A 72,089-nucleotide genomic window follows, 5' to 3' on the forward strand; every position below is an offset into this window, starting at 1 on the left:
TAGCGAAATTCCCTACACTTATATTTGGGAATGTCGGAACCCTCGGCTTCTCAACATTATCCTTGCTGTGTATATATTTCTGATAATTTTTCAATAACGTTTTTTGCCTTGACAACATGCTTTAAAACTTACCTTTTTTTGTGTAGTTGATATTCACGAATTCGAGCTCATACCAAAGGTCATACACGCCCGAGTTAGTACGAATATGTCCAGATGGTTTAGTAAATATTTAGTACGATTGCTTTCTGATGGAATTTTTTATGATATTTTCCGTAAAATTACGATTTGGTCTTTTCAGGTTTTAAGTCGTATTACCACCCTCATATGCTCTCATTTTATTGACTTTAAAAAGGTGCAAATTATCCATGGCACCCTTCGTATAACCTGCAGTTCCCAAAAAAGATTTCACCTTTATGACCATGTGTTTTATTTCTAATACAATAAGTTTGTAAATATCAGTTGTTCCGAAATAATCGTTGGAATTACATTGTCGCTTTAAAACACACTCGAAGTTGCCATTTTCATTTAACGAGCATTAAACACTACCAGTAGAACTGCCAAACCTTGGCTTTTGGAAGGGCTTCATGCGGCTAACTGACAAACTAAATTAATTGAAACGTTGCAAATTTTTTCCTCAATATTTTTAGGTTTCTGGGCTCACGAAGTCGGTCGCATGGTAAACGTATAGCTTCCCTTGGTTCCTGCCCATCATCAATCAATTGAAGATGAATTTCAATTGCGAAGCTCAGTGTTCTTATAATTTCTGATAAAAAGTATATTTTTTGGCTATTCCCATATAGACCTTTAATTGCACAATATCTTACATATATTTGAGAACTTGGTTTTTTATTTGGCTTGGTTTGCCCTTTATGTACAGTCGCTTGATATCAGCTGGAAGTGTTTGGGGTCATGTTGGGTTCTAGATGTTAGGACTGTAGAGAACTGTGAACCATTATGGTTTACCTTTATTATTAAATTTAACCCCTATTTCAGCTTAGTTTTACTCAATTTGCAAAAAACGTTTGTTTCTAAAAATCCAAGCTTGGCCAGTATCCTATAATACCCTATATTTTCATTTCTTAGATATATCAGAAGAAGTTTCCCCAAACCAAAAAAAATAGATTCCTGTTAAAACAAAGAAGAAAAAACTAACAATAAAGAAACGGCTACGTCATGTGAGAAAAAGGAAACTTCACTTAACAAGGAAGGACAAATTTCATAAATAATGAAGAAAAAATTCTTCTTTTGAGATGAATGAAAGTTAAAGCAAGAAAGAAGTGAATTTGAGTGGTAAGAAATGTTCTGCAATAGAAATTAGTACACACTTCACATGAATAATACAAACTCCTTTATAGGTCAATCCGAATCTGAAGATCCGGTGTGCACAAAAATATAATCATCCATCAAGAATTATGGGTGCCCTTCCTGTGAAATTCAACAATTCTTATTCTATTGTTTTTGATGAAACTAAAGATAATATTTTGCCTCAAGAGTGAACATAAAATGTAATCATCTATCAAGACCTATGGAGCTCTTACTGTGAAAGGCAACAATTATGTTGTTAGTATACGATGAGGCTCTTAGTTTGACCCGGATTGTAGTAGTAGTAATAGTAGTAGTAGTAGTGGCCGGGGTTGTCGCTTTCCTTATCGTCAGATTTTAGCTTAAAAGTAACTCTATAGTACCTAAACCCACCAATAGGCATAACTGAGGTCGGTTAGAGATTTTATATTAATGAAAATCTTTTCAGGTCGCAGCCGGGAATCGAACCCGACCGGCTCACTCAGTAGTAAGACATTCCACCAGTGAGCCATAGAGACTTGGTAGAAAATCTGAGTTTTTTTATGGTTTAGTTTTAACTCCAAAGTGTCGGGGGTGAGGTGGGGTGGGGTACCTCTTAATCTGTGGGGTTTTTATATTTATTTTTATATTTATTTTCTTTTTATTTATGTGCTAATGAAATAGATAACGATTTTCCCCGTTTCATACCGCGCTTCTCATGTTTTTCGCTCTCGTTCGGTAGCTATCACCATTTATGTTATGTTTGACTGGAACGTTTTGGCGGTTAATTCAAATAAGGGTTTAGATAGAGCTAACATAGTGTTAAATGAGCGTTATGCGTTTGATCATTTTAGCATTGCTAAAGGTAATTCGAGGGGATAATCACTATAACTAAACTTTCTCTTGAAACGTTTCTGGGCATAAGTCCTTGTTAGAAATTTATAAGATGCGATAAGTGTGCATCGGCATAAGTCTATGTTGTAAACTCATCGAGGGGATTATCACTAAAAACTATCTGTTCTTCGATTCGCCGGAATATTAGAATTACAGCATAAGTAAATTTATACGGTTATAATTTTATCACTGTTTAAAGTACGGCATCTAGGGGCTATTAACTCTGATTTTATGCACGGTAAATCATTTAAGCATTGTAAAAGATAGCGCTATTCACTCATTAGGGTAAGTTATAGGGGGGTTTTCCACTCATTAGGGTTAGGTATAGAGGGGCTATTCACTCGTACGATGTGGCTACTATTTCGAGCCCTTGGGCTGTCTTGTTTTTTAAACAAAAGCTAATAATTCTGCAATAAAGTTAATATTTTGTTAAACTTTCGCGCTCTAATACTTAGTTAAAATTTTGCACTGTAATAAATAAATAAATTACATTTCTTAACTGTTATAAAAAATAAAAGTAAATTTCAATTCGACTCTCAATGGGCATTTAAAAACCTGCATACATTTAAATTGAAATTCCAAATTATAATTAAATAATTATTGTTTGACACGATGGTATTAAGGTAATCAATCCTTGAGTACGTTAATTTCGTTTGGTTCATACGTTCCGTATTCCTGTTATCATTGAGCTGTTGATCTCACTTTCCAATTATCGTAAATTTTTTCATTTCATTTTGTAATTATCGTTGAGCAATTCAAATGGAGCCTTAATTTTTAATATTAACTTTAATTAAACCATGAGTATGTTGATTGCGTTTGTTGTTTATGATATCTCCTGAATTAAGTTACATTTAAACACCTGACTAACTCAGCTAGGGTAAGCTTAGCTAACACGATCAGCCGTTTAGCCTTAAACCATGAGTCTCTCCGCAATTAAGTTACATTTCATTTTGTTCACACATGTAATTTTTTTCATTGAGTTGTTAAATAGGGAGCAAGGAGACGGTTTCAATCTAGTTGTGTTTTTCAAATCGTTCCTATTTTTAACTGTTATTAGCAGGTGAATATAGCAAGAGCGAAAAAGAGAATACTGAAATGATAATTTAGTTCTGCAAAAATCTACGCTGACTCGATGGGTATGATGATTGCGTTTGTTTTTATTGGTAGGACTGTTCAGGAGCCGAGCTGAGCGAGCTTTTTAAAAGCTCGGCTCGGCTCGGGTTGAAAAAACGGCGACTTGACTCGACTCTATTATTAGCAAAGGTTTTCAGCTGTAAATAGCATTATTTTACACTGGGTTCTTCTCTCTTATCCAAAGTTTTGTGCAAATGCACTGATGTATAGTTTCGGTACACAAAGACTGCCGGCGTGGTAAAACAAGTCAGGCCCAGAAGAAAACTGGAACCCCAGTGCCCGTGCGTGCAATAAAGAGAATGACTTGTAATAAACAGTGAAACAGTGTCACCAATTCGAGCGTTAAATTGCAAACTACGTGTACCTTCCACCATTCTAAAACACCACCTTTTAATGTTGAAAGCTCATCAGCTTTTATCAGCTTTGCAAGTCTTGGAAATAAATCGGATGAATTTGTGTTTCTTTCTTCACCTTCAAAGGTCCCAGCATCCCGTAAGGTCCCAGCAAGAGGTATCTTACGATGGTTGAATATTCCAATATATCACTTGTCCACATGACCAAAACCTGCCTTGAATGGAACCCCCCGAAAAAATAATATTCATATTATATTTTTAACGACTTAACAATGCTTCGTAATAGAACCGCGCTGATTTCACCCTTGAATAGTCTTTGCTTTACTGCGTAAGGCTGTTAAATTGTGTTAAGTACAAATAAATAGAACAGAAGTTATTGCACCTTTAGTAAAAGGGTCCAGAATTGAAAGAAAATGTTTTAGAAATAGTAGGTTTTTGAAAAATTGGCATTATTCAAAAAGTTCTCAAAATTTTAAGCTAAAAACTTGGAAACCTAAGTTTCTTAATGGTATCTAATGGTGTACAAAATTTGAAAAAAATATATTGATCCATGGTAACATCACTGGTCGAAATCGCATGGAATTCCCCGTTACTATTCCAAATTCATTTTAATTTCAATATCATACTTTCATTTCAATAAGTACATAAAAGGCGCCACTCGACGCCAAGATCCGTTGACGAGCAGAGCGCCACTCGACGCCAAGATCCGTTGAGGAGCAGAGCGCCACTCGACGCCAAGATCCGTTGACGAGCAGAGTGCCACTCGACGCCAAGATCCGTTGACGAGCAGAGCGCCACTCGACGCCAAGATCCGTTGACGAGCAGAGCGCCACTCGACGCCAAGATCCGTTGACGAGCAGAGCGCCACTCGACGCCAAGATCCGTTGACGAGCAGAGCGCCACTCGACGCCAAGATCCGTTGACGAGCAGAGCGCCACTCGACGCCAAGATCCGTTGAGGAGCAGAGCGCCACTCGACGCCAAGATCCGTTGAGGAGCAGAGCGCCACTCGACGACAAGATCCGTTGAGGAGCAGAGCGCCACTCGACGCCAAGATCCGTTGAGGAGCAGAGCGTCACTCGACGCCAAGATCCGTTGACGAGCAGAGCGCCACTCGACGCCAAGATCCGTTGACGAGCAGAGCGCCACTCGACAGTAGTAAGTTACCACACTTTTAGGCATGCAAATTAGCCAACAATGATCCAAATTTGCATAATTCAGAAATCCCACTTTTAACTATGCAAAATTTGTCAGAAATTATCAAAATTTGCATAATTCAGAAATCCATACCTTAAACCATGCAAAGGAACCGTATCACACCTGTCAATCAAAATAGTTAATAAAAGCAATTAGTACATTGATGAATAAGTCATTAGCAATAAATAACTTGACAAGTAAACATGGCAATGTTAGCACCCGCTTACGATTCCTTTTACATTACTTTACCTAGTAATGCCTCGATGCAATTATATCCTGAAAATACTAAAACAAGTTATAGGACGGAACTACCTACAACGTATAATTTATCGGAGGGAAATTGGGAGGTTGGATTGTCGGAAATAAATATGCCTTCAAAGTGGGATAACATAACTGATTGTTTTGATGAATTTGTCGTTAGATCGGTGGATCTTGATTATGAGTACGAAATTGGGGAAGGGGGTTGTGGTAAATTGGGTAATATAGTTAGGGGACCGAACGACGAACCTACTAGTATATACCAAAAATTATTCGAAACGTTTAAACAGTCAATAACAACAAAAGCTAGGGATGATATAAATTTTGAACTAATGACGAAAGAGGGAATGACATTTATGCAAATTAAAATTAACGGAGACAAACAAACGGCTATTAAGTTTCCTAAAGAATATGGAAAAGTACTTGGAATAGCGGAATTAGATTGGGATCGATGGATTGTTCGGGAAACATATATAGCTAGTAATCCTTTAGACACTGCACGAGATCAATTAGATACCAGAAATTTGGGTAAATTCCAAGTCAAACAATTTGTTCCAAGGGACCGAAATAGACCCGTTGACGTAAATAAAGATGTTAATAAAGCATCAATCGAAACGAAAGCTTATACGATACCTCACGGTACGTATGAAAGTATAGATACCGTACTCGAAGCAATGAAAATGGTTTTACCCGAATCGAAACGAAAATATTTCGATTTTGTGTATAATAAAACAGGAACAGTAACAATCAAATGCGGGGTTGGAATTGTTAAAGAGAATACCCCATGGCATAAAATTACCGTAAATGAGGCAAAATATATGGATTATTTTTCAATTACATTTCCAAAAGATAATCCCGGATTAGGTTACATGTTGGGATTTGATAAGAGTCAAGTAGACACTCCGTTGAGGAACAATACGGAAAGTAAACATCTCGGAGATATAAATAGAGGTGTACAAACTTTATTCATTTATACGAGTCTCATATACCCCCAGGTAATAGGTGACTCTTGGGGTGGGCTTTTACGTACAATTCCAAGACCTGAAAACAGTCGAGATAATAAACCTCACGTGTTAACATTCAATCCAATTAATTATTATCCAGTACGTACACCCAATTTTAATTTAGTTGAGATAGATATAACGACAGATTCGGGAACGAAAATTCCATTCAAACTCGGAAAAACCGTTACGACCTTACATTTTAGAAGGATCCGTAATCACTAATAATGTCTGTACGGAATAGATATTATAATTATTATTTACAACAATCGGGCGCCGCGTTTGTTGGGCCAGTATTTCAAAGAGGAAACGGGTTAGGATCTATATTTAAGAGTTTAGTTCGCTTCATAACCCCCATACTCAAACCAGCAGCAAAAGCTGTTGGACGAGAAGCGATAGGTGTCGGAAGTAGATGGTTCGGCGACATATCAACGGGAGCAGATCCTAAAAGCTCTTTCAAAAAGAATATTAAAATTGCGGGGTCTAATTTATTACATAAAGCGGGTGATAAAATAGGGGAAGCGCAATTTGGGAGTGGAAGACGTAAAAGAAGAAAAAGAGCCAGTAAATTAGGAAAGAGAAAAGTGAAAAGAATAAGGAAGAAGACTGTTTTTTTAGCTTAAAGAAGAACCCTAAATATCTAAGGGGGGTATAAAAGTAGAGAATTTACACGAGTAATAATTAGTTTACGCTTAAGCAGTGACAAATAAAGGTATTAAAAAAATGGAAGGAATGATGTCAGAATTAGATTTTTTCGCTAAACCCGTCACTAATTTGAATATTGTGGCCAGTAACGACATACAACTACAAACTGTTAACGCTATAACGGACGGTGGTCCATTGGAATTTTTTATTCCCGGAACTCCCGATAGTTATATAGACACTTCAAAAATTAAACTGTACGTTAAGGCTCAAATATTAGGATTTAACACAACTGATAATAAATGGGTAGAAATCGCGGGCAACGATAAACTCGGACCGGTTAATTTAACCTTATGGAGTTTATTTGATCAAATAGAAGTTATGTTTAACGATACTCAGGTTCAAGTCGTGAATAATTTAGCCCCATATATCGCTTATTTCGAAACAATGTTAAATTATGGGAAAGAAGCTAAAGACACGCAATTGGCGTTAGAAATGTTTTACAAAGATACAAAACTAACAAATGCCGATTCACACCATGCCGAGAATAACGGAATGAAATCTAGAAGAACCAGAACCGGAGCATCTAAAATATTTGAAATGATAGGGAGATTACACGTTGATGTATGTAAGATGAACAAGTTCTTATTGAACAACGTTGATATAAAGTTTAAATTTATTAGATCAGCGGATACTTTTCCAATAATTTATCAACCTGGCGCTGCTGCTGCTGATCCAATTACTAATTATAAAATCGTTATTAAATCAGCTTCTTTATTTGTACGGAAAATAAAACCAAACTCTGAAATTATGCTAGCGCATGCTATGGTTTTGGAAAAAACACCGTGCGTGTATCCCATTAATCAAACTGTAGCAAAGTATTTTAGTATCGAAACCGGGAACAGTGACACGATTAAAGAAAACCTATTTTTAGGTAGAATTCCTAATCGAATGATTATCGGATTCGTTAAAACATCAGCCTTCAATGGGCGTATATCTCAAAATCCATTTTATTTCGAACACTTAGATTTAAACTTTTTATCAGTTACAGTAGGGAATAAAAATTATCCAGATCAACCTTTCACACCGGATTTTACTCACGATCAATACTGTAGGGAATACGCTTCCTTATTTACGGCTCTAGATATGTATGGGAAAAATAAAGGAAACTACATTAGTCTTTTTGATTATTCTAGAGGTAACACTCTATACGCTGTTGACTTTACTCCGGAAGAGCAGGCTAGTGCCGAGCACTGTTCTTTAGAAAAACACGGTAGTTTAAGGTTGACTATACGTTTTAACAAACCACTCACTTTCGCGGTAACAGCCATAGTATACGCCGAGTTTGAAAACGAGTTATTAATAACGAGGGATCGTAACGTTTTGTACAAACTAGAGTGAGAGTATGGACGAGTACGTTTATTTACCAACTCGAAAAGATAATAATCTTCTCGTAACAGTTAGAAATAACAAAAGACACGTAACAATCGTCGGTAATTGTTGGGATTTTAAGGAAATTAAAAAGGTGTTGAAAGAAATATAAAATTAAACGTCTCCAACGAATTAGCGTCAAATGATCGCGTGAAAATCATGAAACAACAACAGTACAATCTCTCCGATAAACAAACTATCGAGATAGCCGAAGCTGGCGATGATCTAATTATTTCCATTTCCGATAATGCGAGAACGGAGTATATGGTTACTATTAGTAACAAAGTATATCAAAACTTATGGTTGCTGGTGGATTATATAAACTTGTTTTTCCAAGACGTCTTACCCCGCTTCCACAGTACCCTACCGGAAAATTTTCAAGTTGAAGGTTACGTATCTGGAACCGGAACAAAGTATATCGACATTCGACAATACGTATGCGAAAATTCGAATATTCATCGTTACGATTTACTGTGGATGGCTACGTGTAAAGGATTTTGTTTAAATAAAACCACGTGGAGTCGATTGAAACAAATAAAACCGGAATTGGACCGGCAATTGGAAATAAAAGCCAATACCAAGGAATTATTCAGAACAATGATTTTGCGAGACATTACCGAAAATTTACTGGAAAAGACCAACTGCTGCGGTAATCTTAATTGCCAAGGCGAAATCGAGCACCACGTATCCTGCACCTCAAATTCGAATACGGACTTGAATATCCTACAAGCGATATCGATGTTAAATAAGACGAACCTGAAGAATGAGTTTGAAAAACGATTTGGAGAGAAGAACGAAAATTTGGATCAATTATTTCTTATTATTACCGACAATGTATCGGAATTGAAAAGAGATGTTTTTTACAATTACGTTTGATAAATAAAAAGCTTATTCACAGATGGTTTTTTTCTTTATTACCCAAATACCTTCTAAGATGGTTAGTAAACGAATAGCGCGTAAAATCGAAAATATATATTACGATCCGCAACATCCCGCGAGTTTAGGATCGGTGCGAAAATTACAAAAAGCTCTACCAAATGTATCAAAGGAAGATATCGAACAATGGTTGATTTCCCAGCCCGCGTATACGAAACATAAACCCAGAAGAAAAATATATCCTAGAAATCAAACGTACGTCACTAGTATGAACGAGGTTTTCCAATGCGATTTAATCGATTTACCCCAATTATCCAAATACAATAGCAAATATCGTTATATTCTAACCGTTATTGACGTCTTGTCGAGATACGCGTGGGCTTTACCGTTAAAAACAAAGGGGGCGAAAGAAATTATAAAAGCTCTCGGTACAATCTTTAAGCAACGTACACCTTCGAGGTTAAATTCCGACGAAGGAAGCGAGTTTAAAAACAAAAAAGTGCAAGCCTATCTTAAAAGTAAGGATATCCATTGGTACGCTAGTTACGGTAATTTAAAATGCGCCATGATAGAAAGATGGAACAGAACATTGAAAACGCGAATGTTTCGATTAATGACGAGAAATAACAATTATAATTACACGAAACATTTACAAAAAATTGTAAATGGATATAACGCCACTGTTCATTCAACAATCGGTATAGCTCCGAAAAACGTAAATATAAATAACGAACATTTAATATTGAAACGATTATACTACAAGAAGAAACGTACAAGCAACAAGCCAAAATTACGCAAGGGTGATTTGGTGAGAATTACGTCCGACAAAGGCGCCTTTGGTAAAGGATACACTGGATATTGGACGAATGAAATTTTTGTCGTGCATAAAGTACTACTACGTACTCCAACTGCTTACATAATAAAAGACGAAAACGACGAAATAATAAAAGGATCATTCTACGAGCCGGAATTACAAAAAGTTGCTAAATGAATACGGAAGAATTAAACCTTTTTTAAGCACAGATCCTCGAACGAGACCCTACTTCATAGGAGTGTTCCCGAAAGATATTTTACCCGACCCACCAGAACGGAAACCCTATTGTTTCGTGGTCAATTCGGAACCATCCTCAAACGAAGGATTGCATTGGTTAGGAGTCTATATCGATACTAACGATAACGGTTATTTCTTTTGCTCGTACGGTAAAGACCCTAGTTATTACGGTTTTAATCTATCAAGCTACGCTTCCAATTGGTATTACAATAATTGTCAAATACAACCGAATAGTTCATTTACATGCGGGGGACACGTTATTTTTGTTTTAACAAGTTTGTGTCACGGATTTTCTTTTAATGAAATAATACGAGAATTGTACGACGTGAAAGATAAACCTTACAACGACGTGATTATTATGTTAAATATGTGTATACATTTATTGAATCAAGAGAAAAAATGAAATAAAATATTTTTTTATTTTAAAAAATTGGTACATTTTCATTTAGACCATTTTATCGGTGTTTTGACTTTTCGCAATTTCATACCCGTAAGGAGACGTCTCGGGCGATAAGGATGACCGTCACCATCATCACCATCATCACCCTCCTCCTCCGGTATACCTCTGGTATATCGTCGATGTCTTTTCGATTTCGGAGTCGACGTGAGTTTAGGCCGTGGGAATGACTTCTTAATCGTCGAGGGCACCCTCGAGGGTGACCTCGGCGTTGACCTTGAGAGAGCCAGGGGGTCCCTTGAGGTGATTGTTGTTGCGAAGGCGGCTGTTGCAATACTGAAAACGGATTAGGTGTTAGAAATTGCGGTGGTTGAACGGGTTGTTGTTGTTGTTGAACTTGGAAAACTGGTGGAATATTTGCAACGTTGACGTTAGGAGGTTCTATCAGGCTCTTCATAGTCAAATACTTTTGTAAAGTTAATAAATAATGTCGAAGTTTATCCTCCGAAGAGGTGTTTTGTTTTAAAATCCGACTCATTTCACGATCCAACTCTGTCGCTTCTTTTTCAGCTCCCGATAAAACAGCGGATTCGGGTAGTAAAACCATTCGTTTCATCTCGCTAATGAAGTGATGGTAGATATCAAGGTCGGTACCAAAGCAGCTATTAACCCGGGTAAAAATCCTCCCGCCTGTTTTATAAGAAGTTTCCGTTTGTTTTTAGCCAGACCTCTTTTATTAGCGATTTTTCTTATATATACTCGATGTTTTTTAATATAAATTCTATCCTTTTCGGGTAAAGGAATATTTCCCTTTAACAAATTATAAAACGTGTTGTGAACGGCTTTGATTTGACTTTGCTTGGCTTTTTTCAGTACCTTGGTTAATTTTCCTCCGCCACTTTGACTGGCACGTACCAATCCACGAAAAAATGGTAAATGTCTATGTAGCGGATGACGTCCTCTCTTACGAATTTTTCGTTTAAAATTTCTTTTTAATACTTTTTTTAACAAACTCGATTTACGCTTTCTCTTAACCATTCCAACTCCTCGAACGTTCCAACGCGAAATAAAAGACATACGGAAACGATAAATAGTTTTATATACAAAATTTTATTTGTCATCGCATACAATAATCATATTTCCTTCATGCGGAAAAATATTTGTTCTTAAACGCAAATCATCGTGAATGTTTTGTTTTAAATCGATACACAAGTAAGAATAGGGAGTACCCTTGGTAACAAAATCATACGCTCTAGTTACGAGGTTTTTATTATTCGGAAATATTTGTCTGCTCAAGTAAGTTATTTGAGACCCGTCTCGCGGATTTTTAAAAACAATTATGTATGAAGAGTTAAGACTAATGGTTCGACTCTCTTTACCTTGACCAAAAAGATTTTGAGTTAAAAGAGCGACGGATAAATTTTTATGATGAGAGCCGACGCAAAATATATTAGCGATATGGGAACTATTATAACAAGAGAATGCCAGATCATCTATTATTAGAAAATTATTAATACTTTCGTCCCAAAATGAAGAATCATCCGGGGGGAGTCCTTCCATAAATTCAATGTTTTTAATTTCTTTTTTCGCAATGTCAAATTTCGGTTGATATTCTTTATAACAGTACACTATCCTGTCCGGAGGGGGTTCGATCAAACAATGGGCGTGTTTCAAAAGGTTAAATATCCACGTCGTTTTACCGGCCATAGTACTACCGGCCAGTAAAATTTGCATGGGGGCTTGGAATTTTATTCTACAAGCATCAAACATTTCTCAAAAAGTTTATTAAAATCGTCAATTCGTTTTTGAAAATGGAGTTTGTTTATTTCTCTCCAATTAACGCGATCTTCGTACGGAATAATAAAAACCACGGGGATATCGTCGAAAGTCACTTTTTTTCTTTTAGAGTTGAAATTCCGTGTTGAAAGCATCTATCGACGATTCGAGAATTAAATCGACGAAACTCGACGTAAACGTTTTAATGGATTCGTCAAAATATTCCACGATTTCTTCCTTTAATCTTCTCTTTTCCCCTTCTTCATCAGCCAGACTCACGTTAGTAATATCGAGTCCGAGAATATAATTACAAAATGGAGCTTGTTTTTGATGCACTTCGTGAGGATTAGTCTCATTCGATCCTCCCCAATCGAATAAGTTATGACAGCTGAAACACATGGTTTTTAAACCGTCGTTCAAGTAAAAGAGACCCGACGCTGCTAGTTCCGCGGGGATAACTTCCAACTCCGACGAATTGGAAGTCCAATGACCATTGAATGATTTTAAACGTAGACTTTCACGATGCATCTTGCTTTAACGAGTATCCAAACGGATATGTTAAAAAATTGTCCGCGATTATTCTCTTATTAAAAGTCACGCCGAAACTTTTTTTCAGATTTCCTAAAAGTAGTTTCGCGCGAGCTTTGTCACGCACAACGTTAAAGGGGATTTCCAAAGTGTAACTAGTTCCCGGAGTGTCTAAAGCCGATTTGATCGAATCAAAGTTAATTATCTGTTCGTTTTTCCTGTTTAACGAAATTCCTTTCATCTTCGTAACGCAATGCCCGGTATTTGTTTTGTAACTGTACGATTTCGGACCCGAAGTAACGAATTCCGATATATACCCATTCGGAACTTCGTCGGTCCAATCACCCATAAATTGTCCGACGGGTGGAAGAAATTCGTCACTTTCTTTGTGAATAAATATAATACTATCCGTATCGCAGTACAAAACCCTTTCTTTTAATTTATTCAGAGTTCGAAATAATTCGATCCGACCGTACGAACTAACGAAACTCCCCAACACTGCCGATCCTTTGTAATATGTCGGGCAAAAATCTTTTTTGAATTTGTAGGTCATTAAACAAACGTCATCGTCGTTAATTGGCCGCATATCCGTTAATTCCAATGTCGGATCCATTATAATTTTAATGAAATCTTGATAATCCTTGACGAAAACCGATTTTGGTTTATCGTTGTTTAAACAATGTCGACCCCATAACGAGTTTAAAGCTAATTTCGCCAACGCGCGTAGAGCTGAATTGTTTGTTACATCTTCGGGTCTAATCTCGATATCTTCTCGTTCTTTAATCAGTCTTAAATATTCCGTTTTTTCCTCGTCGGTGGTAACGTTGCGAGGCCAGCCAGAGTTTTGGATTTTTAGTTTCAAAAATGTATTAATGTAACTGCCGAAAAAACCAGGATCTTTATCCTTGATATAGGTGTACCTTTCGGGGTAATGGTGAACCTCGAAGATTTCCAATATAACGTAACCGGTTTCGACCGCCATGTATATTTCTGGGGTGGGCCAAATCCCTTCGAAAGCTCGCTCGGAGTCGTTATGCGCGCAGGCTGTTTGTATATCGTTTTCCACGCAAGTACGACACAAAGCGAAAAATAGTTTTTTTCTGGTTCGAATTGGTAATGCCGGTATGTAAGCGTCTTTCGGAGCTAATATTTTACAAGACATTACCCCAAAGTAATGATTCAAATCGAATGAAAAATCTCTCGTAATAATCTCCGGGTGATTTTTAGGATAGTCTCTGTTTTTACATACAAAGGGGTACAAACTACAAACATCGTAATATAGAATTTTTTCGTTTGGTTTGGTTTTATGATACAGCCTGAAGCATTCAGTACGACCACCGTATAATGCCGATCTTGGTCCTATCGGATCTCGAAAGTGTAACGAATCGCAAAACTTTCTTACCTCGATTCTGTTTTTCAACATTTCGTCAAACTCGCAACTCCATATTCTAACATATTCAGCGTTCGGTGCATTACACATGATATCATCATCTCGATCCAGAGTTCTCTCGTATAAATTTTTAAACGTATCTTGCAATAACGGATTCCATTCGCCTCCTTTCGTATGTTTCGGACATCCGTGAATAAAATCTCCGTCAAATTGAAATATTATTTCGGGTTGAGAAGAATAACCATCTACCGGGTATCGTCCAATCTTCTTTTCCCCTTCCAACGAGAGAACCGATTGAATTTTTATTCCGCGTTCTTTTTCTTCCCACGCCAACCATTTTAAAGCAGATTTGCTTTGATTGTAGTTATTCCTGTAGCCGTTACACGGTACTACTCCGAGTGTAAATTCTTCCAAGTATTTATGAAGGAAAATATTCGTGCAGGCCCCCGCTATGGTTAAAGCGTTCATATTTAAAACATCGAAACCAGTTTCCTTCTCGAACAATTGTCTAAATTTATCCATACCCTGTTGTAAAACCTTAACATCCATGATAGTATAATATTCCAGTTCTTCGCGTAAATTATAGACCGATTGTCTCGATTTCGTCGCGTACCATTCGAGAAAATCTTTATAATCTTTTTCTTTCATATGTTCAGGTTGAAAATACTCTTTCGGCGGTAGTGGACCGACATAATCCAAAGTTTCTTCGGTGTGGAATATGTAAGGGAAAAATTCTTTTCTATTTTCGCCCAAAGAAAACGTCGCGGGGAACGATCTTAATGGTTGCGAGACGAAATTGAAAGAGTCGATAAATTTCATTTTTTGATTTTTCAAAAAAATGGCCAACATTTTGCTTCCGTCAAAAACAATATCCGGTATGATGTTCAATTTTAATAACCCACGAAGAATAAAGAACGAATCGAAACCTTTACTGTTATGGGCTAACAACGTAATATTTTCAAAAACCGGTTTAGTTGCTTTAAGCCGTTTTGTCGCGTGTTGGAAAACCATTTCTTTCGTCCGGAATAAATAATTTAGAAATTTATCGACGCAGTCGAACCCTCGAAATATCTCGTACTCGTAATTGTTCCCTTCATTTTCTTGCATAGCGCTTACGAGTAAGACAGGGACGTGTTCGTTATTTTTAACGATTGATTCGGTATCGAAATAACAATATCTGGTTTTTTCGTACGTTCTCGAAAGAGGCATAACGTAACAACGGTTCCTCTCGTGTACGCGTAAACAGTTTTTACATGGTTTCGAGCAAGAGTGTTTTTCTTTCAGTTCTAGTCCGCATTTTAAACACCTTTTAAAGTTATCGCACGTTCCGTTAGATATATGAAAATTCAAACATTCTTCTCCTTTAAAATAACGATGGCATTTTCGACATTTAACAGGTTTAATTAGTTTATCTTCGTGGAATACATTTAAAGTTCTACATCTACTACATTTAACTCGAGTTTCGCAAAAGTGATTATTCTTTTGATTAGTTCCGTGAAATACTTTTAAACATTTAGAACAATAAGATATACCGCCAAACATTGTATGCAATTCCTTAACTACATGCACGTGATCATTAACTAACAATAGAAAAATTTGTTTTTCCTTGAAAGGTCCGACAAAATATTTTTCTAAATTATCAGCTCTGAATATAATAATTTGATATTCGTTTAAGTAAGTTTGAAAATTTTGAATATCTAATAAATTAACGGTATCCGGAGAAATATTAGCGTTTTTATATAATTGCTCCGCTTTTTCTTTTTGGAGGGGGTGATTATATTTTTTTATCTTTCTAAAATAATTAATTGACTCGTTCGTTGTTTGATACTTTTCATTCGTATTCTTTTCGAATCTCTTATCAGCCAAATAAATTCCTATCACCAAAGCTCTTCCAAAACATAAGTTATCGGTATTGTCAATGTAAATATAATTTGGACTCGTTTTTATAAACGTATCCAAAATTACTATATTTCTATTTTTTAACGATTTTGATCGACGTCCAACGGGTACGTCGCAATGTAAAAAAATAACGTCAAAAACTAAAGAGCTTTGTAAATGGAAATTTCGATTTGATTGGGCAACTTGACTTATAGCTCCTATTACTCTTTCAGCCGTTAATTCATTAATATTCATAAACCTTAAATTTATCGGACTATCCAACTCATCCGAACGAATACAAAATCTAACTCTATTATATCCTTGCTGGTTGCGTAATAATTCAAAGAGTATGGAATTAATTATACTAACAAACGTTTCGTTTACTTCGGTTAATTTAATACGTTCTAAATTTTTAAATTTAATTTTACATTCTACTTGATTACATTTGTATTTTCTTGATTTTTTATCTAATATTTTTTCGCAAGTATAAAATTGTTTAGGATTAGCTTTAACACTTAAATTTAGCGGTTCTTCATTTTCGGAATCGCTCGAACTACTCATCTTTAAATGAGTAAGTTTATCAAATTGTTTAGAGTTTTATATATTTTTTTTTCGTTTTTCTTCTTTTTCTTTTAAATCGATTTCGAATCTGGCTTGTAACATGTGTGGGCAAGGTGCTAGTTGTTTTCTGGTGGGATGATTTTCCGGTCCCGAGTAGTCCCTTTCAATTTCCTCGAAAAAATTACGTCCAGCGATGGGAACGTTTCCACACCTCATTCCTGACCGAAAAACAAATCTGCATAACGGTTGTTCGTAGCCATGAACAGCCATTGGATGATTGTCGGCTCTCCATCCAGTCAAGGCGGTAAGGCAAGAAAAACAACGAACGGTTTTAGGACTAATGCAATAAAAACCGCTAGCTGCCATGTCATCCACGCTAATACCTTCGACAGACCATATCTTGAACGTATTTTTCTAAATTATCAGCTCTGAATATAATAATTTGATATTCGTTTAAGTAAGTTTGAAAATTTTGAATATCTAATAAATTAACGGTATCCGGAGAAATATTAGCGTTTTTATATAATTGCTCCGCTTTTTCTTTTTGGAGGGGGTGATTACATTTTTTATCTTTCTAAAATAATTAATTGACTCGTTCGTTGTTTGATACTTTTCATTCGTATTCTTTTCGAATCTCTTATCAGCCAAATAAATTCCTATCACCAAAGCTCTTCCAAAACATAAGTTATCGGTATTGTCAATGTAAATATAATTTGGACTCGTTTTTATAAACGTATCCAAAATTACTATATTTCTATTTTTTAACGATTTTGATCGACGTCCAACGGGTACGTCGCAATGTAAAAAAATAACGTCAAAAACTAAAGAGCTTTGTAAATGGAAATTTCGATTTGATTGGGCAACTTGACTTATAGCTCCTATTACTCTTTCAGCCGTTAATTCATTAATATTCATAAACCTTAAATTTATCGGACTATCCAACTCATCCGAACGAATACAAAATCTAACTCAATTATATCCTTGCTGGTTGCGTAATAATTCAAAGAGTATGGAATTAATTATACTAACAAACGTTTCGTTTACTTCGGTTAATTTAATACGTTCTAAATTTTTAAATTTAATTTTACATTCTACTTGATTACATTTGTATTTTCTTGATTTTTTATCTAATATTTTTTCGCAAGTATAAAATTGTTTAGGATTAGCTTTAACACTTAAATTTAGCGGTTCTTCATTTTCGGAATCGCTCGAACTACTCATCTTTAAATGAGTAAGTTTATCAAATTGTTTAGAGTTTTATATATTTTTTTTTCGTTTTTCTTCTTTTTCTTTTAAATCGATTTCGAATCTGGCTTGTAACATGTGTGGGCAAGGTGCTAGTTGTTTTCTGGTGGGATGATTTTCCGGTCCCGAGTAGTCCCTTTCAATTTCCTCGAAAAAATTACGTCCAGCGATGGGAACGTTTCCACACCTCATTCCTGACCGAAAAACAAATCTGCATAACGGTTGTTCGTAGCCATGAACAGCCATTGGATGATTGTCGGCTCTCCATCCAGTCAAGGCGGTAAGGCAAGAAAAACAACGAACGGTTTTAGGACTAATGCAATAAAAACCGCTAGCTGCCATGTCATCCACGCTAATACCTTCGACAGACCATATCTTGAACGTAGATAATCTATTAACTTCGAGTCTCATATCCATCCCATCCACCACGTAATAATTGTCTTCTTTTTTTATGTTAAATAGTAGTAGTAATTGATATATTGGGTATATAGTATATATAGATACGTTAATAGATATACGAGTAATAGATATTGGGATTCCATATTGATTAATTATTCGTTTTTGTTAAAAAACGAATAATTTTTCGTGATCTTGTCGGGATTATCGATGATATGCTTGGCGATCTTGTTCACGATAGATCGAATTTGTTTACATTCGACGCTATCTTTAGACGCGACAAATCTTAATCTTCTTCCATCGCATTGCCAAATATCTTTATTATCTCTATCTTTTATATCCTCGTACTTGTATATTTGAATATCGAAATAAAAATCGTCACGCGACGCTGGTAATGAAGTCACGTAACTAGCTAAACCTCGTTTAATATCGTATCGAGGGACAATGCCGGTTTTTTCGATAGTATTTTCCTCTTTAACGTTTTTAATTTGCTCAAAAATATCTATTTCCTCCTCATCATCTGATATATTAAGTTTTCGCTTACCGAGTGAAGATGAAGATGCCATAACGAACGTCGAGTGAAGAACGAATGAAATATCCGAAAATCCCGAGAGTTTATATACACCGTCCCCTGCCGCCCCCGGGGGAGGGGGGTGACACACGGCGTCCCCGCGCGCTAGCGCGCGGGGAACGCTTAATTATACGGTTAAAAATATTTTTTCCCAGTAATAATTACGATAGGAATTCTCGTAGATAATTATAGCCTCTATAAAATTTTTAAAAGTTAGAATTCTCATGGATAATTATACGATACCTCTTGGTTATAAAAAATATATTTTGAATTCTCGTCGTTAATGATACTTAATGATACCTCTTGATTATAAAATATATTTTGAATTCTCGTCGTTAATGATACTTAATGATACCCTAGGTATATACAATGTAACAAAAATAATTGCTGGCTACGGGTATACTTTTTAATGATGGGTAGATATACGATTTCAAACAGCTGGATACCGCTAGGTTATCAAATATATTTTTTAAAAGTAATTTACCGAGAATTCTCGTCGTTAATTATACTTAATGATACTTTTAGGTTGTAAAATATATTTTTTGTATTACAGTGTATCAAAAATAATTGCTTTTTTTATCTGGCTGCGGGTATACTTTTTAATGATATTAGATATACGATTGGAACACCTGAATTCCCCTAGGTTACAAAATATATTTTTTAAATTACATTGTATCAAAAAAATAATTGCTTTTTTATACGATGCACCTGGGTGTAATTACCGAGAAGTATTTTTTGCTTCGATTTGGGTGGAGTTTATGTAGAAGGCTAAAAGACGCTTTCCAATACACGTCCTACACAGATGGAAAGCTTTAATTGGTATTTAATGGTTTTATAAAAAACGAAAAAGTGTGGGAATTTAAACAGGGATTTTTCGGGGGAAAGGTGCTCCGATCTTAAAATGGATGATATTTTTGGAAAAAGGTCGAAGGGTCAAAATTATACTTTCAAAAATCACGTGTGAATTCTCCCAAGGTTTTTATTTTCTCGTAATTATCAGGTATAAGAATTTCTATCGCTTAAGGGTAATATTATGGAATTTTTAAGTGGAGATATTTTACTATAAAAAGACCCCGAGTTTTTGTTAGGAAAGTCAATCGAAAGTAAATGTTTGAAACTGCACTGCTCGTTCCTGAATAAAAATACCCGTGATGTGTTGTGAGTAATACTATTTTTATAAAAATATGGCTATGTTTCGCGATTTGAACTTACACTTAACAAAAAGCGGTGTAACGGTAACTGTTTGTCCGCGGGGACGAGACGTAGAACCAACAGTTATTGTTGAAAGTGGAAACTTTATTTTAATACCGTATAAAATATGGTACATCTTGAACAAACGTAAATCTGAATTCGCGGCCTGTATGCAGAAATCGTCAATTAAATTTTATCGTTGTCAGAACATCTATATATCTATTACGAGTTTGGGTCTTGTCTTTACGTATGACGAAAGCGTTCCAGTAACAATTAAACCCGAAGTATTTGCGCTTATTATGCAAGACCCCATGAACGGGTTTATTTCAACCCATATTAACTTTATTATTAGTCAAAGAATTTTCATAAAAAATATGCTACTCACCTTTCGAATTCTTTTGGGTGATTTTGAAAAAAAACTATTGGATGTTAAACGCGAGTATAAAACTACCTTACACGCATTTTGCAGCACGTTAAATTTAACCGATCTGTTAAAATCTTTCGAAAATAATTTACGTAATCCTCAAAATATTCAATGTGTTTTAAGCATTCAACAAATGATTTCGTACTGTTTAATTGAATTTTAAAAAATCTTTTAATAACATGTAAAATTAAAATACAACAATAATAAATGGTATATATTTGGAAAAAGTTAATATTTTTTTAGAAAAAGAGTTAAACATTTAAAGGATAATCAAAAATTTCCATAAATGCCGTATTAATATCATCGGGATGGCCGCGACAGGGGTAATGAATATTAACCATAAAAACGGGGAAGCAAATACCCACTATCTTATTATAGCGGGGACAGGATAGAGTTCTACAATAGAAAGCCTTTGAAATATTTCTATCGATTTCAGACACCTCTCTTCCTTTACAAACGCAGCACGGTACGAATGCGTATGAATGAGTTTCGAAGATTCTAAAATACATAGCTACTTTTACTTAACTATAGTTTTTAATGGTACAAATATCACTTACCCTGCAGATGCCCTTTCTACCGCTAAAGCTGCGGTAATTTCTAACGGTACTTGGGTTCTATAAAAAACACTCTTAAGAAACTAGAAGCTTAAAAACAACTAGTAAACTTTTAGCTTACAGAGAGTCCATCTCCTGTAACTGCGGCTGAGGATTATCTTCTGGGAGACCCATGTTTTTTTAAGACTTTCTCGGATGAAGCGTTAAAAGAAAATGATAAAGTTTTCCCCTAGATATCTACTATTTAAAGAATTATTATAAGGCGTTGTCAAGGATAACAACTTTCCTAGCTTTAATTTTTGATATTCGAGAGGCTCTTGAAAAACATTGGTTACAGTGTTCGTATTTTAGTGGGGATTTTTAATAGAATGTTTAAGCTTCATATAAATGACGAGACATTTTTTCTTAAAAACTTATATATATATTTTATTCATTTATTTGATAGACATAATTAGGAATATTTCTAAGATAGAGAGGTGAAGCGAATCTAGAATTGAGAAGAAGGTCAATAGGCAAGTAATATTCATAGTAGTTGAGACAGATAATTGATTGATAGAGAGGACAGTCTTCGTGGTTGCAGAAGTAGAGCTTGTAGTGCGTAGTTTGAAGTTGATATTGGATTGACAGAGAATAGTTCGTTGGAGAGTAGTTTTTACAGCGAGGACAGGGGGTAATTCGAGAGTACATGTAGCTATAATAAAAAATATATAAGTAAAATCGGTTTTTTAAAACAAAAAAAGGTTTTTTAACTTACTTTAGATCAATTTCGTCATCCGTGGCGTGTAGGTCTTCTTGTAGAAAGTAATTGTAGGATTTAGGAAGATGGGCGTTGTTAATGTAGTAAGAGTTAGTGGATGTTTGATAGATATTAACTGGATGGAATTGTCCTTCCATCCAGCTGAGACAAATTAATGTATGGTAGAGAATACAGTTGTGGTTCATGCAGTAAAATAATTTAAAGGATATAGTATTAGTATTTATTATTCCGGAAAAGGTACGAAAATTATATTGGAAGTGGTTACAGGATGAACAGGGAGTAATATAAGAATACATGGCGCTGTAAAAATCTATATTAATTTCGATTAAAATTAACAAAATAGTTTTTTAGCTTACTCTAAATTAATTTCTACATCTTCGGTATCTGAATAAAATGCATTTTCATTCTCGTCATCACTTTCGGATGCGCTATATAAAACAGTATTAGTATATATCTTGCTAGATATAAGACAAAAAAACTTACGTTTCTTCAGATGATTCCGTAGAGACCACATCCGGGTCGTCCGCTTCGGCGAACATATCAAAATTCGCGATTAATTCGTTTATTTCCTCCTCCATGCCATCTGGGATATCATCTTCCTCGAGGATGATGATTGGATCAACTTCCAATTCATCATCGATATCCCAGAGTTGGGGTAGAGCGCTATATATAAAATAGATCCGGTATTAAAAAATAATTTTAACTTGCTAGCTAAAATAACTTACAATTCCTCAGCCGGTTGAACAGCGTTTGAGTCAAAAGATTTTGCTGGACACATTTTTTCTAGTAGTACTCTAGACTTTGAAGATATTTTCAAACTTAAAGTTTTTTTGCGTTATGATGTGAAACTTTGAAATCCGTTCAGTTTATATATGAAATTTTCAAGGTTGTTAGCTTAAGAAGTCTAGTTAGGAATTTGTAATGAGCGTCGAGGTCATCCCTGGTTTTCTTAGAAAAATATTTAACTGTTGGTTTTTTATGTATTAACGACTTTAAAGAAGGGTCCATATTAATGAGCGTCCCTATCGAAAAATATTTATCAGTCGTTTTAAGAAGGGTGCATATTATAAATGTATAATTTTAAAAGAGGCCCTCACAACGTGCGTGTTTCTTATAAGATATTATTACTTTTCACAGACTTGAATGAAAAACAATTTTCGGAATTAACTACCACAGGCCAAACTGAGTTACAGAGTGGTCAGGATCTAAACTGTCTTTTTTGTGAAAAAGACGATATTGCTAGTTTCTCATCTATTGGTGGTGAAATTCATTACTGCGTTAACAATAATTGTGAAAAATTTAAAAAAGCCATTTATAAACAATACGGTAAAGTTTTAATCACCAATATTGAAAACGCTTACGCGATTCTGGACAATAGTTTTTTTTGTATCAATTGTAACCAGTTTTGTTACAAAGCTCAACGTCAAGAAAAAGAATGTTCATACTGGGATAGTGAAGAGGAATCAAACTATTATTTGTGTAGCTTCCCCAAAAAATGAGAGAAATTTATTCGTACAATTTTAATGAAAAAAATATTATTGAACATGATTGTAAAAATAACGTACCTCGGTTAGGGACGTTATGTCTAATCGAAATTGAAGACAATCGTCAGAAATTTGCGCGAAAGTATAAAATAACTCACACAGTGATTAGAAAACTCGTTTGCGAAGAAATTTTGAAAAACAAGCGGGAGAGTTATGTTGTAGAACTATCTTGGGTCACTTTCTGTACAGTTGACTCATTATGTCAAATCGATACGGTTGATTGTGGTATTTACATCCCTACAACGGAGTGTAAACTAGGTCGGATTCATAAGTACTATAACAAACAAAACTGGCGTTGTCAACATCGAAAAGAGGCGGCCTACGTTCTGGGATACGTTTGTCACGACAGTGAGGCTGTTCAAGCAGTAATTAACACGGCGATTGTTAAAATCATTTACGAATGCAACTCTACGCTGACGTATAAAAACCCATTTCGCAAGAATTACGCAACATCTAACAGCTTCAGCTCAAATTTCTTGAAGCTGTTATATATTAGTGTTGTAATCGATTCTTTACGGTTCGGCAATTCCTCTAAATCATCCTTATCAAATACACTGTCTAGATTTAGGGATACATTTTTTAAGGTTCGATACTCTTTTTCTAAAACCGGTCACTTTCGTGACAATGTATCCATTGATAACGTGTCTGAAGTGATTTTTTCAAAGAATGCCACTAACAAATCTTACGAAGATTTTCAAAATGCCAATCCATCTTTCCTAGAACTTGAAGGTGAAGATTGGGATTGGTAAGGATTTGCAAGATAGTGAACCATCATTTACCTTTTAGTGAAATAAAAATTCAAAAAATGGATTCCGGGGTTGGAGAATGCATGCATCACATGGTTTTTGGTTCAAGTAACAATATAAATTATCGATTTTCGAGTTACGCGTGTGGCGAAGCTTTTTGTATTAAATCACAAGCTGCGAACGCGATACCTCGGTTAGGTACGTTATGCCTGATCGAAATTGAGGACAATCGTAAAAAGTTTGAAGGAAACAATCTAATATCGAAGTATGCTATTGCTCAACTTGTACACACTGAAATGTTAAAAAACTTGTGGACCAACAACATTGTTAAAGTATCTCGTAACCGATATGATTTTTGGAGAGATGTAGTCTCGATCGATACCAGGGATTGCGGACGTTACATCTTGACTACGGAGTGTAAACTAGGACGTTTACATAAATACTACCCTCATGAACTTGATCAATGTCAACATTCGAGTCAAGCAGCGTACGTTTTAGGGTATGTGTGTCACGATCAAGCGAGTGTTGAATCGGTATTAAACACAGCAATTATAAAACTTTTGTATGAATTTAACACTCGTTTGATCATAAAGGATAAAAATGGCAATTATGATTACTTCTATTATATTAATGGTGATCCCCGTATTAGTTATACTGTTAATGTGATAAAGTTATTATATATTAACGTAGTTATTGAAGAATTGCATAACTTTAATCATTCGTTAATGGATTTAACTTTCACTTTCGAAAAAATGAAAATAAAATTTAATCTCTTTACAGAATCTAAAAATATTCCAAGAATTTTGAGAGATAAAATCGGTTTAATATATGACCCCACTTTTAAAGTATTTTCAAAAGACGCTATTGATTATGCACGCCTAGAGTTGCAAAAAATAGAACAAAAACTGTTATATTCATTTCCAAGTTTTTGGAATTATTTTCACAGAATTTAACCCCAGAAAGAACGCTGTCAATTATACTTTACAAGATAGTGAACCTTTTGGTGAAATAAAAATTCAAAATGGACGTACCGAACGTTTTTGCTGTTGAATCACGTAAAAATGTAAATCATCGGTTTTCGAGTTACGTGTGTTACAAACCTATTAGTATTAAATCAGAAGGTGCAAACGCGATACCTCGATTAGGTACATTATGTTTGATCGAAATTGAGAACAATCGTATAAAGTTTGAAGGAAACAATCAAATATCAAAGCATGTTATTAATCAACTTGTACGTCGCGAAATGTTTAAAAACTTGTGGACTATCAACACCGTTAAAGTATCTTACTACCGAAGTGTATATTATCGCACACGAAATGATGGTGGTGAATGGGCGGAATTGGCCTCTATCGACACCAGAAATTGTGGACGCTACGTTTTTAGTACGGAATGTAAACTAGGAAGTATACATAAATACGACCCTAATGAACTTGATCAATGTCAAGATTCGAATGCAGCAGCGCACGTTCTGGGATACGTTTGTCACGATCAAGCTAGTGTTGAATCGGTATTAAATACTGCAATTATAAAACTTTTGTATGAATTCAACACTAGTTTGATCATAAAGAACAGACAACACAATGACACCCCCTGGAATATATATATTATTACACCTATTAGTTATACTATTAATTTGTTAAAGTTATTATATATTAACGTAGTTATTGAAGAATTGCATAGATATAGGTATTCTTTAATGTTTTTAACTTTCACTTTCGAAAAATTTAAAAATAAATTTACTCTCATTACAAGATCTCCATATCTTCCAGATATTTTGGAAGGTAGAGATAGAGATGGACACCTAATATTAGCGTATGACCCCACTTTTAATGTGTTTTCAAAAGACGCTGTTGATTATTATCATCGTCAAGACTTGGAACAGATGGAAACACGCTTTTTAAATTTATTTCCAAATTTTTGGAATGTTTATCGCAGAATTTAATCGTGATGTAATCAATACAAATAAACATTGTTTTTTAAAAAATTTATTTCATCCTTTGATTTGTTTTTTACACCATTGACACAATCCTGTTTTAAAAAAATTCTGATCTAAAATAGGTAAGAGTACAGGATAGAAACCAAGAAGCGCTACTCCTGGGTTCATAGATAACATTCCACAAATAAAGCCTACAGGTACAGTTATGGGAAGGATAAGTAATAAACCACCTAAACAGACATTTTCTTTTACAACCTGTAAAACACGCTGCGTACAACATCGATTATTACAATATTCTTCAGTCTTGGGTTTGCTTGTAGTTGAAACGTATTTCTCCGTTGGTGGTACATCTCTACCTATCTCATCGATAGAACAATGTATAGGTATGTTGCATGTCGAAAACCCTTTCACAATTGGGCATTCCGGGGAATATTTCCGATGCTCCTCATTTACTTTATCATTAGCTTTCCAACTATGTAATGTTATATCGCAATAAAAACATTTAACGGCGTCGCCTTTCTTTAAATAATAAAAACCATGTTTCGCAAACTCTGACGGTCTTATATTACTAACGGGGTAATCTTTAAAAGTTTCGAGCCGTAGTTTTTCCCAGTTCATTATAGCTTTACGTTTTGTCCCGAACTAATATAATTTCAAACCCTGTTGCTGATATATCTTACAAATTTTACCTACGTCACAACACCACACGTGACTCACACGTGACTCGCATTTGATTGACAGGCGTGGGATTCTGAATTATGCAAATTATAATCATTTTCGCTTCATTTGCATGGTTTAAGGTCGGATCTCTGAATTATACAAATTTAGATCCTAATTTGCATAGTCAAAAGTGGGATTTCTGAATTATGCAAATTTGGATCATTTTCGGCTAATTTGCATGCCTAAAAGTGTGGTAACTTACTACTCTCGACGCCAAGATCCGTTGACGAGCAGAGCGCCACTCGACGCCAAGATCCGTTGACGAGCAGAGCGCCACTCGACGCCAAGATCCGTTGAGGAGCAGAGCGCCACTCGACGCCAAGATCCGTTGACGAGCAGAGCGCCACTCGACGCCAAGATCCGTTGACGAGCAGAGCGCCACTCGACGCCAAGATCCGTTCACGAGCAGAGCGCCACTCGACGCCAAGATCCGTTGAGGAGCAGAGCGAAACTCGACGCCAAGATCCGTTGACGAGCAGAGCGAAACTCGACGCCAAGATCCGTTGACGAGCAGAGCGCCACTCGACGCCAAGATCCGTTGACGAGCAGAGGGCCACTCGACGCCAAGATCCGTTGACGAGCAGAGCGCCACTCGACGCCAAGATCCGTTGACGAGCAGAGCGCCACTCGACGCCAAGATCCGTTGAAGAACAGAGCGCCACTCGACGCCAAGATCCGTTGACGAGCAGAGCGCCACTCGACGCCAAGATCCGTTGACGAGCAGAGCGCCACTCGACGCCAAGATCCGTTGACGAGCAGAGCGCCACTCGACGCCAAGATCCGTTGACGAGCAGAGCGCCACTCGACGCCAAGATCCGTTGACGAGCAGAGCGCCACTCGACGCCAAGATCCGTTGACGAGCAGAGCGCCACTCGACGCCAAGATCCGTTGACGAGCAGAGCGCCACTCGACGCCAAGATCCGTTGACGAGCAGAGCGCCACTCGACGCCAAGATCCGTTGACGAGCAGAAGGGTTTTGAAGTCCGTAGCGAAAATATTTGACCGCCTCGGTTTCATTTCTCCATTCACCGTACGGGCCAAGCTGCTTTTCCAGCAACTCTGGGAAAATGGCCTAGCTTGGTACGTAACGCTGCCAGACGAACTAGCTGACATCTACGAATCCTGGTGCTTCGAATTGCGAAACCTACAGGAAGTCTCAATCTCTCGCCACTACTTCGGGGAAGCCGCTAACCTTGAACAGGAGAACTTGGAACTTCATTGTTTCTCAGACGCCAGCCCGAAAGCTTACACCGCTGTAGCGTATTTCCGGTTCCCAACTAAAGACGGAAGCTACGCCACTACTCCAATCACCTCGAAATCCCGAGCGGCGCCTTTAAAGAAACTGACACTCCCACGTCTCGAGTTGAAGGGAGCCCTTCTGCGCTACTTAACTTGTCCAGCACCTAACGAAGCACCTCAAAACAAAGGCAAAGAGGATCTTTATTTTGAGTGATTCTAAAATCGCCCTTGGAAGGATTAAGGGTACTAATACCCTAGTATTTTACTACTATCCTAACAAAAATCCTCCACTCTTAAAGGTGTTATTCGACACTCTGAAAAGTATTATGCGACACTGTCAAAGGTGTTGCAACGGTTAACCCCGGGAAATATAAGTGGCCGATCGCTAATAAGGGGAACCGTTACAAGCCGCGGAAAATTAGAAATAGGCCTATTCGTTCCGAGCGGAAGAATTTCAGTATCAATAAAACACATACTTTCTATGCATATCGATGAGTTTCTTTATTGAATAATCAAAATCAAAAAACTGTCCGACAGAACTTTAGGGAATTTCCAACTGGATGACGCGATATTATCTTTCACGTTTAGGTCGGGAAAACAAAACTACACGAAACGACCCGAGCTTGGTCCGCGGGAAAAGTTTGGAGAGGGTTTCCCTTTGAAACCGAAAACTTCGACTGACTAATGTATGTTTTGACGGTGCTACTTTACACCTCGGTATGAAACAAAAAAAGGGAGGGGGTAAGGAGGGTCGCCGTAGACGGGGCTGAACATAAGCTATCCGTAGGAAAACTGTCGTCTGCAACGCGTTCTGCAGACCGTTGCAGTGTTAAGCGACACTCCTAACGATGGGAGTAGAAGCCAAAAATTGCTGTCTGCGAACACGTTTGCTCCGATTTGCTAACTGCGAACGCGGTGACAGACACAAACACACACCCAGATCGTACGTTCAGTGTAATACCTCTCCGTGACGTCATCGTCACTCGGTGAGGTAAAATGCCGCAATTGCGTTAACAGTTGGTGGAACCCTGCCATTGAGAGACTAGGCGTTTCTCGTAACCCTAGCCGATCGGCGCGTACATTTCAACCCTAACCATGATACTGGAGTAGAAACTAATATTCCTTTCTGTGAACTGCAAATGCGGTCCGGATATTGCGAATACCTTTGCTCCGATTTGCTAACTGCAAACGCGGTGACAGACTCACAGATAGTGCAGTGTAATAACTTTCTGTGTGCTCTCAAGCTGGTGTCGAGCGTTTTGTGCAAGTGTAGATCATGGATGATTAAGGGGGATAAAGTATAATGGGGGTGGCCAGGGTTATAAGCTGAACTAAACACCTAATATCCCTTGTAAGGTGAACTCCTACCAGCTTGGACTGTTAGTCTCCAACAACAGGCGGATGGGGTGGGTTCCGTGTAAAATTCTTGCCAGGAACTGGATTTCCTTTTCCAACATCGTGCTCCCGCATACTCCGTCGCCTCTGAGTTTTTAGCAAGAAGCTATTTTAGATCTTAATACAAATTTCCTGATTTAAAGTTCTTTACCCTACCTTTTAAGCCACATCGTAGTATACAATAGGCTTTTAGTTTGACCCGAGCCGTAGTAGGCCTTTGTTGTGGCCGGACTTTTCGCTTTAGTACCTCAACCCACCCATAGGTGGCACTGAACTCGGTTAGAGATTTTATTTTAGTTAAAATTTTCTTAGTTGCAGCCGGGAATCGAAACGGGGTCACTCGTGCAACAGTAATACACTCTACCACTGTAACATAAAAGGCTTGGCAGAAATAGCGAGTTTTCTTTTAATTTATCTCTAAGGGGTCGGAAATGAGGAAGAACCCTATTTCTGGGGTCGGATACTTCTGAATTTTTTGTCATTCGGTCTTAATATTTATTTTCATTTTAGGTGTTAACTATATATACATATAACGATGTGGCTACTATTAAGGCCTTATTTTTTATGACGTTTCGCCTTATTTCTATTTTATTTGATATTTCGAATTCCGGATGACATATTTCTGGTGTCAGATTAGATGATTTCAAGGGGGTGCCTTCAGAGTATAGAAAATACCCCGACACAGTAAGATATCAAATCATTTGGAATATTGAGACGAATTTGGACCAAAACAACGGACTCAATAAGTTATTTGCGTGACAAAACAAACTCATTTCTCAAGTATAAAAACTCGCTCGCTGCTCGCTTGACTAAATAAAGTTCTTTCGAAATTGCTCTTTATGGCGTTATAATTGAAATATTAATTTTGGGAAAAGTTCCCAGGAATGGTTTAAATCACGCAATTGCGTTGAATAAATAGAGTTAACTTCTTTCTAAATAAATCTCGTCCAACCAAAACAGCTTAATGCTAGATTTTTGTTCTTAATTGCAAGGCATTAGAGCGGACAAAGAAACGTTTTTGCGTCACGCTAAACTATTGAATTTTCAAGTATAGAAACATAAATCGAATACTTCTCTTTTTCTGACGCACAGTTTTCGCCATTGCGCGCTGAATTATATCACGAATGAACGGTGAAGCTCATTTGTGGTCTGTCATCTATCCATATATTTTGTGTTTAATTCCCGTACGCAGCGTCGTTTAGCATAAAAAGCGTAAGGAAAAAGCGAAACATTTTAGGTGTTTAGTTTTGTACATAGTAATTAAACACTTGCCACAGCTTCACTTCTTTTTATCAAAAGGACAAAATATATAAAGGTAATTCAAGAATTGATTAAGAATAAGCACGGTTGAATGATGCGCAAAAAAAAATCAAACTATGTAAGTGATTTTATGATAAACGTAATCAATAGTCTATTGTAACCTATTTGAAGTGTGTTATAATCCCAATTAAGTCTTGAGATGATTCACGTGACCCAATCAAGTCTTGAGATGATTCACGTGTCCCAATTAAATCTTGAGACGATTCACGTGTCTTAATGAAGTCTTGAGACGACTCAGTGTCCCAATTAGGTCATAAAACGATTCACGTGTCACAATTAAGTCTTGAGACGATTCACGTTTAACAATTACGTCTTGAGACGATTCACGTTTAACAATTACGTCTTGAGACGATTCACGTGTCTTAATTAAGTCTTGAGACAATTCACGTGTCCCAATTAAGTCTTGAGACGATTCACGTGTCCCAATTAAGTCTTGAGAAGATTCACGTGTCCCAATTAAGTCTTGAGAAGATTCACGTGTCCCAATTAAGTCTTGAGAAGATTGACGTGTCCCAATTAAGTCTTGAGAAGATTCCCGTGTCTCAATTACGTCCTGAGACGATTCACGTGTCTCAATTAAGTCTTGAGACGATTCAAGTGTCCCAATTAAGTCTTGAGACGATCACGTGTCCCAATTAAGTCTTAAGACGATCACGTGTCCCAATTAAGTCTTAAGACGATTCACGTGTCCCAATTAAGTCTTGAGACGATTCACGTGTCCCAATTAAGTCTTGAGACGGTTCACGTGTCCCAATTAAGTTTTTAGACGATTCACGTGTCCCAATTAACTCTTGAGACGATTCCCGTGTCCCAATTAAGTCTTGGGACGATTCCCGTGTCCCAATTAAGTCTTGAGACGATTCACGTGTCTCAATTAAGTCTTGAGACGATTCACGTGTCTAAATTACGTCTTGAGACGATTCACGTGTCTCAATTTCGTCTTGAAACGATTCACGTGTCTCAATTACGTCCTGAGACGATTCACGTGTCCCAATTAAGTCTTAAGACGATTCACGTGTCCCAATTAAGTCTTGAGATGATGAGAGAGAAGTGTCTTGAGATGATTCACGTGTCGCAATTAAGTCTTGAGAGGATGAGAGAGAAATGTATTAATTGCATAAATGCATAAATTTTTAGCCCATCAATAGATGGCGCTAAAAAGTAGTGAGAGAGAGCTCTAGTTTCATTAGGATGAGAGAACTCGAGGTTTGCCATTTCATAAATTATTTACGCGTGTCTTTCACTCATACGAGACAGTTGTCGGCAGTGGTGCGTTTTTTAATTAAGAAATATCAAGTATAGAATAGAAGGAAAAGAAATGTTTTTGTCGTGATGCAAAATTAAGTTAAATTTGAACAAATCGTGTCCGGTGGGGTATAAAATTTTGGGGAAGTTGGATATACGTATAGGGTGATAGATGATACAAGAGACATGGATGAGGTATATACCCTACGGAATATTACGATAGGTATAAACAAGGATATAATTTCATCTCAATTTCTCTGAATCGGCTCTCTTGGTCGGAAAGGATAGGGCGAAAGTTCCACGGTTAAAAAACCAGGTGGCCCTGGCCAGATTGGAGCCCCATCGTTTGTAAGGCTCCATCTATCGAGAGCATTCTTTGGAATAAGTATTAGTAACCCTTAATCCCCATCCATTTTAAATCACCAATGAATCTCTATCGCTTTTATAAGCATCAATAAAAATCAGCAATGAAAGAAAGTCATCATAAGTAAACAGCACCTCGACGCGTTGCTTTTAACACTGCTAAAATGATTACCCGGAAACACTAAATAACCCTTATTAGATTAAGTGAATAGCTCTTCTTTACCAGTGCTAAGATGATTACCCGTAACCTCTAAGAGTGCCTCAATCCCAATTCCGTTAAAAATCTACGAGTTTCAAGTGAGTAGCACCTAGATTATTAACCGTAATCCAGATATAACTCCTAATCCTCATTCAATTTAAATAACCAATGAATCCATAACGATTTTAAAGCATCAATGAAAATCACAAATAAATCTCTAACGCTTTTAAAGCATCAATGAATATCACCAATGAATCCCTAACCCTTTTAAAAGCATTAATGGAAATCAACAATGAATGAATATTTTTATTAGTCACATGCAACACAAAATTAACACGTTAAGATCAACAATCGTGTCACATGCAACATGATTTTGTCGCGTTGAAAATATTTTGACGCGATAAATTCGGGTTTTCGTCGCGTTGAATTTCATTTTTAACGCGACAAACTCGCCGATCGTGTCACATGTGTGAATATTTGTTAACAAATTCATGCCTTTTTTGTTATATTTTTTTCTGTGCCAAACGATCAAAACATGTTTGTGCAAAACTTTGGAAATTAACCCCAAAATTGTAGAAAAACCACTTGTTTACATGAAACTTTCCACCCGAAAAAGGGGAGAGAACCATGAATATTCTCAACCATTTAGGAGGCTCCTAAAGGATTTCGTGTCCACAATAGGGCAGAATATCTTAGAGACCCAAGCGAAAGGGTCAACTTTAATTTAGCAAAATAAACCAAGTTTTTTTAGTATGAAAATAACTTAGACTTTATAACCTATAAACTCTTCAACAAAAAAGTTGAAACCAAACCACAGAAACCAACAAATAGATATCAGTAAAATAAAAATTAGCAAATAGTGAAAAAAAACTAAACTAGTAGAGATTTAACTACAGATTGTTCAGTCGGTCGGTAGTTAAGCCAAAATAGCTCTTCTAAAAATAAAATAACTACGAACTTAGTCGTGTTTGAAAATATACAACATGCAACATGATTTTGTCGCGTTGAAAATATTTTTACGCGATGAATTCGGTTTACACTCGCGTTGAATTTCATTTTTAAAGCGTAAGGATCGCCAATCGTGTGGCATGCCACACAAATTAACGCGACAAAATCTTCCTTTTGTTGTGTTGATTCTTATTTTGACGCGACGATAATTTACACCAATGATATACTAGATTTAATGTCATGAAACTGGTAATGGACCAATTATGTTAGTGAAGATCATTAAACAACTCCCTTGGGTCAAATGTGTTTGGTTATTGGAAAAATGTTGAGCCAATAGAAAACCAACGAAAATGAAGGACACGATTTTCTCGCGTTAAAATTTATGGAAATAAGGATTACGGGTAATCATTTTAGCACAATTAAAAGTAGCGCATCGAGGGGCTATTCATAACTTTATGTGGGATAAATTTGTGGGATTTAGTCAGGGAAAACCTGGAAAAGTCAGGGATTTTCATTCCAAAAATTTTGTACGAACCTTGTTCACTCAATTTTTTTTATCATTTATTGTAAATCAATCGCTTTAAGCCTGGTTCTCACTTGGCGAAAAAATGCGTTTTTCGCCACGCGAGTTGACGCCCGCGAATAAAATGAGCGAATTTTCTTCTATTCGCCGTAAAAATCGCCCCAAAGAGTCACGAAGCGACTGTTCTTTTTTTTTTCGCTAAAGGCTCGGCGAAAAAGGACTTCAGCCAATCAGGTTCAGGTAGTGGGAAGGGGAAGGGGGAGTGTGGTAAGTAGCCAGTTTTAAGCCTTAGTCACTCGGTGTAAAATAACCATTGAGTTCTAATATATATGTTCTGATCTCTATGAAAATAATAGAGGTAACTTTAGGCAAGTTTTCATGCTTCTAATTTAATTTTTAAAGAGTGAAATACGTACGCTAGCTAAAATTGATTATGTTTCTTTTAGGCAAATACGGATGTGTCAAAAAATTCTTTTAAGAAGGACCAGAAAATAACTTGGTTCATTATTAAAAATAAACGTTTGAATTTTTAGGCTTAAGATGCGTAAAAAGCGCTCGGCCGGCTGAAGCGTTTTTAAAATTTCGCGCCCAATGAGAACCACTCCCCAGCGACTAAAATATCGCCGGTTATTTTGGCCACGCGAAAAATTAATTCGTCGCGACTATTTGCCAAGTGAGAACTAGCCTTTATATACACATAATTTCCAAAAAATTGTTAAAGAGGCATACGCTTGAATTCAAACGTCAACAATAGCTATTGTTTAAAATGATTTTAGGAATAAAGTTTCTTAAAACGATTGAACTGCAATTAAGGTGAATTAATGACGATTAGAATAACTAATATTAATTATATTTATTTAATTATTTAAGGAAAACCTATTTATTGCGTCTCGACTAGGAGAGGTTTATTTTGGTTTCCCAACTTCTTACAAATAATAACCCAACCGTTGGACCATTTCGTATCTCACGCACTTTTTCTATTATAGGTTAGTTCGAAATAAATTCAACACTCTATTGTTTCTATTAATCGCAATTAATTGTAGCATCTAATCTATTGACAATTTTGTATTAATTTTAAATATTTTTTAAAGGGCATCCGAAATGGATATGGGTCAGATGAGTTACAACTACATGAAAATGCATCCTAAGTGAGTATTTTGACACATAATTGTGCTATGAGAGACATGGAAAATAATTTTTGCTGTGGTCAGATTGTTAAGAAATCCAAAGGATCGAGGGAAAGGACCAACGGTGTCAGTTTAATAAAGCCCTCATAAGACGCTCGATTGGCTAAGCTGGAGCTAAAGTTTAGTTGTGAAATTTAAGAAGTGATTATTTATATGATATCCCGTACTTTTTTAGCGAAGTAGCTTACCGAAATAAAATCACAATCTTAAAGAAGAAGCCTCACTTTCTTTAGACAGATATAGCGTGTGAAGGAAGTACGAAATCTGTGACAATTCGCTAACCTTAATAAAAACACAACGAATTCCATCTCGTTGAAAGAATATTATACCCACAATTAAAGCATCCTCAGTAGCACTTTAAGTCCCAATAACAGTCGGGATAACTTTCTTAGATAAGACTTCTAATGTATAAGGTATTGGATGTAACGTTTTTAATATTCTGTTAACTATTTTGACAAAATTCAGCAAAACTACAATTCGAGCCCTTATTGCGTGGTTAAAATTTCAAAGAAATCCACCCAATAGTTTATTTTATAAAAAATAAAGTTGCTAAGTGTGTTTTCATTTCCGTATCTTTTAAATGAACAGGAAATTTTCTCATAGAAATAACATGGGAATTTTTTGGAAAAAAACTAATTTCTTACTAGTGTCTAAGGAAAACTATACGTTTGCTAGTTTTGGGAACAGTCTTAAATGATCTTTACACTATACTCTTGGATAATTGTTCTTGTTATTAAGAACAGTTAATTTTAAGTATGTTTAATTTGAATTTAAATACCTTGATTTGCGATTTTTTACCATGGATGTGCTATGGGTGTACCTCGTATGAGCAGTTCTCGAAATACCTACCGCGTTTCCAAAAGCGGTGTTTTTCAAAAGTGCTGTTTTAGAAATAGAGGCTGCTATTTTGGGAAATAGCAGTGTTTCTGTTGAGTTTTGCGCATTTTTTAACAATACAGATGTATTCGTTGGTTTCAAAAACTACCTCTTTCTGTGATCATTTAATCAGTAATGTGCCCTACTAACGGATCGTGTTTATGAACTTTTTTTCAAAGTACACTTAAATATTGTACTATTCTTCAGGCTGTACCAGTTTACGATTCTCATACCAGGATAGAAAAATAATTCGTGAAAGGTTATATTATTTCGAAAGTAGATAGTTGTAAATAGTAGATTTTTAAAAACAATTTTATTATTATTGTATATATATATTACTAAACTAAGTCTAACCAAACGATATAAAACCAAACATCACCTGAACTAAAACTATTTAGTTGAAATAATCAATTTTAACCTAACCAAATTATCCATATCTGACCTAGTTCTATTTGAGTTCATATAAACCAGCTGGACCAGCTTACACCTTAATAAACAACTATCGTTCTGCTCTTTAAAGAACTGCTGTAACGGTACGCCTCGTTTACAAAAACCGCTTTATCGGTAATTGCTGTAACGTGTAACTGCCGTTACGGGAAACCACAATTTAGGGAACTGCTGTTATGAGGACCGAAATTTTGAAATCCGCTCATACGGAAACTGCTCATGTGAGGGATTCCCTGTGCTATTACACTCGAATAGGTTAGCACAATCAAGTTCAGCCTTTGACTAGGTTAATATCCCATATAGTATTTCCAGTAAATCTACTTGATGATTTTACAATGAAATTCCCTAGCGAAGGTGAATTAAACTTCAGTAATGCCACTTTCAGCCTGCTAAAATCGTCGAATCTAAAACCGTTAACTTTAGTTATAATAAATTGAATTTCCTTAGCCTTAGATTACCGATAACACGTAACCTTAATTAACGTTTAAAGGTAATTTTGCTAGATTACCGATTAAGGCTAATAAAACTAGATTACCGACGGCGAGTAATTACGCTAGATTACCGACGGTGGGTAATTACGCTAGATCGCCAACTAAAGGTAATTAAGCTAGATTACCGACGGTTGGTAATTAAGCTAGATAGGAGGATTTGGTGGTCAACACAATCAAAAGCTTTAGAAAGATCATTGAAAACTATGCCTACGTATCTACCCTGTTCTAGTGCGTCAATTATTCGTTCATGTAAATTTATTGCACCATTTAATGTAGAATGTCCAGGCACGAAACCTGATTGCATGTTGTTCCAAGACTATTATCGAGGGCAAATTTCATAATTTGGTGATGTGCACATTTTTTTATAACTTTTGACATCGTTTGAAGAATAGAGTTACCTCTATAGTTATTTAAATACATATGATCACCTGACTTACAAAGTGGTACCACCTTAGCTTTTTTCCATTTTTCTGGGTAGTTTTCAGTGGAAAATGATAGGTTAAGAATTTTGGTTAGAATTGGGGCGTTAAGAATTGATATACCCTTTAGTAGGCAGACTGAGATGCCGTCTGTACCTATGGCTCTACTATTTTCGAGTTTCTTTAATATATTGAAGACCATATCTTCTGAAACTTCCTGAAACCAGGAATGATATTTCATGGTTGAAGGGAATAAAACAGTACGGGTCAACGTTTTGAATGGCTTGATTTTTGGTAAAATGGTCTTTAAATAATCTGCAATATCGTCGTTTTCTATAACTATAATGTTATTAACTAACAGGGATGTGACAGTATTATTTTTACTTTTTATATATGGCTTCAAACTTTTCCAAATGCTTTTTGAATCGGGTGATTTTGCAACTTTATCTTTAAAGAAACTATTTTTAGATTTTTTTACCGTTAAATTAACAGTATTTCTTAGATTCCGATACGTTAATAGTTTTGAACGGTTTAAATAGGATTTCTTGTTTGCAATGTCACGTTCGTGCATCATATTTTTTATTTCGTTAGTGAGCCATAAATAAATAAATTTAAATAAATAAATTAATAAATTTACGGCATTACTTTAGTGGCATAAAACTATCTAAATTGTACATCAATATATCATTACGGCCTGACTAATTTTAATAATATTTAACTTCTCTAAGTCTGTCGTAAAGGATACTATATTAATGTAATTGTTTATTTTTAGGTTCGAACAGTTTAGGAATCATGTAGTAATATTTGTAAGGAAATTTTAACATCAATAATTGTAAGCCTGCGCATTTTAAGTTACAGATTTTAAACCGTTGAACTTGTGTTTTAGAATCATTCGCTTGTACCTTGTCAATATTTACACGACGAATTGAAAGTTACATCAATGCAGTTTTACTATAAAGACTTGACGACATTAACAGCGCATATACATAAGACGGATGTTTCTTCTGATGTATTTGGAGCGTTTCCCTGGGAAGTAAGTTCTGATTCTTCCTATAAGCCTCTTTAATGTAACTAAGAGGGAAAGACGGGGAGGTAAAACTTTGCCTTCCATCTTGGTTTTCGGCGCCTGAAAAGAATACTCTTCTGATAAATTCGAGTAATCAAATTTTCGAGTACTTTTTTTGAAAAAAACTAGTACTGCTAGGTGTAGTTAGAAAACAATCTTTTTGAAACGAATTTTCGTGAAGTAAAACCGAGTGATCGACCTCAAAGATATTGTTGGAGCTACCATTAAGACTATACTTCATTTTACGCACCAATTGCTCATTATATCTACATATCTCTTGCCTTGAAAGGAATGAAAGTGAACGTTTTAATTACCATGACAAAACATTCCTTTCGGAGATTCGAATCAACAATCCATCACTTCGCAGTCCAACACCGTATCCTCAACACCCCCAATCGATGACGGCGTTAGTGTTTCAAGTTCTATTGATGTATTTTTTACGCCATAATCAGAAGATTGCGATTTCTGTTCATCGGGAATATAGCCATTGTTCTAGAAATCTAGAAATCATTGCGAAATATTCGTATATGGGATTTCGATCCATTGGGAACTCGGTTAAAAGGGAACATACCTTCGAACTCGGGTGTAGTGCAACGATTCCCTCCCGTTGGACCCAAATCCCATTCGGTCGAAGAAAAGATGCGCAGTTCAAATTGCTTGAGTATGTAGTAAAAGTCTACATTGGACAAATGTCTTTTGCATAAATGTATGGTATAAGTCAACATCGGGTAGGGTTACGAGTAATCATTTTAGCACTGTCAAAGATAACTTGTCGAGAGGTTATTCCCTCACACTAAACATTTCTGTACGCTTAGGAAGCTTATGAGCTGTTTAATGGTCTTAGGTTTGAGCGGCGGGTAATTTTACAGCACTGTTGAAGGTAAAGAGGAGACATCGGGGAGCTATTAGCTCTCAAAAAAATTTAGGTACGCCGATTAAGGTATATTTATAAGTTACGGGTAATCATTTTAGCACTGTCGAAGGTAGTAAATTGAAGGGCTAATATCTAAGTGTATATGGGAACAATGCTGCGTCAATATTTTTCTAGACCATTAGAGAACGAATATTCTCTACTCTTTGGGTATTACCTAACCACACGTAGCTAAAAAGGGTTAGCATCAAAGTTTTATCATCCATTTTTCATCAAAAATTGATAAAATCAATGGTGCTGATCAACAGGGAAGCATTTTTGAGTTAAGCAATTAACAAATGCATTTTTTATTAATAGGTGTACCACTGGACACTTGCTTCTTATTTTCTTTGGGCATTATATTTAAGTGTATTAGACAATCTCACTCTATCATTGTTCGCTCACAAGAAAAACAACTTCCTTTATATGTACTGTAAGAAAAACGTGGATATACTTGGATTTTTAACACTAAAGAGTAAGTTAATTACCAAATTACTAAAAAGAATATAAAATAAAAAGTTTTCAAATTGAGGTTGGTGAAAGTGAAGCGGAGATACTTACAAAAGCTTCGATCAAAGAATATATAGTTTGAAATTTCATTTTCATTAAATTTTATCTTCATCCACTTAAATTTTATCTTCATCCACTTATCTTCTCCAAAGCCGTAGCAAGTAGTATTATATGTTCAAACCTCGAATTTATATTATTTTGCATTGTCGAAGCTACGCTTCTACCCGTTATAAGCCTTTATGTACATTCTTCATTTGTTGTTTATGGGGATGGAGTGGGGTGTTCGACTTCTTACTAGAGGGATTTAGATGCAAGACAAACACCTACGTCTTTTCACTTATGATTCAACCTCGCTAAGGAGACAAGATGTTAGAAAGCAGTCAGTTGTGGAGAGTTAGAGACTTTTAGCGGAAACGAGGGGCTTATAAAATTTCTGAATCAAAAGTGAGCGCGTTTGTTGGTATGTGTCAATTGAGAGTCAAAATAGATTCTAATCCAAATTTTAATATTCAACATAATATTCAATTTTGTACATAAAGTTTAACAAACTTTTATAGGGGTCAAAATATAATATCAAACATATATCTAAGGGAGTTTTGTACTTTATAACCTCAATGGAATGTCTCCTTTTAAGTTTTAAACTTAATTTTAGGGGTATTTAATTTTATAGTGATGCACTAAAATAATAATGTTCAAAAATAGAAAGTTAAGATTTTTTAAAATTGAATCAGTCCGTCAACCATAACCTAAGTTCTTTAACCATAGTTTCAAGTTAGTTTATCAAAATAGTTTCAAGTTTTTAATTTCTTACGACAATTGTTCTTCTTCCACATTCTTATTAGGGGCAAAGGTTTCTTCTTTTCTTCTTACACGATTTAAATGTTAATTTTTTTTTCTTTTAATATTTCGCGCACTCGCGCTTGTTCTCTTCTTTTTAGGGGTAAAAAAAAATTCTCCCGGATTTTCTCCAAAAAGTAATAATTCAAAAATGAATAAAATTGAAGGTTTCAATATAAAATAATATTCCGTAGTTCTAAGGTTTTCTTAAGGATTTCTAAGGATGAGGCGACAGGGTTTCGTTTAAGTGTTTCAGGTATCGACTGAGGGTGGGACAAGAGGGACTTCGTATATATAACTTCTAGTTTCTCGCATGGATCTCTGGGACAGTGACGTTTGTTGATTGACTTTGGTTTGGCCAATAGTGGTCCATATTCATGACGTAGCCGGGCGGATTCATGTTATCAACGGTTAGGCAAAACTTTTAAATCTGGGACCAAATACGGATTGGTCAGTTTAAGGGATAAAAAATATTCTAGAAGTTTCTCGGGCCAGGTACCAGGATAGTGACCAAGGATCTTGATGCTTGGGGTCTAAAAAAGCGTGACATTTCTCTGCTTTCTTGGAAAATGCTTTAGTGGCCAGGTGTTTCACTTTGTACTGTGGATATAGGGGTATAGGATAGTTCTGGAAAATTCGGTGTCAATTTTGATGGGCTAGTTCCTCCTTCAATGTACGAAACCGTGAATTTCTTTTCAGATCATTTAAAGGGATAAGGTTAAGTTTAGAGGGTTAATATTTTCTTTACAATGTTAATTTAAGGTATTTCGTTATAAATTTAATAATTAATTGTAAATTTTATCTGATTTTTTAGTTAAGATGGTTATACCGTTTAAAGCAAATGTTGGACCTGGTGCTGGCTAACCTTCTATACAGGAAGCTCGACACAGGGCTATGACTAAGTTCTTCTGGGTGTGGCGAGGTATCGCTACACAAGTGAATCATCTTACAGAAAGTTTACCAAATAAGGGCTTAAAATTCATAGGGGGACCTTTTCTAAAATAACCGTGATTCACGTAGGGACATTCACCAAAGTACCCAATACAGCCCCCCCCCCTCCAAAATTGGAGCACAACTTCGACAACATTCTTCATTATACAATAGCACGATTATTTTTAAACAATGACAAAAGTTGGCCAAACCAACAAACGAAACAAAACCAAAATACAGTATACTGAAATTCCAACTACTAATTGAACAAAGACAGGAACTTATGGCAACGAAAAAAACTAAGAAAAACAATTTATGGTTTGGTCTTTTTTGCTCTTTTATAAGTTTTCTCACTGCTAGAATATTTAGGTCAATCTCATTTGAAGGCTCTAAGGCCGCAAATGGGGACATTTCTTTTCATGTTCGGTCACCCATTTCTCTTCCTACTCTAGTTTCATTCGTGGAATTTTTAACGACTCCTATCAAGCGAGAGTGAAATTGAGGACCCTTGTTATCCACCTCCTCCGAAGCCATTTGATTATTCTCAAAACTTAGCTCTTCATAAGCTACTTCTACCGCATTATCTGGCTGAATGTCCGGGTCCCGCCCTTTACCGATGGCCGATACTTTGGGTATAGACGGTCTTTAGTTATCGTTCATACTAGCAGGACAACTAATAGATCTATGACCGAACCTGTTACACTTATAACATTTTAAACCCGAATCTTAGTAGTAAACCCACCGAAATATGGAGAGTTAATTAGGTCATTTAAGTGTGCCGCCAGCCTTCTAGCGCGCTAGACCCGCGCGTGTATACTCGCGTGTGTCTAGAGTGGGGGAACACCGGTTTTTTATCCGGGGGGGTTTCTTTGAGTTCGTTTATTGGTCGAGGGTGGGGGTCGCCAATTGATTAGGTCTTTTTTAACTGGTTAAAGGGCGTGAACTTCTTTAGTCGTGACGTAATTGCCAGATAGAGTTTCTCTGATAAGAGAGTGATAAGAGGTTATTCGCCTTGAAGAGAGCAGTGACTTCTAATGGAGAATGAGGAGCATCGAAAATATTCCCCGGAATGTCCGCTTGTTAAAGGGTTTTCAACATGTAACATACCTATAAATTGTTCTAACGACGATAGCCTGTCATCTTGTTGTAAATGGTATTAATCCTCCCTAGTCTGAAAACGATGTATATAGAGTGCTGTCAGTTGTGACGTCAGATCCAAGGTTAAACGTCACCAGTCTGTCTTTAGCAATGGGCGGCCATGACAGTTACCGTTTTTTCTTTATGGGAAAACAGCATGGGTGACGTCACACCGTAGTAAACCCACCGAAATATGGAGAGTTAATTAGGTCATTTAAGTGTGCCGCCAGCCTTCTAGCGCGCTAGACCCGCGCGTGTATACTCGCGTGTGTCTAGAGTGGGGGAACACCGGTTTTTTATCCGGGGGGGTTTCTTTGAGTTCGTTTATTGGTCGAGGGTGGGGGTCGCCAATTGATTAGGTCTTTTTTAACTGGTTAAAGGGCGTGAACTTCTTTAGTCGTGACGTAATTGCCAGATAGAGTTTCTCTGATAAGAGAGTGATAAGAGGTTATTCGCCTTGAAGAGAGCAGTGACTTCTAATGGAGAATGAGGAGCATCGAAAATATTCCCCGGAATGTCCGCTTGTTAAAGGGTTTTCAACATGTAACATACCTATAAATTGTTCTAACGACGATAGCCTGTCATCTTGTTGTAAATGGTATTAATCCTCCCTAGTCTGAAAACGATGTATATAGAGTGCTGTCAGTTGTGACGTCAGATCCAAGGTTAAACGTCACCAGTCTGTCTTTAGCAATGGGCGGCCATGACAGTTACCGTTTTTTCTTTATGGGAAAACAGCATGGGTGACGTCACACCGTAGTAAACCCACCGAAATATGGAGAGTTAATTAGGTCATTTAAGTGTGCCGCCAGCCTTCTAGCGCGCTAGACCCGCGCGTGTATACTCGCGTGTGTCTAGAGTGGGGGAACACCGGTTTTTTATCCGGGGGGGTTTCTTTGAGTTCGTTTATTGGTCGAGGGTGGGGGTCGCCAATTGATTAGGTCTTTTTTAACTGGTTAAAGGGCGTGAACTTCTTTAGTCGTGACGTAATTGCCAGATAGAGTTTCTCTGATAAGAGAGTGATAAGAGGTTATTCGCCTTGAAGAGAGCAGTGACTTCTAATGGAGAATGAGAAGCATCGAAAATATTCCCCGGAATGTCCGCTTGTTAAAGGGTTTTCAACATGTAACATACCTATAAATTGTTCTAACGACGAGTCTGGGAGAGATGTGTCAGTAACGGAGAAATACGTTTCAAGTACAAACAAATCCAAGACTAAAGAATATTGTAATAATAGATGTTGTATATTGAGGGTTTTACAGGTTGGAATCAAATATTCTTTTATAGCTGGAACATATATTATTCTACTTCCTATAACTGTACCTGTAGGAATTATTTTGGGAATGTTGACGATGAACCCAGTAGTTGCTCTTTTTGGTCTCTATCCTTTACTTTTACCATATTCACTATTTCCTGACATATATATAAACAAACGAAAATGTCAATGGTGTAAAAAACAAATCAAATTTTGAAATAAAATGTTAAAAACAATGTACTGATTACATCATGATTAAATTCTGCGATAATGAATCCAAAAATTTGGAAATAATTTAAAAATTTTCCCTCTATATGGTTAAACGGTTTTTTAGGACGTGTCTGTACTGGTCTTTAGTCGTGACGTAATCGCTAGATAAGAGTTTGTCTGATAAGAGAGCGCTCTCTCTCTTTATCTCGGTTATTCGACGAGCGCCTTGAAGAGAGCAGTGACTTCCGAGGGATATCTTATACAGAATGCGTTATATAGTGACGTATCAACGATTCAAAGGGCGCGATGATTTCCAATATATGGTCGCGTATCTTTTAGATCAATGCGCTATGTATACAATATGTTTCGAACACCAAGAATCAGAAAGTGGGAAAATCGCTCGTGTTACGAAGAAATCTCCGATGTCTAAAGATAGAGAGCCTCAAGTAAAAGATATCGAGTACCAGAATCAGGTGGAAATTTTGAAACGATTCATATTACCTAGAAGTACCATTATTTTGGAGGAATTAGATGACGGACTGTTATTTACCCGGTTGGGTCACGGTATAGAACAACCAAGAGCCAAAGCCCCGGAAACGGATTCACCGGCGCCATTGTGTTTAGAAGAAAAAGCCGAATTTTACGGAAATGACTTTATAAAATATATACAGGAAGAAATGAGTAAATTCGGTACTCCCGATAGTTTTTATCATGAACATTTACCCGTTTTATTTCCAAGTATTTGTTAATCTCCTCTATAACGTAAGAAGCCATTAAGGTTGCTCTCGGTGTAGTGGTTAGCGCGTTTGTTCGCCAATCAATAGGTCGCGAGATCGAACCCCGTTCTAACCATCACATCGAGTTCAACCTTTTATTTCTAAATAAAATTGAATAACGTGTAAATCCTCATTCATTTTTAAATAAAGTATCAATTATGTCGGTCAATTCTTTTTTCGTTACTCTGTTAAGTGATAAAACTGATGAATATCCCGATAATTCACAATCGTCTTTCACGGTGAAATTAGGTAAACCAATTATTCTTTCAAACGAATGGGAAATTGGTTTATCGGAAATATTAACACCGAAAATTTCAACCGTAATAGACAATACCTGTAACTCTTTCGAAATACAGGTACCTGAACGATATTTAACGAATGATGGCTGGGACGTTAGAAGAGTAGAGTTAATACCGCAAAAGTACGAAGGTTCGAAAGATAAAAATGGAAACGCCGTATTTTTTTCAATGCAGAATAAACTGGTGCGTGACTTAACCGTTCAGCTTGAAAAACAGAATTTTCCCGTAAAAATACAGGTTATAGATATGTCAGTTCCGACTGGGCCTCCTATCAAGAGAGTTAAATTATCAGTCGATGCCGGTCACCAGGCCAGGCTAGCTCCTGGCCCTCTGGCTCAGGTTTTAGGATTCGAAACGGACGAGTACATTACTGGAGAATACATTTGTCCCATTCCATTGTCTCAACAAGCTAGAAATATTACGATAAACTACACCAATAATTATATCGAGATAAAATTGAAAAAAACTTTAAAACTTCAAAATCGTATGGTAACGGTAAAGATTCCTGAGGGACCCTATAGTGTCGACGCCCTATTGGAAGCTATGAATAGAGCGATACCCGAAGCTCATCAATCTCGGTTTAATTTCTCATTAAACGATAACGGTACCGTTCGAATAACGACTGATAAGGAGTGCACCGTGCTTTTTAGAGGCGTTCGTAACAAATTAGGTTCTATGTTAGGATTCGGTGACCAAACTAATCGTCTATTAGGGTCTGCAAACGCCAACTTCAAACCGGATTTAGTCAGTCAATATTTATACGTTTACACTGATCTGATATACCCCCAGTTTATTGGCTCTGGTTTCAAACCTCTTCTACGCGTCATTCCCACTAAAAACGATACGTCGGAGAAAATTATCACATACGATACTATAGACTATTATCCTATAAGATCCAACGAAATTGAAACTATCAAAATTGATATTAGAGACGAAGCCGACGCTCCTATATCCTTTATATCGGATCGCATCATTATCAAAATTCACTTTAGACGACATGTCTCGACCTAATAGGTACGTGTCCTATTATCAGGATCAGTTCCTTGGATCTCCACCAGGTGTATTAGTGCAGAAAGGATTTGGTTTAGGAGGCATTTTTAGAGCTTTGATGAGAATGTTAACTCCTCTAGCGAAACCGATAGCTAAGAGCGTGGGTAAAGAAGCTTTAGGACTTGGTGGAAGGTTTATTCAAGATATGAGCGCTGGAGAAGAACCCAAGAGAGCGTTCAAAAGGAATCTAAAAATAGCCGGCTCAAATTTAATTCATAAAGCGGGTGATAGTCTGGCTAATTCTCAGTACGGGTCTGGTATTCGACGGAAACGTCAGAAGATACGCAAGAAGAAAAGTAGATCAAAGGCCGATTTTTTATCATAAAACAAGATGGCCCAATTCGAAGGGATGATGGGGGAATTAGACCTATTCGCGACACCCCCTTTGAACGCTAATATTATAACTAGTAGCGACGAAAGTTATCAACCTTTAAGTTCCGTAACGGATAGTGGACCTTTGGAATTTTTTGTCCCTGGCACGAGCGAACATTATATCGACCTTTCTAAAACTAGGTTAAGGCTGAAGGTCAGGGTGCTTCATTTGGACGGCACCGAAGTACCAGCCGCTGAAACCAAAGTAGCTCCGGTTAATCTTTTACACGCCGCCCTCTTTTCCCAAATAGACGTCTTTTTAGGAAACACGAGCGTTCAGTCCCCTAACCAAGGAGCCCCTTATATCGCTTATCTCGAGAATTTATTAAATTACGGTATAGATGCTAAAGAAAGCCAACTAAATCTAGGGTTGTATTATAAGGATAATCCGATCGATCCCGATTCCGCCTGGGTGGCAGCCAATAAAAATCTTACTACCAATGGGATATTAAGAAGAGCCGAGAGAGCCAAGGTATCGAGTACGATAGATTTATACGCCCCGTTACACGTTGATATTTGTCGCTTAAATCGTTTCCTATTGAATAATGTAGACGTTAGATTTAGGCTTATTCGATCCAAACCAGAGTTTTGCGTAATATCGAAATATAAAGTGGTTATCGATAATGCCTCATTGTACGTTAAAAGACTAAAAATAAATCCCGAAATAATGTTAGCCCACGCTACGGTATTAGAGCAAACCAGCGCCATCTATCCTTTGAATCAAACAGTCGTGAAAACCTTTTCAATTCCAGCTGGAATGAACGACGTTAATCGAGAAAACGTCTTCTTAGGTAAAATACCTCAAAGAGTAATCATAGGTCTAGTTCGAACCTCGGCCTTTAATGGTAATCATTTTTTAAACCCCTTTAATTTTGAAACCTTTGATCTTAATTACCTATCCGTCAACGTCGGTACCGATACCTATCCTTCGGAAGCCTTTACGCCTGATTACGAAAACAATCTATACACTCGAGAGTACATGTCGTTATTCACCTCTCTAAACACATACAGAAAAAACAAGGGAAATTTTATCACGTACGAAGAGTACAAAAAAGGTTACGCTTTGTATTGCCTAGATTTAAGCCCGGATGAAAATGCGGGGGCTAGTCATCTTTCTTTGCCCCGACAAGGAAATCTACGTATCAATATGAAATTTAAAAACAATTTACCACACAATGTCACGTGCATAATTTATTCCGAATTTGAAAATTCTATCATGATAACTAGGGATCGCTCGGTGTTATTTAATCCCGAGTAAAAAGGCTCTATATAACCTCTGATTTAAGAAGCATTCTCTCATAACCGGTTAGAGATGAATCAAGTACACTACCTATCGGAGAAGCAAAACATTTACGTTGGAAGCGGAATTCTTCCCGTCTTCAATGTCAAACGACTCGATACTAAAACCGAAGCGTCTTTCGACAGTTGTATTTGGAATAGTATATGGACTTTCGAAGCGGATATTGACGCTTTCTTTAACGGAATAACGGGACGATTTCTGACTTGGTTAGTTGACGGTACTCAGAGAGTTAAGCTAGAATGCTTCGTATGTCAGAGAGGAAAAATAGTTGATATTCGTCAATATATTAGAGGATCGAATAATAGATATAATATTCTATTCTCAACATCGAAAGGATTTTCATTAAATAAAGACAGTTGGTTAAGGTTAAAGAACTTGAAAAATGTTATTGGTAGCGAATTAAAGCGAAAAGAAGAGGCCAGAGAAATAATGAAGAAAATTATCTTGGACAGTTTGACCAATATTTTATTTAATTTCACTGATTCGTGCGAAAATATCAGCTGTCACAACGAAATCGCCCACGATATCACTTGTTTACCCACGGATACTAATTGGAGCGAGAGAGTGGAGAAAAACCTAATTAGAGCTATTCCGTTGCTTAACTACGAAAGCATTCTAGAATCCTTTGTCGAGGAATACGGAGATTACGAAGACGACGTCTCAATTTTATTTAACGATATTCTCGGAAACTTTGTCGGTCTAAAAACTGAACTAATGTACGGTTAAAATATATGTCACTCTTATCTCGCGTGTATTGGGTCATGGATTACTCTAAGGCGTCTGAAAATATTCCGAGAGGATTTGAAATCGTTGGAATGCGTTACCTCGGAGAAGAGCAAAATGAATTTAATATCGAAATTACTCGATAAACGGTGCCAAGGGACCAGGAGATATTCGCCAGAGAACAACCACTACCGAAGCTAATGTCCTAAATGATCCAGTGTTTAATGACGTATCTATTTAAAATATATTCTTGGAAATTTTGTCGGTCTAAAAACAATGTATTGTTAATTTTTAAGTAACCGAATAAAATATAAACTACTCTTATTGTTGCGTTTCCTATACCTACGTTATATATCAATTTTTTTTCCTTATTTAGAAAATATTCCAGAAAATTGTATCTCTCCCTCTTATATAATACCCTACAACTACGTTATATTATCAGATATCATTTTCGATCTTGTTTAGAAAAAATGTCTCTCTCAAACGCGTACTACGACCCCGAAAATCCCTCCTCTTTTTCCGGATTGGATAAATTAATGAAAGGAGTTCCTCAGTCTTCGAGGAAAGAAGTTGAGAGTTTTCTATTAAAACAACCCACCTATACTATTCATCGTTATCGTCGATTAAAGTTTCCTCGCAACAAAATTACAGTGACATCTATGGATGAGACTCATCAGGCTGATTTAATAGTTTTAGATAAACTTTCCAGATACAACAAGGGTATGAAATATTTGTTAAGTAATATAGATGTTTTGAGTAAATACGCCTACGTTATACCTATTAAAAACAAGACTTCCGCGGAAGTTATAAGAGCTTTCAAAATAATACATAAAGATGTTGTACCCACGAATATAAATACGGACGCAGGCTCTGAATTTTTAGCTAAACCAGTTCAGCAATATTTTAAAGAGAAAGGTATTCATCACTACGTAGCTTACGGGAATAAAAAAATTGCGATCTGCGAGAGATTTAACAGAACGGTTCAAGAGAAAATACACAAATTCATGACTAGCGCTGATACTCGTAGCTATCTGGGTGCGTTACCAAAAATAGTTAAGGCTTACAATCACTCGATACACCGCTCAACTGGTATCGCGCCAGTCAATGTTAACCTACAAAATGAGCATAAGGTGTGGTACCGTCTTTTCGGTACCATTAAACCCGGGACAAAACCAAAGCTAAAAGAAGGTGATTTAGTAAGGTTGAGTAAATTTGAAAAAACCTTTTCAAAGGGATATAAAGGCTACTTTACAAAAGAGATCTTTATTATTGATAAGGTTTTGTACCGTAATCCTCCAGTATACGTTGTTAAAGACAAAAATAACGAAATAATTAAAGGAACGTTTTACGAATACGAACTATCTAAAGTGATATGAATACGTTACAAATAAATCTAATATTATCATGCGATCAGAGGACAAAACCCTACTATCTAGGTACTTTTCCTAGAGACATGCTTCCCAGGAAACCTAGAAAGAAGAAATTTTGTTTTGTTCTGAACACGGAGAGAGCCGAGGATCCTGGGCTTCATTGGGTAGCCATTTACGTTGAAAATGGCGAAGGTAATTTTTTCTGCAGTTACGGGCAGAGCCCGGATACGTATAAAATTAACCTGGCCAAATACGCGTCCAGATGGATCTATAACGATAAATTAATTCAAGATATGTTCTCCCTTTGTTGCGGACCTCATTGTATATTCTTTCTTATTCAAAGATGTCTGGGAAATTCGTTTCATAGAGTTCTGAAAATGTATGAAAATAAAACGGAAATTAATGACGCCTTATCTTTATGGAATATTTGCCTGCACTTGTTAAGACATAGATATGAAAAATGTAATCAATAAAATAAAGTTGTAATGTTTAATAATCAGATACATTTGTATTGAATGCGAGAATAAAAATATTTATTATTCGATTATAATTTTTTATATAAATTGTAATTATCATGCTTTTATATATAATCAGATACAAGCTTTTTTATATACTCAAATACATGCTTTTATATAATCAGATACGTGTTTTTCAATATAATGAGTTAGATGCTTTTAATGTAATAATCATTATTAAGGTTATTTTTTTGCCTTTCTATAAGTTACCCATTCGATCTTAGATTCGGGCTTTTGAAGCTCTTTCAAGCTAGCTTCGCGATCTTTTTTTATTTTGGCTTGTGAAGGGTACGGTTTTGGTTTCGTAGATGGAATTTTCGCGAGTCTTTTTTTCGGCGAAGTCTCATCGTTAGGGTTAAGTTTCCGGAACTTTGAACCAGAAGCGCCCTTCGTTGATAAGGCCTGTTGAGACGTCACAGGCTGATTCGGTACCATGGGTGTTAAAACTGGCATACTCGGCGTTTGAGACGTCCCGGGCTGTTTCGGTACCACGGGTCCCATGGGTGTTAAAATAGGCATACTGGTCGTTCGAGAGAGAGACGCTGGCGTAGTAAACGACATCGCCGGTGTTTGACCCATTGCTGTACTACTCATTATAGGCTGTGGGGTAGTCAGACTCGAGGAGATATTAAAAGGGATACTTTGGGGAGGGGTAGCGACATTAGTAGGGACATTTTGGGAGGGGGTAGAGATATTAATAGGTATATTCTGGATAGGGGTTGGCCACGATGGAGGAATCCAAGACGAGGATGAAGGACTTAGAGGCTGTATCTTGCTTGACACTCCGGGTGCTGGAAAAGACGAACTCGTTGTAGGTGGCAAGATAGTAACGCTTGGTGGCTCCGCTAAACTCTTTAAAGATAAATATTTCTGAAGAGTTAAAAGGTACTCCTTCAATTTTTCCTCGGCAGAACCAGGTTTTCTCAGTACCTCTTTAATGGCGTTGTCTAAACTGTTAACTTCCTTTTGATTGTCCGTCAGTAAAGCCGCTGGTACTAAAACGCACTTTTTCATTATCTAGTAAAGACCGAAGCTATTGTCGGTATTAACATTGAAAGCAACGCCGGCCAGAATCCTCCTACCTGTTTAATTAACACCTGTCGCCTCTTTTTGTCGCTTAAACCTCTCTTGGATAAATACCTTATAACGTTTTTGTAACGTTGAAGTCTTTTCTTTTTATGTCGATTCAATGGAATACCTCCGTTCTTCAAATTATAACAAATACCGCTTATACAATCCAATTGGGGTCGCGTACACTTTGATATTAAAAGTTTTCTTTGTTTCACACCGCTTTTACGCAAGAGATTTAAAAAGGGTAATTGATTCCTAACCGACACGGGTAAAGGCATGTCTCGAAATGAGGTTAAATAAATTGAGATTTATATTTTATGGATTATTATTTTCTAACGTAGATTACCATCGGTCCTTCATTAGGGAATATATTGGACCTAAGTCTTAAACTATTATCGGTACTTTGTTTTAGATCTATTAAGATATAAGAATACGCTTTTTCGGTACACTCTTCGTACGCTTCCGTTAGGCGTTTGGTGTCTGTAGGAAAAAGCTGACGACTTAAATAGCGAACCTGGTTATTATCCCTAGGATTTTTAAACATAACGATATAAGAACAGTTCAATGATATATTTCTAGAATATTTACCTGGGTTAAAGACATTTTGAGACAGCAGCACGATGCTTAAAGATAAATGATGACTCCCGACACAAAAAAGATTACTTATAAACTCCTGTTTGGTACAGGTGTTAGCTAGATCGTCTAGGATTAAAAGATTATTTATTCGTTTATCAAAAAAATCAGGATCATTAGGAATTAGTCCTTCGTGGAATTCAATAGGTAAAAAGAGTTTCAGTTCATCAAAAATGTCCTGATAAACGCTATAGCAATAGACTATTCTATCAGGAGGTTTGTCCATGATAATGTCTTTATATTTGAGTAAATTTATTACCCACGTTGTTTTCCCCGAGCTGCTTGGACCAGCCAGTAAAATGGTCATCGGTGTTTCTAAGCGGAGGCGATATTCTAACCCGTTCTCCATTTTTAAAACGTTCTCTAATATCGTCTATGAATTCGTAGTTGACTCGATCTTCGTACGGTATCACTCTCACTTAAACAAGGTGGGAAAACGTGACCCGATGTTTAGTGGTCCGTTTTCTCATTTGACGTGGCAGACGGGTCTTGATGATTTAAATATCTTTAACATATAAGCCCAAAAACTAGATAAGGAAGGTACTTGCCATTGGAACTTTACATTTTAGAAGAATAACATCAATTTTTAGGGTACCCTCAAGTATAAGATTACGCTTAGACTGCGCCACCTTTTCAATACTAGCTAGTAACCGATCAGAAGTTAATTCATTTATAGCCATGAATCTTAAATTGATAGGGTTCTCTAAAGCGTCAGAGCTCAGGGCGAATCTTATTAAATTATATTCTTCAGCATTTCGCGTAACATGAGTTATGAGAGAATTCAAAATTTGGGAAAGTTGATCGTGAATATTTATTAATTTAAGTTCTTCTAAGTTGCGGAATTTAACGTTATATTCGGTTGTAACGCATCTATATTTCCTAGATTCACGGTTTGATGTTTTATCTATCGTATAATATAGCTCTGGTCGAAATTTAGTAGCTAAATCGACTGGTTTAACCTCATCGTCTGACCCTGAAGTGTCCGACGATGAAGTGTCCGACATTTTTTAGCGGGAAAAAACTTCAAATCTATATTTCTTTCCGAAAGCAAATGAATACCAATTTTCCCAGAAATTTAATGATCCAATGATAAATATTTAGTACTCACCAATCTTAAAAACTAGTTGATAGTATCGTTATTTCGACACGAATGAATTTCATCCGTTAATGCCGTGCTTTTATATATTTTAACCGTTAGAACTCACCTTCTATTTAGATCTTGGAACAATGTTACGATTAATATCTTCCCCGATAAAACCGTTTTCGAAGAGATGATTATAGAACCGTATGGGAAAAGGAAAAGGCATGGGCGTTACTAACCAATAATAAAACCCAGGCCTTTTCCTTCTCCTCAATGGAACCTTTTCTGGTTACGAGGCTCGAACCGTAAAAATGAATCCATTGTTAAGATATTTAAATAGCACCATGTTGGAGTGATTAACTGTTAGAACGCATCTTCTATTGTAGGTCTTGGAACAGTGTTACGGTTAATGTCTTCCCCGATAAAACCGTGTTCGAAGGGATAATTATTTGAGGGACTATGCCAATCAGTAGTTTGTTCGCAATCGTCAGCATCTTTTAATGAGAATAATGGTTGTAAAATGCAGTTGGAACACCAGCTTTTATTATAGTTCCAGATATAATTGCGTAGCACGTCTTTACTATTAACCTGATAGTGATCAGTTACTTGTTCATATTTAGCGTTTAAACAATCGTTTAAACTATGATGAAAATAGCAAGCGGGACATATTCGTCTATAATTTTGCGGGCAACCACAATAGCATATTTTTACGTAATATTGGTAATGTAAATGATTTTGTTCATTTGATAAGATAAATGGTGGCGTTTCTATCCGGTTGCGATGCACTAGTTCAAATTCTTCGAACGTTAAGGGACTGAATTCGTCGAACACTATTTCTCTCTCTATAGACGATTTTGATATACTTAAATCCAAATCTTCGAAAGTTCCAGGTGCTCGATGTTTATCTACTTCGGCGGCTTTAAAAAAGACTGATTCTATGTGTCCCCAAAAGGTTTTCGGTATGAAATTTTTTACATCGTTAAAATTAAAATATCTTTCATTATGAAACTTATATTTAAAAACATGCATTAAATTATTTATAGCTATATCTTGTAAAGATGTTACTTTAACGTCTTCTATTTTTTGTTTTTTTCTCGGGGATTCTATTATATTTTCTTCTTCCATTTCGGTCTCTTACTTTGATTCGCTGTATAAAATAACTATTTCCCTTTTACTAAATTTTCCAGTCCATTTGAAAAGTACAAAGTACTCACCTTTTTATAGAAATGTGTTATCGCAAATTGTTAGTAAAGTATTTTTTCGGTACGAATGAATCTCGTCCTTTAAGTCTGATCTTTTATACTAAATGAGCGTTTTCTTTTCTAGCTTTAAGTCAAAGATATCTATCCTTTAATGTAAGGGTATGAATAGCTCTTTCTGATTACACTTAAGCGGAGTCATATTACTTATTATCGTTACTATGTGTATGGATTCAATAATATTAATTTTTTTAAACCTTCAACCACATCTGCTTCTCTTTAGTTTTATCCAACTAGTTCGAGTGAAACCTTGGGTCAAGATTAGACTTAGTTATAAACAATTCATAAAATTTTCCCATTGCCGATGAACGCCTTTATTTTTTCATCATTATATCTGTACATATACAGTGATATTAAATTTCATCTTTTAAAGTCTTCAACCACATCTGTTTTATTTTATCCAACTTGTTCATTTATAACCATAGGGCTAAATTTTGTTAATTTATAACTAACTTGTCCTATCGCCGACAAAGACCTTTATTTACGTTATTATATATGATGAATAGGGATTCTCTTCAACACAGCGCTGTTAATACCATTAAACGTATTCGCGACATCTTGTTTAGTCAATTTTCTGATAGTAATATCTTTCTAGCGCAATGACCGAGTAGCGGATAGTATGTAGGCGTAAATAAAATCGTCTCGAGTGAAATTCGAGACGTTAACAGATTTTGAATCGTTGATACGTCACTATATAACGCATACTGTGTAAGAAGATCTCCATTAGAAATCAATGCTCTCTTCAAGGCGAATAAGCGAGATAAAGAGAGCATTCTCTTATCAGACAAAACTCTGTCTAGCAATTACGTCACGACTAAAGACAAGTATAGACACGTCCTAAAAATCTCTTCAACACAGCGCTGTCAATACCATGAAACGTATTCGCGACATCTTGTTCAGTCAATTTTCTGATAGTAATATCTTTCTAGCGCAATGACCGAGTAGCGGATAACATGTAGGCGTAAAGAAAACCGTCTCCAGTGAAATTCGAGACGTTAACAGATGTCTAACATACGTCGCATAAGCTAACACCCTCTTATCTAAATCTGGCGATTACGTCACGACTAAAGAAGTTCACGCCCTTTAACCAGTTAAAAAAGACCTAATCAATTGGCGACCCCCACCCTCGACCAATAAACGAACTCAAAGAAACCCCCCCGGATAAAAAACCGGTGTTCCCCCACTCTAGACACACGCGAGTATACACGCGCGGGTCTAGCGCGCTAGAAGGCTGGCGGCACACTTAAATGACCTAATTAACTCTCCATATTTCGGTGGGTTTACTACTAATCTTGTTTTCTCGGTAAATAATTATTAGGGGGCTTACCACAATTACCTCAATTTTCACATTCACCCAAATTTTGCCTATTTCCGTTATACCTTTGATTTGCTTAAGCATTAAGTTTAAAATTTTGATTTTTTCCTATTGCCACTACCAGACAAAGAGGGAGGACTATCCTATCATATTCTGTAATTCGTTCATTTAGACTTTGAGCTCTTTGAGCTACCTAGCGATGCTAATTGAACTCATTTTCGGTTCAATTTGGCGACATAAGCGCTCCTTTTCTAACATATACGTCAGAACGTATTCATTTGGCTTTTGCCTCCTACGCGCGAATTTGTCTTTAAGTTGATTTCAGAAGTCGATACCAACAAACGCCCTGCAAAAACGGTCGCGAAATTCCTCCCATGTACCGAAATCGACGTGTGCCCTATCCCACCAAACTAGATCACCCTCTAACATGCATTCCATTTTTTGAAATAGTTCCTTTTCACTAAATCGCGATAATCTTCTGTACCTTTCTACGTCGTTTAGAAAACCCAGGGCATTGTTATATTGGCACTAGATGGACTCATCAGCACTAGATCTCGTGTGATGATATGGCTCCACACTAGATCCCTCAGTGTCGAATGGTTCAGCACCAGCGTTCAGGTCACTATTATTCTCGTAAATTTGAGTACCTGAAGTTGGAGAGCCCTGGGCTTCGGGTGACGTTTCGAAGTTTGGTGGTTCCAAATCCGCGGCCACGTCTTTTTGAATCGAGTTTGCGAAACTTTAGAATGCCGCGGTGTATAAATCCAAGAGCTTTCTTAGCTCACTCAACAATTGTTTAATCATATCACCCATTTGTTTGGTAACCTGGGTAGTTACTGCAGATAGTATACTAGTCGAATCGTTTGGAGTAAAACTCAAATATGACTGGCTTCTCGCCGTACCTTCATTATTAGTCTGGCTGCTTTTTTGGTAGGCCACGCTAGGTTCATCACCCATTTTTGAAGATTGGCTTAACTGGGCGGGCCTAGGATCGCGAATTCTGACAAAGAAGCAAAAACGCCGCTACACGTCTTTACGAAGTTGACATCAACGAACTATCGTACATGGAAGTACAATATGGAATTACTGCTGATGAACAAAGGACTTTGGGAGACAGTTACGAAAATGGAGGTTGCACCAACAGAAGATGCAACAACGAGTAGAGCGAGGAACCTGTATCAACAAAGAGAATCAAAGGCCTTCTCGACGATTGCTCTCGGAAAGCGTAAGAGTCAACGTAGCGGGAATCAGAATCTCACACGAATTATGGGATAAACTAAGCAAGATATACGAACCCAAGTCACGCGCACGCAATGGAGGTTTGTTAACTGAATTTTATGCCTTGACCTACCAAGGAGAGCCAGAACCGGATTTTCTGGGACGAATTAACCAAATACAAGCATCATTACGAGAGGCTGGAAACACACTGGCAGATAAAGACGTTGCTTATAAAATGATTGGCACATTACCGTCTTCCTACGATGCACTGGTACAACATATTTACCAACAAAGTGATGAAGACTTTCTCCCTGGACCGATAGCGGAGATCCTTATTGCGGAATATGGCAGACGGCAACAAAAGGAACAGCAACTTATGCAGCGTATGCATTACAACATGGCACTAGAACGAAGGAAGCCCAACCAAAAGACAGGCCAATAAAAACTTCATTTATGGGTCAACGAAGAGGACATAAAGCAGCTGATTGTCGACCAAAGAAAAACACGCGACAGAAGTCAAAGCTAGAAGAGCCAAGGAGAACAAGCTTAATTTGCTTCGGCATTCAACACAACGACTGCGTCAAAAGATTGGATAGTTGACTCTGGAGCAACTAAACATTTCTGCAATCAACGTGAGTGGTTTTATACTTTTACGCCACTTAAATCGAGAGCAAACGTTGGAGAAGGGACAGCCAAAGTCAAAGGGAGAGAAGACATCTGGCTGCAGATGAATGATGAACGAAGAAATATATTCCACTTGAAGGATATCATTTATACCCCTGGAATGAATCGAAACTTCCTTTTGGAGCGCATAATGGACCAGGCGGGCGAAAAAGGGGTTCGTCATAATTCTCAATACACCGTGAATTTTCCGGATGGCCAAATAGCATTTACAGCAAAGCTGACGCAAGACAACCTTTATGAAGTTGGTGCTACCGTTATACTGGATGATGCCACTATTAACGAAACAGGAAGCACAATTCCAGAAGCTTGTACGGTAGAAAGCAGGAAATCAAGGGCACTCGATTTATGGCATGAACGACTAGGACATATAAACGAAAACGACTTGAAGTACATGACTCAACATTCTATGCTTAAAAGATTGGGACCAATGAAAGGCACATTAGGTGTTTGTACCACCTGTCAAGTAGCCAAAGGCACAAGGCAAACTCACCATAGAATTGAAGGAATCCGAAGCAACGACATACTGGAACTGGCTCATTCCGACGTCTGGGGGCCAGCTCCGTTGACCTCGCCCTAGTAGCACTGCCGACGTAGGGCCTACATGGTCGGCTTTGTGTGTGTTACCGACGAGTTGGTAAAAAGTCACTAATAAGTCGGGAGAGTAATAGTTTGAAAGTCGAAATGTCCGCCTGGAGGGACGACGGCCCGCCGGTTTTCCTACTTTTTAGGCTACTATAAAACGACTGTTGGCAGACTATATATCGGCGTCATTATGCCTACCTAAAGGCGCGCTCAATTCGACGATTTCGCGGCTTTTTAGTATAGGAACGGTAAATCGTCGGTAAAGGGCTGGTAGAGAAAGGGTTTGAGAATCGAAGTGTCCGCCCGGTGGGACGACGCCCCACTGGTTTACCGACTGTTACGACACGAATGAATTACGACCCTCATCCAGCACGTTCGAGAGTCGACTTAACCGCTTGTCAGCAAGAGGTCCGACGCTTTTGCCACGATCAAACCTTAACTCGAGGCTTCATTCGCTTATAGTAAAGGATACTGATACCTAGTATTGAAATTTCTTTAATACATTTTCAATGAACAACACTTAAGAATTTGTACTTTGAATATTTCAAGTAACATGCAGGTCAATTATAACAATTTCAAATATTAAACAATGTATTCGATATTACACGACTAGTCGAATGGAAATATTACTTGCGTAGCTAATTGGTTTTATCAAAAAGTAAAATTTTTCAGGGCGAGTATAATATTTACATCAATTAAAGCTTTTATTAATATTCATTGTTGATATCTTCGATGTGGCCAGTTACTATCTCTTAAATTACAAAAATCTTCATGAAAAATATACACTTACAGATTTTTTAAGGAATAAGAAAAACATACAATTCTAATAATAATAATAATAATAATAATATTTATTTCGCAAAAATAATTCGCTGGCAACCACAGAGGCAAGCCTATATATGGTGGTTACCGGGGGAATAGGTATTACTTGACACATTTTTCTCTTAAAATGTTTGAAACCGCATAAAAATTCTCTAACTAAAACAAATTGAGATCTATTTTGGAATTCAGTATTATTTTCACAACCAAAAATCTTTAAAATACTTAATATATAAGGTTTTTCAACTCCAAGCGCGTTTCACTTTATAGGGGTGTGGTTCCCAGCAGATGAGGAGCTAGGTAAGAAAGCAAAGGCTTATGCATAAAACTGGCTCTAAGAGGTAGATAAATTGATAATTCAATAACAAAATTCAAACCTTACGTGACAAACGAAGATGTTTCTAGTTTATATTGTGTTACAAAGAACCTTAGCGATGAAATTAAATGTAAGCAAACCTAGAACTAATCATTTTCGACCAAAAAATCTCGTTTAAACATTCTAACGACCCAGCCGCGTCAGAGATACTGGAAAGGCTAACTTGCTTTCGCACTAGCAGCGCCCTCTTCGATGATGACGTGCATGGCGTTACCTTAGTTACGCCAATAGAAGAGAGGCGTGTCACCTGACCCGAGAAATTACAGGAGGGAAAATTCAAACTAGAATATTAGATGTGTTTTCTTGCTTTGCAGTTTTTTGTAACGTTATGTTTCTAGTGTTGCCAAAAATATAGTATTATCAACTTCTGCTTGTAGGTCGAAATATAGTATAAGTTAAATATATAACAAAAAAAATATGTGGCATATGCGGAATAGTAAAAGTCAAAACAACCGTCCTATGGGAAAAGAAGGCCTATACAACAACTTCGTTTTTCATTTTACTCTTTTAAAACGTGACCAAAACGACTAGCGGGAAGGAGTTGGTAATCAATTGGCAAAAATCGGTTACATGTTTAGGACGGTAGGCAAGCCTACTTTAAACCATCTCAGTTCCAACTGTTGGATAAATGTCGGTTACTAAACGGCCTAAGCATAACTTTGCTTTTAATTTTACTCTTCTTAAACGTCACAATACCGACTAGCGCGAGAGTCGGTAATCAATTGGCAAAAAATAAGTTGGCATTTTCTAGACGGTAGGCAAGCCTACTTTAAACCATCTCTGTTCCAACTGTCAGATAGATGTCGGCATTGCCAACTAAAAGAAGTAGTCGGCTTTATGAGTCGGAAAAGTGTCGGAATAAGCATGGTACAGCTGACTGGACCGTAAACCGACTATTCGACCTTTAACCGACTGTTATGCGGAAGGCTTGTGCAACTGGGGCGGTAGGGAGAGCGAGATATTATATCAGTTTCATTGATGATAAAAGCCGATATATATTACTGTATATCCCATGGCAAGAAAGAGTGAAGCGCTAAAGTACCTTATGCAATACAAGATGTTCGTCGAAAAGCAAACTGGGAAATCTATTAAGGCACTTCGTACAGACAACGGACTCGAATACTGCTCCAATCAATTTCACGAATATTGTATCGACGAAGGTATAAAACAGGAAAAAACCAACACCTACTCTCCAGAGATGAACGGCACAGCTGAAAGGATAAATCGTACATTATTGAACATGGTACGCGCCTTTTTCGAATACACCAAACTCCCACAAAACCTATGGGCTGAACTGGTAGTAACAGCGGCTTACATCAAAAATCACACAAAACATGCCAAGCTCGGAGATGCAGTACCCTTAGAAATATGGACGGGGCGTAAACCAAGCCCCAGTCATTTAAGAAGAATCGGGAGCATGGCTTATGTTCATGTACCACAACAAAGAAGACGAAATAAATTCAGTCAAAGAGCGAAAAGAGGCGTGTTGGTTGGTTACGCAGCAAGCACAAAAGGTCTACGAATATGGATCCCGGTTGTGAGAATAGTAAAGGAAACCAGACATGTTCAAATAGATGAAAGTAAACACGGCATGACCCAACTAAATCAGGATCGGGGGAAACACAAAATGGAGTACGTCAGATGGAAAGAAGACGATGTTGATGATGATGATCAGACGTAGGAAGATACTAAACCCGAGGATACTCGTCCAAACAATGGACAGACAACGATGGAGAGGACCACACGGAGGAAGAATTCTCAGATTCGTTAGAAGATCTAGTCGAATCATCCTCGGACGACAGTGCTACCATCGTTAAATAGATTACGGAAACCAAGGGGCCCAAGTTGCCCGACGGTTGGACGAGAGATGTTGTCATCCGGACGTCTAGGGGCAAAAAGGAATTGGCATATGTATATAACTACGCACCAAATGGCAAGAAAATACGTACACGACCGGAAATGAGACAATATTTGGATGCCAAGAATTTACCACATGAACCTACTTTATTTGATTTTTCGAAGACATCGTTATTGGCTACATATAAAAATAATGATGCACACAAAAAGGAGTGGGCAGCTTATAATTGCGATATTGAAATACCAGCAAATTACGAATAAGCCATGACGTCACCCCAAGCACAACAATGGCAAGAAGCTATGAAGAACGAGGTAGAAACACTTCATGAGAGACAATTCACAGAAGTAGTTGAAAAACCAACAAAAGGGAAAATTCTCGGTTGTCGTTGGGTTTATGCGGTGAAGAAGGATCTGAAGGGGCGTATCATTCGATATAGGGCACGACTCGTCGCTCAAGGGTTTAACCAAGTTGAGGGGTAGACTTTAACACAGCGTTTGCTCCGGTCATCAATTTCAGCTTAATACGGTTCTTCATCGTCTTATTCTTTATAAGTCTTGGATGGACGCATTGCCATATGGACGTTAAAAACGCGTAGCTTTATAGTAATATTGACAATGACATCTATATGAAGCAAATACCAGGATTCGAGACCGCGAACTCCTCACGATACTGTCCAAAGTTACTAAAATCTCTATACGGTCTACCACAAAGCGGAAGATTGTGGTTTATGGAACTGGACGCACGATTCCAAGAGATGGGCTTTACGATGATGAAAGGGACGAACTGCATATATTTTCTACCGATGGAAATGATCATACTGGTATACGTTGACGACCTACTGGTGTTAGCAAGGAATGTAATTGGAGGAGTTTACAAGACAATTACAAAGATATTCGATGTCTGGGACCAATCACAAAACTTCTGGGGATTGAATTTCGCTTTAACAACGATGGTTCTTTACATATGAACCAAGTGACCTACGCTGAATTACTTGGAAAACGATACGTATTAAACGTCGATGACCCTGTTAGTCTACCCATGCCATCTGGTATTACTCTTACGAAACTGGATTCGCCTACAGAAGAACCGGAGCAAAAGAAAATGACGATATATCCGTACCGGTCGCTAATTGGATCATTGTTATTTCTGGCCCAGCGAACAAGACCCGATATCCTGTTTCATGTCATCGTACTGTCGCAATACAATTCGAACCCTGGGTATAATCATTGGATGAAACTTTGCCAGTTAGCCAGATATGACATATTAACCGCACATTACGGGCTAAACTACGATAGTAGACAATTCCCCACTCTATCAATATATAGTGACAGTGACTTGGGGTCGGACAATGACACAAGGAAGTCTACAAGCGGATACGTCGTATGCCTTGGATCTTCACCAGTATCATGGCTATCTATTAAACAAAAGTCGGTCTCGCTTTCATCAATGGAGGCGTAGTGCGTAGCGCTGTCGGAAGCAACAAAGGAGCTGTTATGGCTCCGACCCATCTGTCTAGAACCGGAACAATTTGGAATTCGTTTCAACAAACCAACGATATATTGCGATAGTCGGCAATATTTTTCTCCAGAAATCGTGTCGCAAACCAACGCTCAAAACATATCGAGATACGATACCACTTTGTTAGAGAAACGCTAGAACAGGGACATTATAATCTACAATATGTGAAATCTAATAATAATATAGCTTGATATCCTGACAAAAGTGTTAAATAAGACTAACTTCGAGAATTGTGTAAAAATGCTTAAATTATGTTAACGATATTGTTTACCTGTTCTAATTTTTATCAGAAATTTATTAATATTTAATTGAAAATTTATTACTGCTGTATTTGTACATGATGTCAAAGAGGGGGAGTGTGAATTTAAACCGCTTGGCTTTAATGTAATTCTTTCTTATTCTTATAAAAACGATAAGTTTTTATTTTAACCGCTTGGCTTTAATTTAATTCTTTCTTATTCTTATTAAATCGTTAAGTTTTTATTTAAACCGCTTGGCTTTAATTTAATTCTTATCTACGTAACTGATACCTGTTGTAACTAACTCTGAACTTTTTAAAGACCTTTAGTTTTATTACTCTGTTATTATAGTCTGTTTTATCGATAGATGTTTTTAAATTGACAAGGAACGATTCGTTTGCAAGCTGGTCTTGTTTCCTAATTTATACTATAAAAGCAGAAGTTATCCAAGGTATAATTTTTATATTTTTATGGTTATTATTAACAATAGTGGGTTTTGTTGCCGAAATTATCCTTGTGTCCCATTCGACCGAATCCCATTCGAGCGAACGCGTTTCCCTTTCAACCGAAAACAGCCCAAATGTGCGGTTTTGGGAAAATATATATCAAAATTTAAAAAGCAAACGTTTTCACTTTTTAAAGGAATTTTTTTAACCCTACAGTTTTCGTTGTATATTTACATTGATGTTTGAAATGAAAAATTTAATTTTAAGAGTAATTGACAATGGAGAGAATTGCATTGTTTTGGAAAAGGTGGCAGCTAACTATTAGGAGAATATTTCGGAAAAGATGGCAGCTAACTATTAGGAGAATATTTCAGAAAAGGTGGCAGCTAACTATTAGGAGAATATTTCGGAAAAGGTGGAAGCTAATTAGTTGGACAATGTTTTGGAAAAGGTGGCAGGTAATTAATAGGAGAATATTTAGGAAAAGGTGGCATCTAATTAATAGGAGAATATTTTGGAAAAGGTGACAGCTAGCTAGTAGGAGAATATTTTGGCAAAGGTGGCAGCTAATTAGTAGGAGAATGTTTTGGAAAAGGTGGAAGCTAATTAGTAGGAGAATATTTAGGAAAAGGTGGCATCTAATTAAAAGGAGAATATTTTGGAAAAGGTGGCAACGAATTATTGGAATCATTGTTTTGGAAAAGGTGGCAGCTAACTATTAGGAGAATATTTCGGAAAAGGTGGCAGCTAACTATTAGGAGAATATTTAGGAAAAGGTGGAAGCTAATTAGTAGGACAATGTTTTGGAAAAGGTGGAAGCTAATTAGTAGGAGAATATTTAGGAAAAGGTGGCATCTAATTAATAGGAGAATATTTTGGAAAAGGTGGCAACTAATTAATAGGAGAGTATTTTGGAAAAAATGGCAACGAATTATTGGAACCATTGTTTTGAAAAAGGTGGCAGCTAACTATTAGGAGAATATTTTGGAAAAGGTAGCAGCTAATTAGTAGGAGAATGTTTTGGAAAAGGTGGCAGCTAATTAACAGGATAATAACCTAACCTAACCTAACTTACAATTTCCTTCTCTGGGTTTGAACCCGAGCCTCTGAATTAAAAGCCTGATATTCTATCATGCTGCTGCGGTGATTCGAAATCCTCAAAGACATTTATTTAACTAATTCTTTCAAATAAATTCCCATTCAGCAGAAACCCGCCATTGGGCTGGAAATTTAAATATATTCTTCATAAAACACCAAAAAGCGGTTTCGGTCCAATGGGACTATACCGAAATTATAAAGCTTTGTAGCGTACTTCAAAAGTTATTGCAGGCTAGATTACAATCATTTGTATATAAAACTGCAGCCCAAGATTCTGATTTTACCATCGATTTAAGAACTTGTTATCAATGTAATTGAATTGTTTCTTAGGGTCAAAATTAGATTGTCTTGTACCACGAAGGTTTGGTAAAGCTAGAAATGTAGCATAGTGGTCCGTGATCGTAGTCTGTAAGACATAGGAGTTAATTTTATTATTTTCTATCGTTTTAATGAAAATGTGGTCTAGACTAGTTTTTGACGTCTCAGTTACTCTTGTCGGTATATTGATACAAGAATATAAGCCATTTTCGTGTATAATGTAAGATATTATGACACTATGGAGTCTCCAGATTTAAGGATGTTAATGTTATAGTCTCCAATCCAAATAGTATTATCCTTTACCGAATTTGAATTTGAGAATTTAGAGTCCACGTCTTGTATAAAGTCAGTTACCGAATTATTCGGAGATCTGTAACATCCTATAATTCGATAGATCATTCCATCATTTCTTTGCACATCAACACATTTTGTAGATGCTCCAGTGAAGCTGATATCCTTTTCCCAAAAAAACGAAATCCTTCTTTACGACATTATCAGTCCATCATTCTTATTATGATAATTTTCAGTACAAGTGAGACTGTACCCATCAATCAAATACATATCCTTATTTATAATTTCAAAGGTTTCGGTTAGTAAAATTATATCTAAACAGCTTTCTAAGGATTGTAGAAAAATTTGGAATTCATCGAAGTGTTTTTTAATGCTTCTAATATTAACATGAAATTTTGTAGAGAGTTTATTTCTGTAGCTTTGATCGTGTGGAAATCGTTATTAATATATATGGTATATATGTTATTTGTTATTAGATAAAATTCAAACATGTTAGAAAATTGTTTTTAACACTACTGAGATTCTATTTTATATTTATTTTAAATTGTTTTAAGATCATTAATTGATCTAACTTTAATTGCCTTCATGTTATCGTCTTTCCTTAAAAACACTTTCCCATCCGCCACCCATACATATTTGTAATTTTTATTTTTTGCTAGTTGTTTCGTATCATAAAGTATTTTTTTTTATTAAAAGGGGTCACTTGTTCATTTATATAAACTGTTGTACTTTTAACGAACGGTTAATATCGCATGCTTAGGTTGTTTTTTATCTTGCCTTTTTAATCCACTCATCTCTTATATTTTTTGTATTGAATTCTACTATATAATTATAAATGTGTTTTTGTTTGTTATAGGTAGTCTATAAAAATTAATAATTTCCCGTCCATTGTACGTAATTCCCAATTCTTTAGCAACAGCTTTTAGAACTTCTGATAATTGTTCATTATTCGTACGATCAATGCCAGTAATCTCTAAGTTTGTTGCAAGGTTATCCTGTCTTAGTTCATTTGTTTTATTTTCCTGCTCTAAAAGTCTAGATTCTAAGGTTTTGTACTCGAGCTTAAGGTTTAGTTCATTTATTTTATTTTCCTGCTCTAAAAGTCTAGATTCTAAGTTTTTGTACTCGAGCTTAAGGTTAGTGTTTTCCATTTTAATGTTTCCGACATCGATATTAAGAGAGCCTAGTACTTGAATAAAATCATCTATCTTGTACGGATGCTACAGTAATGTCTATTTTATCTAGCTTGGCTTCAATATCTGCTATTTTTGATCCAATCTCGTCTAACATTTTCATGTTGAGTTGAATATCGCTTACTTTTTGCAGTAGTAGTTGTATATCTCCGAGCGGCTCTGATCCAGTCCTACGTTTTGAATTGGTGGTCTCCTCTTTATGATCACGCTTCGCGGAGTCTTTCGTTTTACAGTATTCACATCTCCAGGTTGCTTTTCGTGATCCCAGCTTTCGTACATTCTCTTCGTTTTTAATATTAGAAGACGCTACTTGAAAATATTCTTTGCAATTTACGCAAAGAATCATTTCCTTTCGATTTTCGAGGTCGTTTTCGCGCTCTTTTCACACTGACATAGTAATTTTTAAGTCTAGCTTATCTAATAAAGCTTTTTAGCGGAGAGTAAAAAGTTGCGACCGATCGCTTCGACGACTGATAGCATCGAAGAATTCAACAGCCAAGACCATTTTGAAGATTTTGTTTCCCCAGAAGTTGTCAAGAAATATGGAGTAGAAGAGCGCACAAACACATCCCCCATCGAAATAAAAGTCGTTTTAACACCAGTTGAAAGCGAAGAAGACCACGATGAGACACCTGGAACAAAGAGGGGACCCGATAGGCCGAAATTAATCAAGACAGGAAAGCCCGGAAGACCCAAGAAATCTTACAACATGGTACCACTAATGCCAAGTTCCGGTCCAGAACTACAGGGTGACAACGATCAAAGCGAGTCCGTTAATGTAATAGGACTTCAAGACCATTGCACCATGGAAGAAGCTCTGAAAACGGAACACGCAGAAGATTGGAAAAAGGCAGAATTAAATGAGTACCTCTCGCAAATAAAATGTAAATCATGGTACATCGTCGGCCGACCAACGAATCAAAGAATCATTGGGAACCGCCTAGTATTTCGTACGAAGTACTCCAAAGATGTGCAAGTCGAACGAAGGAAGGTCCGCCTGGTTGCAAAGGGTTTTGCGCAACAACCTGAAATTGATTTCCAAGAAACTTTCGCGCCCGTCGTAAGGTCAAGCTCCATAAGATTGGTCTTGGCACTGGCAGCAAAAATGGATCTACACGTACATACGTACATACGTAGTAACTGCTTACCTCAATGGAGAAATAGATGAGGAAATCTTCATGGAATTACCAGATGGATTGCAGGAAGCTCTCGCTTAAATCACCCACAGTAACACCAGTGAAGGCATTACTACAACGTCACGAAAATGGCTTGAAACGCTTAAAGAAGATAAAAACAAAGTTTGCCTTATAAAGAAGTCTCTATATGGGCTCATACAATCAGGACATCAATGGTACAGAAAACTTGATCAGCGATTGAGGAAAGTTGGAATGAAACCTACAAACGCTGACCCTTGTATCTACCTGTCACGAAAGAATGAAGATATTATGCTTATCGCAGTTTTCGTCGATGACATCATCATCGCATCTAATAACATAAAATTGATGACGATGACTAAAGCCGACCTACAAGACAAATTTGAAATGAAGGACCTGGGAAATATACACCATTGCTTGGGGATAGAATTCCACCAAGACATCACTGGGGGAACCATTTCAATGAAACAGAAGAAATATATAGAAGCCGTTCTACAAGGTTTTGGTATGGAACAATGCAAGGCCATCGCAACTCCACTAGATGCCAATACCAAGCTAAAGAAACCAAAAAACCCTAACAAAGAAGAAACGGAAAACATCCCATATCAAAGCGTCGTCGGTTCGCTGATGTACCTCGCTACTTCCACCCGACCTGATATCGCATAAGCAGTGAGCGCCCTTAGCCAATTTAATTCCAGTTTCAATGATGAACATTTGAAAGCGGGAAAGAGAGTGCTACGTTATCTAAGAGGAACGAATGAACATGGACTCGTCTTTCAGAAAAAAAGCAAGGAAATCGAAAGATTTGTTGACGGTGACAGGGGAGGCTGCATAAACGATAGAAGATCGTATACCGGATTCATGTTTATACTTTCCATTGCCGCTTTATCATGGGAAGCTAGAAAGCAAAGGACAGTAGCGCTCTCAAGAATGGAAGCAGAATACATTGCCATAGCCGATGCAACGAAAGAGGCCATATACCTTCGTGAATTTTTGGGAGAAATCGGATTTCATCTGGAGAAAATTAAAATCCACAACGACAACCAAGGTGCACAGAAGCTCGTAAAAAATCCCATTTTCCACTCCCGAACCAAGCATATCGACATCAGACATCATTTCGTCCGCGAAACTTTCGAAAGAGGAGTCATTGCCCTGGAGTATATGCCCACGGGTCAGATGCCAGTGGATGTTCTGACCAAAGGATTATTCAGTCAGAAACACACGTCGTGTATCAGCAGCTTAGGCGTTCGGTCTACTCATGACACAAGCAAAATTAAAACCTCGGCCTTTAAGGGGGACTGTTGTAACTAACTCTGAACTTTTTAAAGACCTTTGGTTTTATTACTCTGTTACTATAGTCTCTGTTTTATCGATAGATGTTTCTAAATTGACAACGAACGATTTGTTTTTTACATTATCTATAAAAGCACTGTACCTAATCGCGTGTACTCTCACTGTCGTCCTGCAAATAAACTAAATAGTTTTAAAGTTGCTTTTGCGGATGATATGGCGCAGATATATACAGGGGAATCCTGGGAAGAAACCTTTACTAAAGCTAACCTTGGTATTGCTAAATCAAAGTCAATCCTAGATATGAACCTATTAAGTTTAAATGTGTCGAAGACATGTTACATTACATTCTCCCAAACCCAGTCCGGACAGCCAGAAGATAGGGAGGTTAAAATACACGAGGAAAATTGCCAGAGGGAACATTTCCCCTGTACTTGCCCCGCTCTTAAAAGATGCGTAAACACCAAATACCTTGGATTACAAGTAGATCGTCATTTGAAATGGGACGAGCACATAAAAGAGGTGCTTAAATCACTACGTTACGCTCTGTTTAACCTCTATAAACTCAGAAATAACCTTGCAGTAAAAACATTGAGATGCGTCTACCATAGTATAGTGCAATCCCATCTTGAGTATGGTAAAATTTGCTGGGGTAGTGCCCACTTGACTACCTTACAACCTCTTACTACCCTACAAAACCGTGTGATCAGGGTTTGTTTGAAAAAACCATGGTTCTACAGCACAAAATTGATTTACCAAGAATTTGATGTGTTCACAATAAAAATGTTATACGCGAAAGCCGCCTTAATTAACTATTTTAAAAATAAGCCCGATATTTATACACCAAATTATAGTACGAGGTATGCTGCGGCCTTAAATGTCAGATTACCAAGAAGTCACACTAGTATATTCCAGAGAAACGCTTGCTATATAGGAGCAAAATTATTTAATAAATTAGACCTTAATGTAAAAAAATTAACTGATGTAAAATTATTCTTAAAACATGTGAAGCTATGGCTAAAAGGTATAAATAATTTAGAAACTTTGTTGTAAATTGCGAAATTTATTCACAACTAACTCATTAACCCCTAATAAAAAAAAGATTGTATTACTTAAACTGCGCCTCCCAACAACAAGCTAAGCTTAAAATGGGAGGCTTAAATGTGCACAACTATCCTTCTTTATATAGCATGTTCAATATTTTTTGTAGCACAATAAATTAAATTAAATTAAATTAAAAATTGTTGTCGTTCCTCAATAACAACACTACCCGAATCAACATCTAAAGTACTTTAGAAGAATTTTTCAGTCGGTTCTTCATTTAAGCTCTGCCATCTTCAGAAACATTTCCACTAACTTATTAATAATAGTAATCCAAGCTTTTTCTATGAAGGGATTTCCACACTAAGCCTGTGGCTTGTTTACAGGTGGGTCCCTTTACAATGCATAGCTAGCCCCTATGCCACAGTTAACCTACAGCGCCCTTTACTAACTATTACCGCTAACCTTAATATATGAGCGGTCCTAGCAGAGTAGGAGCCACTAACATTAGAGATTGGAACAGGATTGTGGATATGTTTGTTGTAGATCTTGCCGAACAGAAGTGGAAGTCCGAATTGGAACTCCACTAAAGGATGTCATTATACAGCACCAAAACGTCTACATCTGTGGAACCGTTTCACTCCAATGGGAAGGAAAGCGATCTCATCTTTATTGCATGAACTGGAGCATACCAACAGCGGCTCGAAGAGCAGAAATTTTTGTGCGAGGATATTCCTCACATCCTTTTAGAGTGACCCTTCTTTATACAATACTGCGAAAATAACCACAGAGCGTCAAGCGCTGAAGATATTTTGCTACATAAGCAGGAACCAATGAGAACTCGTCCATCGAGAGAAGAGCTTAAACTAGCCTTTGCTAAGCTTAGCTGGCCAGTTATCTCTACCCATGGGAGTATCTGGCGGCATTTCTTTTAACTAAACCACACCCGAAACCTGCTTTAACCCCAAAACATCGAAGTGTAACCTGGTTACGGCCTTAAACGATCCTTTACATTATTATATGTTCTCTTTTCCAATATAGCTGTTCCTGAATGCAACAGTACAAGGTTTCAAGTATCGTTTAATATTATAAAGATGTTCATTTGCTTGCCTTGTACATTTCTATCAACTTGGTACAGCAGTGGGATAACAACCAACTTCTTCCCGGATATTACATATCCGATTAACGGTATTGAAGACCTGAAAACCTCCAAGAATCTAGAAGTTTTAGTTTGGATGGATGATGATTTGGGGTTTGCTTGCCATTACCATCGAAATATGAATTATGTAATTTAATCACGTTGATTCAATCGGGACAGGAAAAATAGTATCGCTGAATTGGTTTCGCCAATTTGGTTGGTGGATATATTGGTCGGACAGATTTGGTTTCGGGACAGTTATTTGTCGCGAATATATGGTCGCGGGGCAGTTTAGTCTCGCGATTATTTGGTCACAGGACAGTTCGGTTTCGACATTTTTCGCACTCAAGACAGATGGTATCCAATTTTTTTCGAGATTCATTATTTATATCATTCAAAACGAAAGTAAACCAAGTTGGTCAGGATTAGAAGCAGATTTTTATTGACGAATTATTTAAAAAATTCTACATCCAAACGAGACTAGACTAGACAAGGTTTAAAAAATTTTATAAAACGTTTTTATAAAAGCACAACGAATAGTTTCATCAGGTCTTGTCTGGTTTCCCTTTCTGTGCGTTAATTTTCGACTACGTAGCCCCCCCCCAACTTCGTCTAATTTATCCACTCCCATACCAAAGTTCAGTTATAAAGCTGGCAGGGCCATTGCCTTTATTTAAGCATGTTTTTGTGTTCTTTTTATTGATATGGAGAGACTCCCTCAGGTTTAATTTTAAATAATTGTCGACTACTTTGATGCCTCTGAACAGAGGCGAAATTAGTCGATGTACGTTTATAAAAAGGTTTTTATAAAATTTTTCAATTAA

The 72,089-nt window shown here is 36.9% G+C and overlaps 3 protein-coding genes across 3 annotated transcripts; all 3 read right to left on the reverse strand.

Annotated features, from left to right (window-relative positions):
• Positions 1–20,626: 20,626 nt before the first annotated feature.
• On the reverse strand, positions 20,627–21,207 carry LOC149673315 (uncharacterized). The gene is made up of 3 exons (XM_089840118.1): positions 21,150–21,207; positions 21,032–21,088; positions 20,627–20,972 (listed from the first exon to the last, which is right to left on the reverse strand). The coding sequence occupies exons 1-3, from the start codon at positions 21,200–21,202 to the stop codon at positions 20,726–20,728; spliced, it is 357 nt and encodes a 118-aa protein (XP_089696244.1). The 5' UTR covers positions 21,203–21,207; the 3' UTR covers positions 20,627–20,725.
• Positions 21,208–21,454: 247 nt separating this feature from the next.
• On the reverse strand, positions 21,455–22,946 carry LOC149673316 (uncharacterized). Its single transcript, XM_089840254.1, has 5 exons — positions 22,511–22,946; positions 22,269–22,448; positions 22,142–22,213; positions 21,783–21,926; positions 21,455–21,719 (listed from the first exon to the last, which is right to left on the reverse strand). Exons 1-5 carry the CDS (start codon positions 22,561–22,563, stop codon positions 21,455–21,457), a joined length of 714 nt encoding a protein of 237 aa, XP_089696380.1. The 5' UTR covers positions 22,564–22,946.
• Positions 22,947–50,826: 27,880 nt separating this feature from the next.
• LOC149673317 (uncharacterized) lies at positions 50,827–52,521 on the reverse strand. Its single transcript, XM_089840255.1, has 3 exons — positions 51,726–52,521; positions 51,574–51,660; positions 50,827–51,495 (listed from the first exon to the last, which is right to left on the reverse strand). Exons 1-3 carry the CDS (start codon positions 51,990–51,992, stop codon positions 50,827–50,829), a joined length of 1,023 nt encoding a protein of 340 aa, XP_089696381.1. The 5' UTR covers positions 51,993–52,521.
• Between the last annotated feature and the right edge of the window lie 19,568 nt (positions 52,522–72,089).

The sequence above is a fragment of the Phalangium opilio genome, unplaced genomic scaffold, assembly GCF_054372755.1.
Source record: "Phalangium opilio isolate 3A_F unplaced genomic scaffold, DU_Popi_V2 ptg000053l_1, whole genome shotgun sequence".
Taxonomy (NCBI): domain Eukaryota; kingdom Metazoa; phylum Arthropoda; class Arachnida; order Opiliones; family Phalangiidae; genus Phalangium; species Phalangium opilio.

Bases quoted from the DNA above. Each gene is read 5' to 3' on its own strand.
- LOC149673315 (XM_089840118.1), bottom strand. From the start codon at position 21,202: ATGGGTCTCCCAGAAGATAATCCTCAGCCGCAGTTACAGGAGATGGAC. The intron at 21,089-21,149 runs GTAAGCTAAAAG...TGTTTTTTATAG, and splicing joins TTACAGGAGATGGACTCTCT to AACCCAAGTACCGTTAGAAA. The intron at 20,973-21,031 runs GTAAGTGATATT...TATGTATTTTAG, and splicing joins GTAGAAAGGGCATCTGCAGG to AATCTTCGAAACTCATTCAT.
- LOC149673316 (XM_089840254.1), bottom strand. From the start codon at position 22,563: ATGTGTCCAGCAAAATCTTTTGACTCAAACGCTGTTCAACCGGCTGAG. The intron at 21,927-22,141 runs GTAAGCTAAAAA...AATTTGTCTCAG, and splicing joins GATGTAGAAATTAATTTAGA to CTGGATGGAAGGACAATTCC. The intron at 21,720-21,782 runs GTAAGTTAAAAA...TTTTTATTATAG, and splicing joins GATGACGAAATTGATCTAAA to CTACATGTACTCTCGAATTA.
- LOC149673317 (XM_089840255.1), bottom strand. From the start codon at position 51,992: ATGCCTTTACCCGTGTCGGTTAGGAATCAATTACCCTTTTTAAATCTC. The intron at 51,661-51,725 runs GTAGGAGGATTC...GGTCTTTACTAG, and splicing joins GACAGGTGTTAATTAAACAG to ATAATGAAAAAGTGCGTTTT. The intron at 51,496-51,573 runs GTACTGAGAAAA...TTATCTTTAAAG, and splicing joins TAGACAACGCCATTAAAGAG to AGTTTAGCGGAGCCACCAAG.